At 31.7% G+C, this 72,089-nt stretch overlaps 2 protein-coding genes across 2 annotated transcripts in view; both read left to right on the plus strand.

The window, feature by feature from the left end:
- Positions 1–19,691: 19,691 nt before the first annotated feature.
- On the plus strand, positions 19,692–57,128 carry LOC114169271 (probable LRR receptor-like serine/threonine-protein kinase At1g56140). The gene is made up of 24 exons (XM_028054340.1): positions 19,692–19,988; positions 31,236–31,419; positions 31,527–31,598; positions 40,037–40,108; positions 40,205–40,276; positions 40,718–40,789; positions 41,508–41,579; positions 41,693–41,764; positions 42,545–42,616; positions 42,705–42,776; positions 42,878–42,949; positions 43,504–43,575; positions 43,743–43,808; positions 45,422–45,487; positions 47,497–47,541; positions 48,055–48,119; positions 49,981–50,345; positions 52,527–52,725; positions 52,960–53,115; positions 54,297–54,415; positions 54,701–54,911; positions 55,031–55,259; positions 55,390–55,540; positions 56,687–57,128. Exons 1-24 carry the CDS (start codon positions 19,868–19,870, stop codon positions 57,053–57,055), a joined length of 3,066 nt encoding a protein of 1,021 aa, XP_027910141.1. The 5' UTR covers positions 19,692–19,867; the 3' UTR covers positions 57,056–57,128.
- A 14,653-nt stretch (positions 57,129–71,781) lies between these two features.
- LOC114169270 (probable LRR receptor-like serine/threonine-protein kinase At1g56140) overlaps positions 71,782–72,089 on the plus strand; it is a 12,323-nt gene continuing 12,015 nt past the window's right edge. The window contains exon 1 of the mRNA XM_028054339.1: positions 71,782–72,089. This exon is cut by the window's right edge and continues 67 nt beyond it. Within this exon, the coding sequence (XP_027910140.1) occupies positions 72,039–72,089 (51 nt within the window). The 5' untranslated portion in view covers positions 71,782–72,038.

The following is a 72,089-nucleotide window of genomic DNA, read 5'->3' on the forward strand; positions in this document are numbered from 1 at the left end:
ATAAAATAAAAAAAACCCTAAAACCCTAAAACATAAAATATATTTTATTGATTATAACGTACAAACAATATTTATGATTTTATCATCAACTCCGAGAGAACTATTATGTAATATACAAACCAAGCAATTGGAATGAAAATATATTCATTCATGATACGGATGTGTGAAAGAGTATAAATTAACCAAGAATCAGGAGTAGAACCTCAATCAAGTCCATGTGAAGACGATAATTTACCTAGTTTATGGAATTGGATGGTTAGGGTTTCACATGTTTGAAAAGTGTTCTATGTAGCCACTTATTTACTGTGTCACACTTAGGTCCCTGAAAGGGTTCTTAGATAACCCCTGTGTAAATGCCAAAAACCTAGTTGTGTTGAATATCTCAGTTTCAACCATTCAACCTATTGAGAAAACGAATTATTTTGTCTTACTTATAAGGTGGTCCTCACAAATTATGAGCCCAACAAAGCGGTAGTTACTACCGGATCCGAGATGCAACAATGAAATGTTTGATTCAGAAAAATTGAATGCAGTCCCTGCCGCGTTAGCTTTTTGGGAACCCCTGGTCGGATCCGAAAATATAATCTGGAAAGCCTATCTAGAATTTGTTCCGGAGCACCCCATTCTCCCTATTCCGGTATGTCCGATCTTTTCCGGAAGCTGTAATATAGAAATTGTTTCCAAATTTGAAATAACGTTTCGAAATTTGTTCTCTAGGAAATGTAGATAAATTTTGTGTTAGGTTTTTAATAAACTTAAATGTATTAGCCATTATAGATAATTAGTCGTTATAAGTAATTAGCCGTTGTGGATAGTTAATGCACTAATCATTGGAGTTTAGATAGTAAATGAATTAGTCGTTTATAGCCGTTTATAGTCATTTTGATTACAATGGTCAGGAAATGATGTGAGTTTATAAATTGTATTGTGTATTGCGTGAATGAAAAACAACAACAAGAGGTGGATAAAGTTTTTTCACATTTATAGGTTGTTGTCTACAAAGTGGTATCAAGAGTCAGTTAGCTTGAGTGTCTGAGTAAAAAAAAAGAGAGAGAGCTAGAGAGCTTGAGAGTTTGAAAAAAGAGAGCTAGAGAGCTAAGTGTTTGAGAAAAAAAGAGAGTGAGATGACTAGTCTTACAAACAGTGTATCCTTGCCTAAGTTGACAAAGGCTGTCAACTATGAAAATTGGAGTCTCAAAATGAAGGCTCTTCTTGGCTCCCAAGAAAATTAAGAGGTGGTTGAAGATGGTTTCGATGAACCAGCCAACACTACATGTTGGTCAAATGCCCAGTTGAAAGTGCTGAAAGAAGCACGGGTGAAGGACATGGCAACTTTGTACATCCTGTACCAAGTTGTGGACGAGTCCGACTTTGAGAAGATTGCACATGCTAAATTCCCGCTAATCGAGTGTTGGAAAAGATTTTGAGGTCTTTGACAAATGACTTTGAGAACACGTGGTGTGAGCAATTGAAGAGTCCAAGGACTTATCAATGCTCACAGTTGAAGAGCTTGTCGGGTCCCACATGAGCAACGGGAGAAGAAGAAGGTTGGGCCACTTGATCAACTACTCCAAATGAAGGGAAAGACTCAAAACACTCAAGGAAGAGGGCGATACTATAGGAACTGGTTAGGGAGGTAGAAGCCGAGGACAAGAAGAAGAGAAAGCACAATCCGATCAACAAAATTGGCACGGAAGAGGACGAGGTCCATGGAAAGGAGGTCGATCAAGCAACTTAAACGTTGAGTGCTTTAAGTGTGGCAAGTATGGCTATTACGCAAAGGAGTGTTACTCAGACAAGTGTTTCAATTGTGGTAAGTCCAGACATTTTGCTAAAGATTGCCGATCTGAAAATAGGAAAGAAGAAACGATTAACCTAACAAAAGAAGGAAAAGAAGAAGCAACATTGCTGATGATGGCGCATAGCTCGGGGGCCGAGCATAAACAAGTGAGAAACTTTACAAAAAGACTGAGTAGCATGGAGAATTCAGCAAGAAGGCTGAGTATAGTTGATAACTCAACAAGATAGCCGAGTAGTGTGGATAGCTCGGCAAGACAACTGAGTAGGTTGCATAGGATGGTGAGACATGCAGATAGCCCATACAAGGTGGTGGAGCATGTAGATACCCCAGACAACATGGTGGAGCATGAGGCCAACTTAGTTAACTTGGCGGGGCACCTACATAGCTTGACTAAGTCGATGGAGCAAGTAGAGTACTCAGGTAGCTTAATGGAGCATGTGAAAAGCTCAAGTAGTTTAGAATTTGAAGAAGAAGAGCTTGTAATTCAAAGGTTTGAGATTGCAAAAAGAGATTTGCAACAAAGAATTGAAAAAGAGGTTAAAGACAATTCAGTTCTACAAGCAAGTGAAGAGAGAAAGAAACAGGCTTTGCAAAAACGATGCTTGAAACTTGAACAAGATGTTTCAAGTTTGCAAGAACAATTACAACTAGAGATGGATCTAAGAGCTGCATTGAAGGTGCAAGATGAGGATTGGTGACTTGCAATGGATGAGGAGATAAATGCGATTGAGTGCGACAATATGTAGGAATTTTCTGATCCCTTAAAAGGAGGTCAGCCTATTGACAAGAATCTAGTTAAGAACAAATTGACTACTAAGATAGCAAGGAACTCGATGAGTAACAAGTTGGCAAAAAAGAAGAACAAGTTGGCCAAAGAGAGAACAAATTGACCAAAGAAAAGATCAAGTCGAGTACAAAGAGAGTAGAGAACAAGTAGATTATAGTGAAAGAGGAGTTGTCTATGAAGAAAGCGAAGAACTTAGCTACTCATGAAAGGGACAATCACCATGTGAGAAGGATTATTGCACCTGGAAAGCCAGGATGAAGAATAAAGAAACTAAGATCAAGGATAAAATAAGCATTTAAGTTTACAGAGGAGTTTTGTTGGGTTCTTAATAAACTTAAATGTATTAGTCGTTGGGGGTAATTATTTGTTGTAGGGAATTAGCTGTTGTGGGTAGTTAATGCACTAGTCGTGGAGTCTAGGTAGTAAATGAATTAGTCGTTTATAGCCGTTTATAGTCATTTTGAGTAGAACGGTTGGGAAATGTGAGTCTATAAATTGTATTGTGTATTGCATGAATGAAAAACAACAAAGAGAGGTGAATAAAGTTTTTTCACAAGAATAGATAGAGATTGTTGTCTACATTCCGGATTGTTCCTTTGGAAAAGTTATTCTGGATTTGAGAACAACTTCTAAATTGTATCTCGCGGATGCAAACTTCATAAATATTTTTCCACACCCACCACTTTGTAACATGTTTTCTAAATCCGGTAATACATTTCAGATGACTTATTTCGGTAATTCGAAGAACATTAAAACCTGCACCACCTTCCTTTTCTTTCAAATCTTCTAAACCTTCAATACTACAATGCTCAACAACCGGTCCAAGATGAAGATGATGACAAAGAACAACAATATTGGAAACAAGGAGAATAAACACTGAAGGATGAGAAGAGGGGGACTGAACACGAGAGAGACTAGGGAGAAGAAAGTAAACTTCTATTATTAAATCAAAAGGTTATAATGTGTATTAAAAAGAATTAAAGAGGTGTAGAAGAAATGAATGAGGTGCAGGAAGCAGCAATCAAAACAAATTCCTTTATTTCATTTTATCTACTTTATGTCTAACATTTAATATATAATGCATAAATAGGGATGGCAAAACGGGCCCACCCGGCCCGTTTTCACCCGACCCGTTATTGACTCGCCCAAAATAGGTTGGCTCGGGTTAGCCTGCTACCTAAAAATGGGTTGAATAATAGAACTCATCCCACAACCGAACGGGTTGGCAGGCTGACGGGCTGACCCGCCATTTTTTAATTTTTTCTTGTTTTTTTTTTCTAAGTTTCCGATCACAGAAAATGGAGATGGAGTAAAGGCACTGTGCAAAAGATTTTCACAAAGAAAGGCTAAGAACGAGAAGCAAACACAACCTGCAAAAGAGAAGAAAACGAACACCAAAGAAATTCCAAATTCTCAATCCAAAAAATCCCAATCCAAACAAACATTAATATGTAAAAATCCCAATATGTAAAAAACCCCAAACTAAAAAATCTCAATCTAAAAAATCCCAATCTGCAAAATTTCCAATCTATAAAATCCCCAATACAGAAAATCCCAATTAGCAGAAACCCTAACCCTGAGATACATCACAACCAGAACTCAACCACCAGAAATCAACAACCTTTCGTAGTGGGAAGAATGGAAGAAAGGTTCTCTAAGTGGGAAGGAAGGAAGTGTGAAGGAAGGGAAGTGTGGTGGTTGCTGTCGTTGTGCGTCTCCTGTCATGATCTCCTTTTTCCTTGCGTCGAGGAGGTGGTTATTGTCGATGCGCATCACCTTTCCTGATCTCGCTCTCCATCGTGTCGCATGGTGCTGCAATGGTGGTTGTTGCTCGCGGTGACGATTGCTTCTTGTAGTTATGGTCGCTGCTTGTAGTGGGTGGTTGTTGTAGTGGAGGCGGGTTCGCTTTCTCGTTGGTGGTAGTGGGAGACAAGAGTCTTGGTGTGAGTTTGAGAGTGTTGGTGTGAGAGTTTGAGAGTGTTCGAGAGAGTGATGCTGCTGTGTGTGGTAAACAAAACAAATACATCCCACATTTTTTAAATTGTGAACGGGTTATGCAACCCAATCTTTTAAATTGATAACGGTTTGTGCGTTAGCCCGCCTGGATTCACGGGCTGGCCTGATGGGCTAACGGGTTGAGCGGGTGGGGTTGAAGCGAGTTGACGGACTATAATTTCTGTCCCGGCTCACCTTTTTTGAAGCGGGTGGATGGGCCGACTCGCTAGATCTGACCCATTTTTCCAAGTCTATACATAAATCAACAAAATGTTTACAAAGCTGAAATATAACTACCAAGTTGAAAATTAGATAAATTACAATTCCTATCCTCTTTTAATTTTTTATTCATGATGCTACTACGTTTATTTTTTATTAGATCGGTTGTTAGGATGTAATATATTATTATTTTTTTTAAATATGAAACTATATCTGTTATGTGGGGAAGCAATGTAGTATCATTTTTTTTATTCAAAATGCTAGCACGACATTTCATTTTCTCTTCTTCGTTTCCACTCTCGCATTCTCATTTTCGCATTCTCAACCTCTATTGTGGTGTGTTTGGTTTGTCATTCTTGTGCCCTAGCATTTTTCTTTAACCGGGAACAACACATACTAAAAGAGAGAGAGATACAAAGTATTTCTAAATTTGGTGTAGTTGTAGTTACACAAATCTCGTCATAATAATTTGTTGATTATATATATATATATATATATATATATATATATATATATATGTATGAAAAAGTATAAAAGATTACCTTTACTCTTTCATAATTTCTCATTTCTTTTTTTGTTTAGATGTGTTATTATCAAGTTTTGTAGAGCTAACTATCACCACTATTATCACTTATCGGGAGAAAAAAAAATGTTAACATTTTGACTTTCCAATTATCAAATAACTTATTAAAATAGGTAAAAATCTTAGAACAAAATTTCATGAGCCAATTATATCTCACCTTAATCCTTCTTCAACTTTAATTATAGTGTTGCAGTCTAAAAATATGGTTCTTCTCAACACATTCATGGTGTTCAAGAATTACATTAATAAATATAACATTGAATAAATAGTGAAGAATCTCACATAGATGACAACTCTCATGAAAAAGTTCTTAAAAAAATATTTTTTTAGTTCTCCTCTTTCAATTCTCACACGCTGAGGTTCAACTAAGTTCTTAATACTAATGGTAAATTGTATATTTAATAAAAATGTATGTATCTTCACAAGTGTAGAAAACACATTCGAAATCGTCTAATAGACTGAAGTTTCAAGAGAAACAAAACCTTTCAAAACTTGGTGATATTTTTTAATTATTTTCACAACTATAACCTTCAGTTCTAAGAATTGTAAGGTTATAATGTTGAGTTAGATTTACAAGTCAATTTTAAGAATTATTATGTGATTTCACTTATCCCTAAAATCGTAATTGAGAAAAGGACATGCATACCCATTGGAGAAGATACACCACCTTCACTTCTTCCAGACTTGAACATTAGCCATCCATGTAAATTATTTTGCAGTTTCTATACAATAATACTTCATTATAGAGAACTACTATAGGATCTTAAGATTCATCATTCTCACATGTTATCATCACACTTTCATGCTCATTAATCATAATAGGATACTAACCTTGATCCTTGATCCATGAGAGATCCAATAATAATGCGTTCTTCAATCTATCTCTTTGTCTTCGTTACTCCTCTCACACTCTCTTTCTTGATGGCTTATTGTGAGAGAATCTTATATCAGAGACAGAACCCTAATATCCTTTTATAAGCCAGCGTCCATCAAGTTGGGCTGAGTTTTATTTTATTTTATTATGACTTCCCATAATAACCAATAGGTCCTTATATTTTATTAAATCACAATTGGGACATCATAATATTTCAAATGAGTCACATAATAGAATTAATTTGTCAATTAATACTAACATTCTCCCACTTGACTCATATGATGTCATAACATTATGTGATTTAATACATAAACATAATGCGCATTAAAGGACCTTACATGAATTGGTTCAATCATTATTCACAATCAAAGATATAGAAATAATAAGAGTCATGGCGGTCACACATCATTTACTCGACATGATTCCTTCCATGTACTACTGTATCATTCCTTTCTCTTTAATATGACTTTAGCATGAGAAATCCTTAATGAGTTCAAACATAATGTCATTGTTTTTTTTCAATAATAACATAATATAATTTGTTTTCTTCATCATAATTTGCATGCATAAACATAAAGAAGAAAACACAACCTTCAGAAACTTATACATTAAAAAGCTCAGAGTGTTACATAAACATTAATAACTTTAACATTCACTAGTAGACATAATGCCCATTTTCTTTACATGGCCAATGTACAATTGGGTGGTAACCCTTTTGTCAAAGGGTCAACAATCATAAGATTTGTGTTAATATGTTCTATTGACACTCTATGTTTCTGAACTTCTTCAATGATAAAGTATTTCAATTTCATAAGCTTAGCACCTTTGGAATATCTGTCGTTCTTAGAAGAGAAGACTATTGTAGAATTATCACAATAAATTTTCAGCGGCTTGGCAATATTATCGACTACTCCAAGTCCTGAAATAAAGTTTTGCAACCAATTAGCTTGAACTGTGACCTCAAAGCATGCAACAAATTCAGTTTCCATGGTGGATGCAACAATGACAGACTGCTTCACACTTTACATGAAATTGTTCCCCCGATTAAAAGATACACATAATCAAATGTAGACTTTTTTGTATCCATACAACCGGCAAAGTCTGAATTTGTATAAACTATCACCTCAAGATGATCATATTTTTTGTAAATAAGCATGTGATTCTTTATTCCTTGTAGGTATCTTAAAACTTTCTTTGCAGCTTTCCAATGCTCCAGTCCTGGATTACTTTGGTATCTACCAAGGATACCAACTGCAAAACTAATATCTGGCCTCGTACATGTTTGAGCATACATCAAACTCCCAACAAAAAATGCATAAGGGATATCTTTCATTTGTTTCCGTTCCAAATCATTCTTTTGACATTGCATGAGACTAAACTTGTCTCCTTTCTGTATTGGAATGGGAGATGTCGAACATTTATCAATTCTGAATCTCTCTAAAACTTTATTAATATATGCATTCTGAGACAAACCTAACAGTCCTTGTGATATATCACAGAATATTTCTATTCCTATCGCATAGTATGCCTCACCCATATCTTTCATTTCAAAGTTGTTAGAGAGATACCTCATAGTCTCACTTAATAGACCAAGATCATTAGTTGCAAGCAAGATATCATCGACATACAGAATCAGAAATATAAAATTGCTCCCACTGACCTTCGGATATATACACCGATCAATAGTGTTTTCCTTAAATCCAAAAGACACAATAGTATTATTGAACTTAAGATACCATTGCCGAGAAACTTACTTAAGTCCGTATATTGATCTCTTAAGTTTACACACCATGTGTTCCTTTCCTTCTCTAGTGAACCCCACTGGTTGACCCATATAAACATCCTCTTTTAAATTCTTATTCAGAAAGACAATTTTAACATCCATTTGATGCAACTCAAGATCATAATGAGCTACTAATGCCATGATAATTCTAAAAGAATCTTTTCTAGAAACGGGCAAAAATGTTTCCCTATAATCAATACCATCTTTCTGAGTAAAATCTTTGGCAACAAGTTAGGCCTTGTAACATTCAATATTACCTTGAGAGTCACGTTTAGTCTAAAGACCCATTTACACCCAACTCTCTTGCATCCTTCAGGAAATTCCACAAGGTCCCATACGTCATTCTGTGCCACTGATTTAAGCTCATCTTTCATGACACCTAACCACTTATCAGAATTATCACCATTAATGGCTTTTGAAAATGAAACTGGATCATTATCAATGCTTAAGTCATTTTCTGACTCTTGTAGATAAACCACATAATTATTCGAAATAGCAGATTTTCTATCTCTGTGAGATCTTCTTAATAGTACTTCTTATGGTTGTTCTACCACTAGTTCATTGTTAACATCATGATCATTAATTTGTTGTTATTCTTAATTGTTGTAAGTTTCTACAACATAGGGAACAATAAGTCATGAAGAAAAAAAATACTAGCTACAAGAACTTGTAGTCTAACTTCCTTAATCTCAACACTTTGTGAAGCTTCACTCCCACTGGTTTCACCATTCTCAATGAACCGAGCATTTCCAGTTTCAACGATTCTTGTACTATGGGTAGGACTGTAAAACATATACCCTTTTGATTTTTCTGGATAACCAATGAAAAATCCACTGATTGTTCTTTCATCCAGTTTCTTTTCTTGCGGATTATATATTCTTACTTCTGCTTGACAATCTCAAACATACAGGTGTCTCAAACTAGGTTTCTTACTTGTCCACAACTCATAAGGAGTCTTTTGAATAGCTTTACTAGGAACCCTGTTCAACAAATACATGACAGTCTTTAAATCATACATCCACAGTGATACAGGTAAACATGAATTACTTAACATACTCCTAACCATATCCATTAAGTTTCTATTACACCTTTCTGATACACCATTTTGTTGTGGTGTGCCTATCATTGTGTATTGAGCATAAATACCACGTTTCTCAAGGAACTTAGCGAACGGACCAGAGTGTTATCCACTTTCATCATATCTTCCATAATACTCACCACCTCTATCTGACCTTACGATTTTCACCTTTCTATCTAATTGCCTTTCCACTTCATTTATATAAACTTTCAAGGCATTCACTGATTGAGATTTCTCATGTAGTAGATAGACATGTCCATAACGCGAAAAATCATCAATAAAGGTGATGAAATACTTCTCTTTATTGAAGGAATTTACATCAAACAGATCATATATATCGGTGTGTATGATTTCAAAAAAGCTGAGTGCTTCTTGTGTCTCATTTCTTTGTGTGTTTTGTTTGTTTGCCTTTAATACAATCCACACACACATTCATATCAGTAAAATCCAAATTCGGAAGGATTTCATTCATTACTAATCTTTGCATTCTTTCTTTGAAAATATGTCCCAAACGCTTATGCCACAAGTAAGCAGATCTTTCATCCACTAAACTACGTTTAGTGCTAACATTGTGATGCAAGTTCATAAGAGTTTCAACATATAAATTATCCAAATTTAATTTATATAAACCATCATAAAGTGTACTAGATCCAATCATACAAGTACACTTAAACAAACTGAAACAACAATTCCCAAACTTAAAATACTTTCCAGCAATATCAAGCTTAGACAAAGAAATTAAATTTCTAATGACACTAGGTACATAAAAAGTATCCATAAGATTTAAGTGATATCCAGTGTCAAGGATTAGACGATAAGTCCTGACAGCTTCCATTGAAACTTTCTCTTTATTGCCCATGAAGACGAATTTCTCATTTGGGTTTATGGTTCGGGTTGAAAAAAAATCCCTACATCACATTAGAAACATGAATCGTACATCCAGAATCAATCCACCAAGCATTATGGGGAACTTCAATTAAGTTTGATTCAAAACATACGTGAGCATTATGCTCACCTTTCTTTTCGAACCAAGCTCTACGCTTTATGCAGTCCTTCTGGAAATGTCTAGAATTTTCGCATAAATGACATTTGCCATTTTTCTTCTGGATTTTGGTTGAGGACTCGTCAATCTTTAATGGTCCTTTACCCTTTCCATGTTTCTTTGCAACTTTCTCTCAAGCTCCTTGATTCTTCACATAATGAACAACCGAGAAAACTTTCATCCACTTTCATTCTTAGAGACTTAAGTCTTGTTATGATATTTGTCATCTCGATCACGTGCTCGTGCATAGTACGCGAACTGTCAAACTTCATGGTGATCAACGTACTCATCAATGTCCCAGCAAGGGACTTATCAGCAGTTTAAGAGCGCTCTTCCACAAATTTCTTAAACTCTTTCACATTATCAATTTTGGGAAGAGCAACCTTAATGTTGCTTGCTATGCTCATTCGCATAAACATTTACACAAAATCTAGTCAGGGAAATTCGACCCATTGAGGACTAGAACAAACATATAAAGATACCGGAACAAAAACTTCAATTATCACATGCCTAACATTAATGTTTTGAGTTATAAAAACTAAACTAAATACAAATTCAGGCATAAATAACCATTCTATGAATACTAATGTTCTCCTTTGGGAGATCCACTAATACATAAACATAAACATAATGATGTTGATCATATTATATAACATTCTTGATAATTAAAATATGCATCAACTAGAATCACCTACTACCTTTGGGTATATAAATAAAACTAGTGACGGATACAAAATTATCTACCATCATGCTCATTAATTATAAGAACAATTAATCAACCTTTGGGCGATCCTGAAATGCCTTATAATAATACTTAAATTAACCCATAAATCAATTATTCATAATTTAGCATCCATACTACGGGTAATTGAAATAAAATCATTAATAATTTGAAATCAAAAAACTTTAAAATTTTGGCCACTTTGGTGACTAACAAAATTTATCATACTTGATCTCAAATAAATAAATATACATTTAAATCATACATAACATTCTCATTAATTTTAATTTAACAATAAAAAAACATACACATTTTAAAAATACATTATTCATATAATAAAAATATTAATATTAATTGGTGAGACAATTCAATAATATCACCACACTTGATACTTGATCCATGAAAAACAAACAATTAATCCAACAATAATTGATTCATGGAATTTGCAATTCAAACATTTAATTTCTTTAATTCAATAAATTCTCATAATAATTCAAGCCTTTTATTTTGCAATTAAAACACAACGGAAACAAACATTACAATTGCACATTAAATATTTGTTTTGTTTGATCCATCATTAAACTTGATGCCCACAAAAGACACCTAACCAACAAAAACTTTCATCATCATGTCATTGAATTCAAGTAAACCATAAAAGAAAAACATTAAAACATTAAGGCTGTGTTCTTTTGGGTGGATGTACTATTCACAAGGAATGGGAAGAGATGATTAGGAGGTGAGTGGCGTGTTCTTTTGGAGGTGATACAAGGTGATGAGAGGAGATGATTAGAGGGATTGACTGAAAATTCAATCTCACCATCTATGGTGAGATTAGAAGGTGGCACAACTAGATTTACCAAATTACCCTTCATTATTTAATTTTTGTTACATGTAATTTAACAGTTAAAATCAATACACGTGGTTTTAGTTTACTTTCTTAATTATATGTTAACGATAATAATAATTTATTATGGTTATAATAAAAATTATTACTTCTAAAATTACAATTAAAAAGAAAAACAAAATTAATGTAAATAAATTATTTTCCACCTTATATATTAGTTTTATTTTCATACAAAATATATTGTATCATTCATTTCTTATAAACATTTTTTTTATATTTTCAATCATTCAATAAAATTTATAAAATAATTTTAAATTATTTATATATAATTTTATATTACCTATAACAATAGGGACATTTTGGTAATCTAATTTTTTTTTCTATTAAAAGTTTTTTTTAATATATCTCATCAGCCAATTCAGTCGCAAACTTTCACAAACTTTACTCTCTAATCCACTCTAGAATCACCTCTAAATCGCTTAAAAGGAACAACACCACCTTCATCCTCTAATCCTTTCGATCTCTTTCTCTTCCTCTTCCTCTAATTCTTCTTTTCAAAAGAACACATCCTAAAGAAAGATAACAGTGCAATTCTTCAATTAACAATATATCCCTAAAACTTATAATTAGGGTTTATACAATTGGAAAAAAAATATAAATTTCAAAATCCCTAAATCCATAATTAGGGTTTATCTTAATTTCAAAAATTCCTAAAATCATAATTAAAGTTTATAATATCATAAAACCCCTAAATCATAATTAAGGTTTATTATAGCATAAAATTCCTAAATTCATAATTAGGATTAATACTTTCATAAAATTCCTAAATTCATAATTAGGGTTTATAATAATTTCAGGAGAACACAATTTGGAAAAAAAATCATAATTGGAGAATCATAAATCTAATAACACATGCTCTATGCTCTGATACCACATGTAAATTATTTTATCGTTTCCATGCAATAATACTTCATTATAGAGAACTACTATAGGATCTTAAGATTCATCATTCTCACATGTTATCATCACACTTTCATGCTCATAAATCATAATAGGATACTAACCTTAATCCTTGATCCATGAGAGATTCAATAATAATGTGTTCTTCAACCTCTGTTCTTCAACCTCTGTTCTTCAATCTATCTCTTTGTCTTCGTTACTCCTCTCACACTCTCTTTCTTGATGGCTTATTGTGAGAGAACCTTATATCAGAGACAAAACCCTAATATCCTTTTATAAGACAACGTCCATCAAGTTGGGCTGAGCTTTATTTTATTTTATTATGACTTCTCATAATAACCAATAGGTCCTTATATTTTATTAAATTACAATTGAGCCATCATAATATTTCAAATGAGTCACATAATAGAATTAATTTATCAATTAAATCTAACAATCCACTCACTAACTTAAGGTTTTGTTAGTGGTGAAATAAAGTTTTGACATCTTGTCAAGTTTCGACATCTTGTTTTCCTACTTTTAAGTTGAGATTTCGACACCCATCAATTTTTTAACATATTGTTTTACCGCTTTCAAGTCAAGATTTTGACATCTCGTCAAGGTTTCCGTACCTTGATTTCCTACTATCAAGTTAGGGTTTTGACACCCCACCAAGATTTCAACACCTTGTTTTACTTCATCTAAGTCGGGCTTTTGACACTCCGTGTTATCTCTTTTTTCTTTGAAAAATTAAAACAAAAAAGGAAACATTCAAAATTTCAAATTTGCAAAATATTTTCTTATATTAAAATCCTCTCGCAGGAATAGTTAATGATTTCATCTTTTTTTTATACAAGATTCTATTATCAGGAGTGATCAAATCTATTTTTCTTTTAGGTCCTGTTTTTTTTAATGATCATCGTATATCTGGCAAGCGACATAATCTTATTCCTAATCTTTTTCTTTATTTTTTTAAATCGAAACAAAATTAATATTTCTTTTATTACTTATCTATTATTTATCTCTTACTGCGATAATATGAAAACATCAAATTTTTATGATATCTTTTACTTTTCTTTTCTTGATCTTGCTTTTCTCTTGTGAGCCACAAGAATGGACGTGTGCAACTTCCTCCTTGTTATTTGCTTAGCTCTTGGTAAATCACTGACATTTCTTTCTTCCGCAATACCTTCTGTTTCCCAAAAGTCTTGTGAGTATCATTTTCCTATTGACCTTTGTTCATGGACGCCATCTTTGACTGTTCTTTTTCAAAAGTCTAGTCGAACTATAATTATCAGTCTTCTCTGTATAACTATGGGATTTCGTTCTTACCTCAAACACCAAGGGTGGACCAAGTCGATATCATGTTATGGTTTGCAAACAGTGTAGCATTCTTTGTCTTCTTCATATGCTTGGTCAACGTTGCACAACATCAAGCATGCAGAACCAACCACAGATCCTTATGAAGGTTTCTGCTTTCTCTTCTCTTTTCTTTCCGTTTCTCACTAATCATACTCTATCATATCTCTGATGCTAAAACTATTCAGATGAAAATATCGTTTGAATAATTTCTTAATCTTCTCTACCAATTTTCGAAAGGATACACTTGGTGTACTGAAAAATAGTCAACTTAATTACAACAGATTGTCAGGTTTAATTATCACTAGTTGTTGTTTGGAGTGTTTGTGAATTTACGAGTGTATGAATTAAGCACACATTGATGTTAGTTTATATATTATTTTTTAGTTAATTTAATTTCATTTGCTCAAATAAAAACCAACTCTAAATATGTTATTTATAATATCTTCACTCAACGATAAATATTACTTTTAGTTGCCACAAAAAAAAGTACCGATATAATTTATTTGAGTAAAATAGGAAAAAACATTCAATAAAATTTTAGACTTTTTAAATCAAAATTATTAAGAACTCCAAGTTGGTCTCACATGCCTTCATTTTTTCACAATAGGCGCATTATCCTTGTGTGTTATTTGAAGTTCTCCATGTAGTTTTCTCCCACTAATTCCTGTGAAGATGTGAAAATGAATAACACTTTGTTAGAATTAGAGAATTGATATACTATAGTTTCTTTTGGCTTAGCAAATTTACTTAAATAAACTCTGATCTTACTAAGTACAAATTTAAAAAAAAATAATAATACAAATACATATAAGTCGTGCCTATAAACCATAACTTCATGAAGTCGTCGTAATAGAGAACATCGCAACTTTAATTTAATGAGAAAGAAATTGTGTTAATAAAACATGGCTTTGATGATAGGAGCCAAACCATCCCACCTCGGAGAGAATTTTGTAACGAAGTGTTTGAATCAGGTAATTTAAGATAACGATTTATTTATTTGAAAAATTTAAAATTTTTTCAAAAAAAATAATATGTTTGGATGAGAAAATTAAAAGAAAATTAAAATTGAGGAATGTTAAAAAGTATTTCAAATAAATAACACAATAGAATTTGAAATTCACTCAAAAAAATAAAAAAAAAATTGAAATTCTCCAAGTTGTGAAATTGTTCATTTGTTAAGACAAAAAGAATTCACATGTCCAAAACATCAAGTTAAGGAGGATAGAAGGTCGAGACGAGTCTATTTGTGTCAAGAGTTGAGTTGAGTTGGGCCAAAGGTCGAGTTGGACGGGCCGAAATTCGAACCAAGCATTACCGTACCACAGGTCAAACTAGATTGAACCGAGTCGAAGGTCGAGTCAAGCTTGTCCGAACCGAAGGTTGAGCAAGGCCGAGTCAGAGGTCGAGCTGGGCCTAAGGTTGAGCTGTGTAAAAGGTCGAAGAAGGCCAGATCAGGCTGAAGGTCAAATCGGGTAGGCCCAAGACAAAACCAGATCGGGTCGGGTCAAAGGTCGAGTTGGGATGGACTGACGGTTGAACCGAGCCAACTAAAGCCAAAGGTCCAACCGTGCCACCTAGACTAATGGTCAAGTCAATTTGGCCCAAACTAGGCCAAAGGTTGAGCCCCCGGGTGTGGCCAAAGGTCGAACCAGGCCAGACCGGGACAAAGGTCGAGTCGAGTCGACCTAGACTGAAGCTCGAGTTTTGCCTACAAAAGGTCGAGCCAGTCCTGCCTAGGATGAAGATTGAGTCAGTTCAGGTCGAAGGTCGAGTCGAGCCAAGCAGAGTTGAAGTTCGAAAAGATTGGATCGGACCGAAGGTTGAACACATTCGACCTGGGACAAAGGTCGAACACATTCGACCTGGGACGAAGGTCGAACACAGTCGACCTGGGAAGAAGGTCGAACAAGGTCGACCTGGGACGAAGGTCAAACTGAGCCCGCCTGAGACGAGGCTTGATTTGGGCCGAAGGTCGAACAGGGCCGACCCAATTCGAAGGTCAAGCTATGTCGACGACAGCGAAACCTCGAGTCAAACCGGTTCGGACTGAGCCGAAGGTCGAGTTGGGCATGGTTGAGTCGAAGGTCGAGTACAGTCGACCCAAACCAAAGATCAAGGTGGGCTAACCTGAGTCGAAGGTCGAGTCGGGTTGTGTCAGGATGAAGGTTGAATCAACTTAGGTCGGGGTAAAGGTCAAGTCAAATTGGGGCAAACCAAAGGTCGAGCTAGATCGAAGGTCAATTGGAACCAAAAGTCAAGACGAGTCATGTCGAATTGAAGATCGAGCTAAGTTTAGTTAGGTTCAAAGTTTAAATAGAATTCCCCATAAAATAGAAAATAAGTATGGATGTAATTCAATTGAACCAAACATTTCAATTTAAAATATTTGAAATCACTTCATCCAAAATAATTATTTAAGAAATGAAGAGAATTAAATTGTGTGTAATTCAATTACTAGGTATTTCAATTTCTTGAAATTATTGAAATCCCTCATCCTAACATAAGATTATAATGTTTAATCATATTTTAGTTATTTATTTCAACATACCTCTCAAACTTTGATTAATAGGTTACTCCAAAAACTTGCATCGGCATACGTTTATTAAGTTGTCTTTACTCTTTGTAATTAATACCTTACCATTATTATTACCTCACACACACCATTCCGCACACAAAACATGGGGAAGAGATTATCCAGTTAGGGGGTTGAAGGTTGAGATGGATTGCTCCAGGTTAAAGGTCGAGATAGATAGGTCCAAGTTAAAGGTCAATACGAGTTGGTCCGAACTAGGGCCTGAGACAGACCATTGTAGATTGAAGGTTGAAACAGGTTTACTCGACCACATGTTGAGATTGCTCAACCTAGGCTGTAGGTTGAGATTGCTTAGCCTTGGAAAAAAATTGAGATGGGTTGTTTTAAACTGAAGGTCAAGACGAGTTGTCTAGGACCGTAGGTTGAAACTAGTTGTTTTAGGCTGAAGGTCGAAACAGGTCAGTTTGAATCGAAAGTTGTGATAGGTCGGCTCAAGTAGAAGGTCGAGTCAAACTGGTCCAGAATAAAGGTCGAAACGGATAAATCCAGATTGAAAGTGTGTTTAAGTCAAGATTCTTGTTTTCATACAAATTGTTGCTTATATATCAATAATATATTTTAAAAAAATGATATTTTCACGTTGAGAAAAAAAATCGTGGACCAGTCCAGGTTCATAGGATTTTTATTGATATTTTCACCCTTTGAAAATTTTTTAATTGGAAGTCTTTTGGTCCTCTAAGTTTTGTTCAGTCTTAACCCATGTGAGTCCAAATTAAACTGTGGAATAGACTGTTAGAATTAATTGACGAATTAATTCTATTAGTGACCCATTTAAAATATTATGATGGACCCAATTGTGATTTAATAAAATTTAAAGACCTATTGGTTATTATTATGGGAAGTGATAATAAAATAAAATAAAGATAAATTAAATACCAACTTGATAGATGTTGATTTATAAAAGGGATTGGAGTTTTGTCTCAGGCCATAAGGGTTTTTTCAAAATAACCCATCAAGAATGTGTGAGAAGAGAAAAGAAAATAAAAGAAAAGAGATAGATCGGGAAATGGTGGTTGAAGAGCACACAAAAATTACAAATTAAAGAACACATTTTCATAGGATCTCTCATAGATCAATGTTAGTACTTTATTATGTTTTATTGTGTGAGAATCCTAAATCTTAAAGATCTTTAATAATTTTACATGTGGTATCAAAGTCATATGTTGTAGGATTTATGATTCTCTTATATTTCTCCTTTTATGATGTTTATTCTCAATTTTTATGAATCCTAATTAAAATTTTAAGGGTTTTTTTTTTTTCGCTGCTCTAAAGATCGAATGCGAATGCCATAATTTTAATTGCATCTGCGAAATTGCATTGAGAAAATTGCCGCCGCGTGAAGATTGAATAAGAATCGGATTCCACTGCCATTGAATAAATGCATCCTGTCATGGTTTAATCTTAATTAATATTGAATGTTTTGTTATGCCATTTTGATGAATGTCGTGCAATTGCAACTACGTATATGTGAATATTAACGGTTAGTATATGCAAATTGAATGGAAATCAAATATCAATTAACGTAAAGTGGCAAAGTGGATGTGAATGTGCTTTTGAAAACTGACGCACGAACATTTATGTGAGTGAGTTGGGAATTTTTGGTAAATTGAATATTTTAATCATAAATTATATAATTATGAATTAATTGGATTCAAATGTAATGTTTTTTATTGGTTTATGTTATCAATAAAATTAATGTTAATTATTTTTATTTATATAAATAGTTTTATTTTAATTTGGAATAAAATGTATGTTTATTATTGTTAAATTAAAATTAATGAGAATGTTATGTATGGCTTATAGCAATTAAATGAGTATTTATTTATTTATTTGAAATCAAGTATGATAAATTTTGTTAATCACCAAAATGGCCAAAATTTTAAAGTTTTTGTGATTTCAAATTATTAATGTTTTTGTTTCAATTACCCATAGTATGGATGTTAATTTATGAATAATTGATTTATGGGTTAATTGAAGTTCATTATTATAATTTTAGTTATTGAATAGCTAAAAATTTGAGTTCTAATTTAATTATTGATAGTTCAAGAATTTGAGATAACAATACTCTAGATATGTGTGATTTGCTTTCTAACTACAGTTATACTGAATTATGTATTATTTTTTATTGTATTAGTGAAAATAATTAAAAATATAAATTAAGTATATTATTTTGGCTCCCCCATACTTATTAGTCAAGATCCGTCATTGTCTAATTATAAGATTTTTTTTCACAGTAACCCATCAAAAGGCAAATAGATAAATTAAGAAATACTGGTTGAAAAGTACATAAAAGTTACAAATTGAAGAACGTATTTTTACATAATTTCACATGTATTAAAGTTAGTACTATATTATGTTTTATTGTGCGAGAAAATCTTAAAAATCGTTGATAATTTTACATAGACCAGATTTTCTGCTCTTTTTACGAGACTATTCCCCTATGCCGAATATTCAACTTCCAAATTCAGAGTCATAAAACCGGACCGTTCACGCGGTTGCAAATGAATGCTTTTCATGATAACCAAAAAAAATATTATGGTTCCATTATTTTTATTTTTGGTACCACTGTTTTTATTTATTGTTGTTAATAAATATAAAGCATAGGGCCCTATCAGCAACCCCTTTGACAGTAACATTCAACAATACCAAATTAACGCAACACAAAAAGAAGTAATTCTTTAAGCATCGCAAATAATCACGTTTGCAAATTGCAATGCCAAGTCATTAGTTACTGTACTAGAATGTTTAAACTTTAAATAAGTACTTTTGAAGTAAACAATTTTTTTTTTAAATAGTTACTTATATAAAAAAAAGTAAAAATTTGCAATTTAATAAATATTAAAATAAACAAATTTTACTGACCTAGAGTCTTAAATTTATCATTGATTGTAATCATAATTAAACTAAAACCAAAAGTATATTTATCCATAAATATAAATAATATCTACGAAAAATGGCGTATTAAATTTATGATCGATACATAATCCGTAGATCATGTTGACAAATGAGGCATTACTTGTTCCACGTGTTGAGAATTGTGGTCAGAGACGCATCTTTGCCTCTTTTTTGCTCATAAAGTCTTTATAAAATAAAGCAACGTTCCAATTTTTCTTCTCCCTAACACTGCGATTGCTCACCAAATACCAACGTTCTCATTAATCTGCAAGGTCGATCGACCAAGTTTTGAAACCACTTCACAACTTTCTTCAAAGATTCTTATTCTGGGCTGATCGAGTTCTTCGTATCATGGGACGGATGTTACATGGTTTGGCTTGTGCACTTGTTGTTTTGTTGTTCTGTCATTTCAGTTGCTTCGTTAGCTTTGCACAAGTTCAATCTGCGAACGCCACCACTGACCCTTCTGAAGGTAATTAACTGCTTTCTCTCTCTCTTTTTTTTTTTTCTTTTTTCTGTCACAGCTTTTTTCTTCTGCAGAGAGATACTCTCAATCAATGGTTTTCTTGTTGGGAAATTCAGCAGAGAAATTCTCAGGAAGAGAAACTCTTAACTTTGTATTCAATCATGTGGATGATATTATTAGAAATCCAGGAATCATTTGAAAATAATATATTTAGGAAAAAGAAAAAAAAGTTCAATAGTATATAAAAGTGATAGATTCCATAAACATTGAATCTTAAATTTTTATATTAAAAATACTATCAAATTTCTTGTATAGATAATTCACATCTCAAAAGTTAATCGATCTCACCAGTCTAGTGAATTAACATGATGTCATCAAAGATTAATCTCTTTGGAAAAATTAGGTTGATGGTATTTAATAGAAACCTTACTTTTGATTATTTTTTTATTACAGCCTTTAGTCATGTCACTTGAACTAAATTACTGATATAGTTATAGAATAAACATAACCCATGCCATTGGTATACATTTTTTTTTTCCTTTTTATAATCTTTTTGTCAAATATTTCTTGTTTTCTTTTATATAGCTCTTATTCACTAAAAAATTGAAGCATACACAGGTTTTCCGTCTCTGGAAAACCTTTAAAATTCAAAACTCATTTTACTAATCTCTGAATCTTAACAGGATAGAAAGTAACCTTGGTGTTTCGAAACAAACTTATCCTTATTAAAGAAAAAACTTTAAAAAGGGTGAAAAAATCATTTAGTGAACAATTTGTTCGGTGAATCTTCTTTGTTTAATGAATAAGAAACAGAGAAAAAGGAAAATGTTGGGATTATAATAAATTTAAATGAATTAGTTGCATTGTTAATAGTAGTTAATGAGTTAGTTGTTGTGGGTAGTTAATGAATTAATCGTTAAGGGTTTTTAATGTATTAGCTGTTGTGGGTAATTAGTTTACTAGTCGTTTGTAGTTGAGTACAACGGACAGAAAAATTAGTCTATAAATTGCATTGTGAATTATTTAAATGAACAACAACACAAAAGGTGAATCAAGTTTTTTCACAAGAATAGAGAGTTATTGTCTACAAAATGTTATCAAAGCCGGTTAGCTTGAGTGTTTGAGTGTAAAAAGAGAGCTAGAGAGCTTAAGTGGTTTAGTGTTTGGAAAAAAAAAGAGTGAGATGGTCAATCTTACAAATAATGTACCCATGCGTATGTTGAGAAAGGCAGTCAACTATGACAATTGAAGTCTCAAAATGAAGGTTCTTCTTGGTTCCCAAGAAAATTGGGAAGTGGTTGAAAATGGTTTCAATTAACTAGCCAATACCATGAATTGGTCAAATGTCCAATTGAAAATGTTGAAAGAAACCTGTGTGAAGGACAAGGCAGCTTTGTACATCTTGTACCAAGCTGCGGACAAGTCTAGCTTTGAAAAGATTGCAAGTGTCAAATCTTCAAAAGAAGCATGGGATATTTTGGAGAAGGCGTATAAGGGGGATGGTCGAGTGAAACTAGTTTGACATCAAACACCCAGGGGGCGAGTTGGAGAGCATGAAGATGAAGGAGACAAAAGTAGTAGTCCAGTACATTACTTAGTTGAAATTTTGGCGAACCAACTTGCTAGAAACGGAGAGACGTTGCCCGCTAACCGAGTTGTGGAGAAGATTTTGAGGTCATTGATAGACGATTTTGAGAACGTGGTGTGCGTAAGTGAGGAGTCCAAAGACCTATCAACGCTCACGGTTGAAGAGCTTGTCAGGTCCCTTGAGGTGCATGAGCAACGAAAGCAGGAGAAAAAGGTAGAGCCACTTAATCTACTACTCCAAATGAATGGAGAGGCTCGAAACACTCAAGGCAGAAGGCGACACCGAGGAGGTATAGGAAGCGATCCTAGTGGTAGAAGTAGAGGACAAAAAGAAGAGAAAGAACAAAATTGGCGTGGAAGAGGACGACGTCCATGGAGAGGGGGCCGATCAAGCAACTCAAATGTTGAGTGCTTCAAGTATGGCAAGTATGGCCATTATGCAAAGGATTATTACTCAGATAAATGTTTCAATTGTGATAAGGTCAAACATTTCGCTAAATATTATCGGTCTAAGAGTGGAAAAGAAGAGACGATCAACCCCACAAAAGAAGTTAAAGAAAAAGCGACGTTGTTGATGATGGTGCGTAGCTTAGGGGTCGAGCACAAGCAAGTGGAGAACTCATCAAGAAGAACGAGTAGCATGGAGAATTCAACAAGAAGGTTGAGTATAGTTGATCACTCGACAAGACAGTCGAGTAGAGTGGATAGGTCGACAAAACAACCGAGTAGGTTGCATAGGCTGGTAAGACATGTAGATAGCTCGGACAGGGTGGTGGAGAGTGTAAATACCCTGGACAACATGGTGGAGCATGAGGCAAACTCGATTAACTTAGTGGGACACTTACATAGCTTGATTAAGTTGATGAAGTAAGTTAAGTACTCAGATAGCTTAGTGGAGCTTGTGAAAAGCTCGAGTAACTTGAAATTTGAAGAAAAAGAGCTTGTAATTCAAAGGTTAGAGATTGCAAACAGAGATTTGTAATACAAAATTGAAAAGGACGTTAGAGACAATTCAATTTTATAAGAAAGCTTAGAGAGAAGGAAGCAAGCTTTGCAAAAGCTACACTTGGAACTTGAACAAGATGTTTCAAGTTTGCAAGAATAGTTACAAGTAGAGATGGATCTGAGAGCTGCATTGGAGGTGCAATATGAGGAGTGGCAACTTGCAATGGATAAGGAGATAGATACGATTGAGCGCAACAGTACGTGAAAATTGTCTGATCCCTTAAAAGGAGGTCAACCTATCGACATGAATCTGGTTAAGAACATGTTGGCTACTAAGATAGCAAGGAATCCAATGAGTAACAAGTCATCCAAAGACAAGAACAAGTCGGCCAAAGAAATTAATAAGTCGGCTAAAGAGAAGATCAAGTCGACTACGAAGAGAGTAGAGAACAAGCAAACTACAATGAAGGAGTAGTCGTCCATGAAGAAAACAGAGAACTTGGCTACTCATGAAACAAACAAGCACAATGTGAGAAGGGTTATTGCATGTGGAAAGCTGGGATGAACAACAGAGGAACCAAGATCATGGATAAGAGAAGAATTTAAGTTTACGGGGGAGTTTTGTTGGGTTTAGAATAAAATTAAATGAATTAGCAATTGGAGTCTTAATAATAGTTAATGAGTTAGTTGTTATGGGTATTTAATGAGTTAGCTGGTGTGGGTAGTTAATATACTAGTTGTTGTGGGTAGTTAGTTTACTAGATGTTTATAACCGTTGTGAGTACAATGGACAAAAAAAATCTATAAATTGTATTGTGAATTATATAAATGAACAACAACACAAAAAGGTGAATAAGGTTTTTTCACAAGAATAGAGAATTGTTGTCTATAGAAAATACTTTTTTTTTATTGTATGATATATGTTTATTTATCAATTTTTTAATTCGTAGTGATATTTTTTATTACAAGACAATAGCAGAGGCATAGTTATAGGGTTTGAAATTCCCCTTATTTTCATATCTCAAAACAACAAATATATAGTCAATATATAAGGATTTTCAATCCTATACTTACGTTCCCTTATTAATCTAGTGAGCTGTCTATGACTAATTTAGAGGAAAGATATTATTGAGAAATTCTAAATATATAAGGGATTTATATGATTGATAATCAATCAATAATAATTGAACATTCCTTCTCAAGTTGGTGCATAGATGTCACACATGCAGAAAACACTCGACTTGAGACAACTTTGGTGAGGATATCAGCTAATTGGTCCTCAGATCGAATTTTAGGTAATTGCAAAATGTCCTCGTCCAACTTTTCCTTAATGAAAAATCTATCCACCTCAACATGTTTTGTACGATCATGCTGAACAAAATTATGAGCAATATCACAAGCTGCTTTGTTGCCACAATACAATCGAATTGGTTGTGTAGATGAATATCCCAAATCTTTAAAAAGATTCCTTAGCCATAATGTTTCACAAAGAGCTAGTGCCATACCTCTAAATTCAGCTTCTGCACTTGAGCGAGCAACAACATTTTGGTTATTGCTTATCCATGTAACAAGATTACCATATACAAAGGTGAAGTATCTAAAGTTGACCTTTAATCGTCTATTGATCCTGCCCAATTTGCATCTGTGTATGCATCTATGCTTTGATAATTTGAATTTTTTGTGAATAGAATTCCCTTTCCTAGGGCAGATTTCAAATACCTTAAAATTTGCATGACTGCATTCACGTGTTTCTCGTCGAGGTTATGCATGTATTGACTTACAATGCTTAATGCATAAGCAAGATTAGACCTTGTGTGAGATAAGTACATTAATCTTTCAACAAGTCTCTGGTATTGTCCTTTATTAACAAGTACTTGATTAGGATCTACACACAACTTTAAACCTTCTTCGATTGTGTATCAATAGGTTGACATTCTGACATTCTAGTTTCCTGTAAAAGATCTAAGGCTTATTTTCTTTGAGATAGAAGGATCCCTACATTTGATCGAGATACTTCAATTCTAAGAAAATATTTAAGAGGACCTGGATCTTTCATTTCAAATTCTCCACATAAATAATCTCTTAGAGCTTTTCTTTCTTCAACATCATTTCTTGTAACCACCATGTCATCCACATATACAATGAGCACAACAATCTTACCGTGTTTCTTCTTTAAAAATAAGGTGTGATATGAGTTGCTTTGATAGTAACCAAAAGTTTTCATTAATTTTGTAAACCTTCCAAGCCATGTTTTTGAAGATTGCTTCATCCCATACAATGACTTCTTCAATCTGCACATCTTTTGGCTATGCCCTTTCTGTATCATGTATCCGGGTGGGAGATCCATGTAGATTTCTTTTGATAATTCACCAAGTAAAAAGGCATTCTTCACATCGAATTGGTGCAATGGCCAATCCAAGTTTGTAGCCAAAAATAATAAAACACGAATTGTATTTATCTTAGCTACTGGTGCAAATGTCTTTGTGTAGTCAATCTTGTATGTTTGAGTGTACCCTTTTGCCACCAACCTAGCTTTATAACGTTCAATTGTTTTGCCTGCTTTGTACTTCACAGTGTAAATCCATTGACACACAACTAGTTTCTTTCCTGTTAGACAATCAACAAGTTCCCACGTTTTATTTTCCTGTAAGGATTTCATCTCTTCATCCATTACAACTTTCCACTTTGGATCAACTAAGGCTTCTTGTACATTGTTAGGAATAACCACAGTAGATAATTGATTTATTGATTTGATTCTGACAAATGATGGGTTGATACATATTTACTCATGGGATATTTAGCTTTATTAGATAAAATAGGTTCATATGTGGGTTTAGGATTACCTTTAGTGTGACGTTGTGGCAACTATTTTCTAGAGTAGGATCATTTTCAGCAGACAATTGTCCCAATACACCTCAATAAAATGGGGTTGTAGAGCGAAAAAATGGTCACTTATTGGAGGTTGTTTAAGGTTCATTAATACAAACTAATATGCCTTTATCATACTAGGGAGAAGCACTTACCTCGATTACATATTTAATCAACCGGGTTCTTTCTAGCTCAAATAACTTTCAAACACCATTACAGATTCTTATTGAAGCAATAGATGCAACTGTTGTTCCGAGTTTACCTCCTCACGTTTTTGGTTGTGTAGCATTTGTACACTGTTAGTGAAAAAACAACACGACTAGTGCATCGGTCATACATAACAAGTAATAAGTATTTTATCGTTCTCTCCCAAGGAACTTGTGCAACGCATGACAACTCTTGCAATTCATGACTCAATTAGACACAAAGTTCACAAAACACTAAGAAACTCTTTTTGTATTTTATCAAATAATTGGTGTCCAACAAGAAATTAACATAGTGTATTTATAATTTGTAAAGATTAGACTTCAACCACTTCATTCTCATGCATTCTAAATTATCCCAATTCCATATTCATGTTAAAATCAATTCACAAGAATACTCAAATCCTATTTCTAGAACCTTTGAGCCCATGATCACTCATCAAGTTTCAATCCCTTAAATCCTCAACAAGTGAAATCATGCATTAGTTTCAAGAATCCAAGATTACTAATGAACCAAGTTCTATTCCTAGTTACAAGCATCCATTAGGTATTTAATTTCAAGTCTAGATTCTAAAGATGTTTCCTAACACCTCAAGAATCACAAATCAAGTATGGGAAAAATCCACATCAATCATTAAGCATGAAAATCAAATACTAATTTGAATTGGAAAAGCATATATATATATATATATATATATATATATATATATATATATATATTAACCATACAATTTTACATAAGAATTCAATGTTTTACATATAATATCAACAAATAGGAATTGCTCTCCATGGTGGAGAACATAGTGTTTTACAAAATTGAAGAATAGGGAAGCCATTTGAACCATAAAGTAGAAGCAATCCCTCTTCCAAGTTCTTGACAACTACTCCATGCTCCAATTGCACTTCCCATTGGCATCTCTACCTCCAATTTTATAACCCATCATCTTCTCCAACCTAAAAGGGGTAAAACCTTCATGGATGAAGAAGGAGACCCAAGAAGGAGAAATAAGAGTTTCCCAACACCCCTAGCAGCCTCCAAGAGCCTCTCCCAAGCACCCAAGGTGTTTCTATTCGTGAAAAATGAGGAATCCCCTAAAACTCTCGTAGAAACATGATTAAATAATCATATTCGCATATTCTCGCCCAATGACTTCATTCTCACCCAGCAAGGCCTAAAATTGACGTTCTCAAATATGTAACTCACTAGGCGAGTCATAATTTAGCCCAACGACTCAAATATTGCAGTTATGGGCTATCATTTTCGCCCAGCTAGCCACTAGCTCGCCCAGCAAGTCAGCCTACACCCAATGGTCATTTTTTGGCCTTTTAAGGGAGGTCCAAGGCTACATATACCTATAGGTGAGTCCTTTCTCCATGTTTGCAGTGTTGGGCTTGATTTCGGTGCCCCCCCACAAGAGTATTTGTCTAAAAATCAATCTTTCTTATCATGCTTCCTTGAGTTTCAGTTTGTTTTCCTCCACCAGAATTGCTTTCTCTTGTTTTATTTCACACACTCATAATAGAGATTAGAAGTAAAAAAGCATAAAACAACTAAAATAGAAAATAATGCAAAAACAACATAAACTTGAGGATTAAACAAGATAAAAGCTATGAAGAAGTTGATTTATTCACGAATCTTAACATTAATAAAAGGTAGAAAACAACGTTATCATACACCTTCATGCACATCAATGAAATAAGTTGGCCCCTAAAGCGTTGCAATGTGTAAGAAATGTCATGCATAAAAAAGGTTATCGATGTTATCATCCCCCAAGTAAGAAAATGATCATAACTCTGGATGTGGTTTTTCATGAAGATACAATGTATGTTTCCTCTAAGCCTGGATTTCTAGGGGAATATCATCAAGAAATTCAAACTTTAGATTATGAATATGATAATTATGTGAAAGATTACTCTAAAATTGATAACCAAGAAGCCAACAACTATGATACCATATTACAAAATAGTAACAAAGGCATAATTGTAGGGTTTGAAATTCCCCTTATTTTTTCATATCTCAAAACAACAAAAATACAATCAATATATAAGGATTTTCGGCCCTAGACTTATGTTCCCCTATTAATCCAATGAGTTATCCATGACTAATTTACAAGAAACATATTATTGAAAAATCCTAAATATAGAAGGAATTTATATGATTGACAATCAATCAATAATAATTTAACACTTTTGTTATGATACCATGTTTGTCGAGTGATATTCTTAAGGTCGCACTTGAGGACTAAGGAAAATAAGGGTTTATCCCCAATAGAGGACTAAGGAAATTTGTTTTGCTTTTTGGGAAGATAATAAAATTAACAGATAAACAAGCGTAAGCAAAACACAGATCAAATCTTCCATAAATAGGTAATATGCAAAATAATAAAATGCATTAAACAGAGAAGGGAGGAACCAACAAGTACCAAAACTTTTTAACATGGGAAAACCTCAGTATGGAAGAAAAACTCACGGGATCTAGTCTAGTAAAATCTTCCACCAATAATAATTAATGGGTACACCACAAGTTTTCTTGGAGATTACAAGGATCAATAGAGCATTATTCTCTTCACTAACAAGGTGGATAACAAATCTCAATAGGTACTTTAAATAAACAACAAAAGGAACCCCAATATATGAGATGAGTAATTAAAAATTTTCTCCAAGATAGTTTCTCTGCACAAATTTGCACAAGATAAACTGGTTGTTGTTTTTTTCTTCTTCACTCTCTTTGATGGGTTCTTTTCTTTTCTCACTAGAGGCACTCACAACTTATTTCTCTTTGTCTCCCCACACTATTCTCTCTCATAACTAGGGATATCAACGAGGCGGGTAGGGTACGGGTAGTAGCTCCTCCGTACCCTACCCACTGGATAAATATTCGTCCCGTACCCGTAACCATATCCGTGCGGGTATCCATTATGCGGGTACCCACATATTTTTACAAAAAATAAAAATAAATATTTAACAACATATTTTAATCGCAATTTCAAATAAAATACAATACATAACATTCATAAATTTAAAATAAAAATCCAAATAACTCATTTAAATAGTGTTAATGACAATTTACAAAGAAATGATTTTTTTTAAACTAATTGATAAAAAAGTAACTCATTCAAAATAAATATGTTAATATTTTGATTTTTTTTAATTTAAATTAGAGTATAGTGGGTACTGGTATCCACGGGTCCAGATACTATGATACTCGTACCCGTCCCATTAACATGCAGGTATAAAAAATACCCGTACTTGTTACCCACGGGTAGCCATTTATAATATCTATTTCCTACACGTTGCGGGTTTTATCCGCGAATACTCACAAGTACGAATTTTGTTGACATCCCTACTCATAACAAATATGATGCAAGAGTTGCATATTTTAAATTGCATGATGGGATGAGAGTCCATAAAAAAAACCTCCTTTTTATTTTTTTTTAATTAAATCAATGTGGACCCAATAAATTAGTGATGCACATGACACTTTCCACATATGGCATGAATGTTCGGATCTCATGTCTATCAAGTGATATTGTTAGGATCAATACACCGCATCCAAGATATTTTTTGCTTTGGAGTTTGGAGTTTCGTCATAGATTTGTCCACATCTAGAAAAGTTGAAAGATGACAAAATATTTAAACTTCCTTTAACTTTAACTCCTAAACGATATGAGAGTATTGGATCGATATACCGAGCATTTTCCAAAAACTAAATAAAGTCTTTGTGAATGTCTTATTCTCCATCCTTATTTATATATATTTCACTTTTCACTCTTCATTTTATAATTCCTACATAGAATGAGTAAGAATGCTTACTTTTATTTTTCAACGAGTCACATAAGTTTTTTCTCTCACTTTATTAGCTTTTGTACTCACTTCAAATATTTCGAGTGATATGGTTATACTCAATTATCACATCCAAAATATTTTTTTGCTTTTGAACTTAAAACTTCGAACACGGTTTTTTTTTTAAAAAAAAAATACTTCAAAGGATCAAAGAACAAAGATATATTTAAACTGTAATTGACATCGACTCTTAAATGACGCAAAATTATTAAATTTATATATTAAATTACTTTATCCTAATTAATAATTAAAATTTAATGTTTTTAATTACAATATTATTAGGTATTTATATTTTATAAATAATATAATGTATAAATACTAATATTGTACAATATTATTAGGTATTTATATTTTATAAATAATATAATATATAAATAATAATATTGTAAATTATTTTTATTTTAGCTTTAAAAAACAAAGACAGCTTAATGGCTAGTCTGTCTCGACTCGTCATCAATTTAACAAACTAGTCGAGTTTAATAAACTAAGCAAGATGAACTAAAACAGAATGTGAGATGAAAAATTCAACTCAACCTATTAAATTTCTATAAACTAGCATGGTTACTCATAAGCTTTGACTCGTCATATCACCCCTAAAATTTATCAACTTAAAAGAACTTTATTTGTTTAGTTTTAATTTGTTGAGATAAACTAAATCCCAAACCTTAAAATCTATCAAACTAAATTTGTGAAACATAGATTTTAGAAATGGATTTTGAATGTAATTTAAGTTAGATTTTGCATCTCACTTCTATACTTTGACTGGTTCATGTCTCGCGATGGACCATTGTTACGATTGAGGGAGAATCATAGCTCCCCAAAATTTTAAATTTTATTTTATATATATATATATATATATATATATATTATATATATATATATATATATATATTATATATATATATATATTAAGTTATATTTATATATTATTATTTTATTTATATTAAAATTAATAAAAACATTTATTGTATCATTTATTATATATATATATATATATATATATAATTTATATATATTTATTGTTTAAAAAATAAAACAAAAACCTACTTAATAAATATTGGTGAATAAAAGATAGTAAGGTTTTGTCACCGTTTGCAAGGTTTTTTTACGATCAGTCATTAAGAAAGAATGCGAGTAGAAAGAGGAGTAAAGAGATAGATTAAGAAATAAAAGATTAAAAAACGCATAATATCTCTCATAAATCGAGATTAATATCTTATTATCATTTATGTATTTATGATTCTCCTATTATACAAATTAATTTTTTCTAAATTGGTATGCATAATTATGATCGTATGATTCTTTAATAAAATTGGCACGAAGCCTAATTATTATTTTTTTTCAAAATTAGTATAACCTAAATTATTAAATTATGAAATTTAAAAATTTTGTGTTTTTCGTTACATACGGTAAAATTTGTAAAATTTTATAGATGTATCTCGAGTTGCATTATTCAACTCTATAAAATAAATTAGTTGAATAGCTTTGAATTAGAATAGAGATTAAAATGTCCCTCTTACCTCAATTTAATGAATTAAAAATACTATAAATTGAAACATGTAAAGATGAATCACTTTATGAGATTAATTTAATCAGAAGAAATAAAAAAAATAATTTAATTAAAAAATAATAATTTATATATAAAAAATTTAATTTGACTTCCTAAAACTTTTATCTACTCTCGTTGTGTTGTTGATGTCCTATGAGTTTAGGATATATATATATATCAATTTTATTTTGTCAGTTGGTTTCTTTGTAATTTTAAGGTGAGTACATTCCCCTGAAAAAGGTGATCTTCTGAATGCAGCAAGAGTTATAAATTCAATATTTAGCAGATGGCGTATATATGCAAACACAACTGTATGGAATATAAGCGGCGAAGTTTGCAGTGGAAGTGCCATTGACAATACCTCCACCGCTGAAAGTTACAATCCATTCATCAGATGTGATCGTTCCTTTAACGCTGGAACTACTTGTCACATCACATCACTGTATCTTTCGCAACTTTATTTATTCAATTTCTCACATTAAATGATTGAAGCTGTCAGAGCAATATGATTTTCACTTTTTTCGGGTTTTTATGTTTTGAATGGCACAGGAGGGTCTATGCACTTGACGTGTCTGGTGAAATTCCTGAAGAGCTATGGACTCTCACATATCTCACAAATTTGTAAGCTTTCTTCCTCATTCATGTGGGTTCACATTTTGTTCCATAATAAAAGGGTTGCTACATTAATAACACTTATCACCAATGGCGGATCTTGATCAATATTGTTGTGGAAGTCAAAACAATACATCCAAAATTTATACATTTAATTATTAGCATTAATACCGTCAAAATGAATACATAAATTAGTATAACAATAAGCTAAATCATTAGCGGGAAATCAAACCACATTTACAATCTAAAAGAAAAAATCGATGATAATCAAACTACAATTAAAATCCAATTATAAAAAACACATAATACAATCCATTTTCTTCTATATTCATAAAATAAAAAATTAATATACAATAAATTCATTAAATAAATTATTAAACTAATATTTCACTATCAAGTGAGACAAAAGATAATTACCTTCTTTTTTATTTCTTCGAGAATAAAAGATAACAACTAAGATATGAGAGCAAAAATAATAAATATTTTTCTCTTGAGAAACAAAAGAAAATAGACATATAATAGAACCACAATTAAAATTTGATTATGAAAAACACAGTACAATACTTTTTCTTCTATGTTCATAAAATAAAAAAAAATATAAAAGATGTTCATTAAATGAATTATTAAACTAATATTTCACTATCAAGTGAAACGATTCTTCTTTTCTTCCTCGAGAATGGAAGAGAACAAAGGAGAAATAAGAGCAAAAATAAAATATTTTTTTCTTTTCAAATACAAAAGAAAACAAAAACACATAAAAATGAAAGATGAGAACAATTTATGAGAAACTCAAACTATAATAAAAAATAATAATAAAAATATCTTGATAAATCTTTTTATTCTTTACTATGTATAATTTTATATTTTATTATTTATTACCATTAATTATTATTTTTATAAAAGAAAAGAATATTTAATTTAATATTTATAATAAAAAAATCAAAATACATAATATCTATATAAAACAAATTAAAATACCTATCATAAAAAAAATCAAAACGTTTGGGGGCCATGGCCCTCACCTGCCACCATTATGCTCCGCCACCACTGCTTATCACAATGAATAAACTGTCATGATGGCTATAATAAAACTGTAAAAAATAATATGTATATCTAGTGCATCTGCCAACTAATTAAAAATAATTTCATTTATGACTTTTAGGGTAGTTATTATAAAAGTTAACAAATTTATCGCATGTTAAAACTTATGATTGAGTGAGAATGTAAAATTATTTTGATGCATTTTTAGCTTTTGATTTGTTGTTCTCAAGCAAAAATTACATGTTCTTTTGCTGTACTAAGTTACATTTATGTTTAAGTATCACTGGGTAGAATTGGATTTCTTTTAACTATTGGAAGCAATGTTAATTGCATCAACTAGATGTTGAATATAGCTTTTTAGATAGTTCTCTCGAAGAAAAGTTGTGTTTCACCTATAGGGATTTGTATTAAGGATGCAGAAAAAAAAAAGGTGTATAAATTATATAAATATATATAATTTACAATTTAATCACATGATCAATATAATATTTAATCCACTTGTATAATATAAAAAAATTAATATACATTATTCTTGCTCGTAGTGGTTGGTCTGCCACTTGCCCGAATGTAGAAGTTGATAGTAACTGACCTCATGATAAAATGTTTATTACTTCATTTGGTAATATTTTCAAGGTTTATCTTTCTTCTATGAAGATTACTATATTTTGTATATCTACATTCCATTGTAGTTCTTAGAATGTAGCATTTACTAGTATAGAAAACTGCCCGTGTATAGGAATGCCATGCGTATGTATTGAGTTTCTTTTTATCATTTTCACTAAGAAAAAGAAAATTAAAAACATGAAAGAGAAGAGACATGCATAAATTTAAATTATCTTATAATGATTAGTCAAGATAAATGAGTTTTAATGTAAAAGATCATTTATAATTGTTCTAGCCAAAAATACTTGAATGCGATCAAGAAGAGCATTCAAAGTAATCTGCATATGTTTTATCTCTTCCTTCTATTATAAATTTTTTTTCTTGTCTTCCCCACTTATGACTTAACCTTTCTCTTTAAGGTTCTTCTTCATTAAAATTCTTTCTCTTTAATATCTTTATTAAGTCTGCAATCATTATTCTAATAACTAACAGCTCGAAACCTGACCTAACCTTTCAACACTCATCACTACTCGACCCATTGTCAAGTCGACTTTTAACATTAGGTTAAAGAATAGATTGACTTTGAGTCTAAACTGATGGGCCTAAGACCTAATAATCATCGTGCCTAACAATAGAATAATCTTATTTAAATACTATTCATTTAAACCCTTAATACCAATTAGTTTCATATAATTTAAATCTACAATTCTCAAATAATGTCAAATATAAGGTAAAACTAAGAACATTTTATTTAGGGAAAATGATACCAATCACAACAAAATAGTGCGGTTGGGGACACTTCACTTGACAAATAAAGTTATAATTTGAACAATATACATACAAAATGATAATTTCTCCTTCCTTTAATTGAATAAATGAAGATTCAACTTTAACAATGGTTAAAACGTATAATCAATGATGGTTCATGAAACATGGTTAATTAGAGTGTCTTGTAAGTCCTACACAATCAATTATGAGTGCAACCATTGTTGTTTGCGTTTGTCAACAAAATTTGTTTAGCTAACCATTGTAAAAGCTTTTTCGAATTGCAACCAATGGATGCACAACCATGTCTAAAGAAAAAACATTGACAAATGATGATGGTTTTGTGATAGAACCATCATTAGAAGTTGTCCAATCGATAATAGTTTGGATTATAATCGTCATCACATGATTTGTTTTTTAAATATGCATTTTGTTACACATGCCTTATACATGCTAAAGTAAAAGATATAAAGACATATGATGAATCCCTTGTGTGTTGAGAACATATGGTTATACGTTTATAAATAAGAAAATATATAAAATGTATGTTACCTTTCAAAGTAACACATAATATTGTAACTAATAATATCTAATGATATCTTAACCATATATAACAATCCACAATCCTGAAAAAATATTACAAGACAAATTCATTTAGACACAAGATTCTACAATTTCTTACATTGTGAACATATTAATAATTATACAAGTACAATCGTAACTAAAACAAATTCTAAAGCAATTGTTATTGAAGTTTAAAATTATTAGGAATTTAAACAAATAATTTCTATAAATACTTAATTATTCTAGTTTTTCATTTAGACCAAGATATTATATATGTTAATAAAATATTTTCCCACGTTGTCCAATGCTTCTCGGTCTAATAGTTGTGTTTCATCGAAAAACTACAACATATGAATTAAAGTTAGAAAAAGTTCATGAGTAATTAATGTATTAGTTTATAAATGTATTAGTGTGTTATACCATATTACTTGATCTCAACCTCTATCAATACAAGTTCACACAGTTGTATCCATCCATCACAACACATAGTAGCCACGCACTCATAGTTCTTTGTTTGTTTATTGTATTACAACACATAGAAAACATGGTTAGATCAATTAACGACAATACAAAAGTAAATGAAGGGTGCAATTTAAATCTCCTGAGGTACATCCATGTGAACTTCTATGATGTTGCACTTTCCCTAAACTCAATATGTTATATATAGAGTAAGCACTAAAGCAAAAATCTTTATGCAAAGTCGATGTAATAATAGACATTACTTGAATTTGACTTACCAACCTACTATTTGTTTAAAGTAAGTAGGAAGCTTCTTATGCATGGAGCAAAAATATAGTATCTTGGATTGATATAATCAGTAGCTACCAATGACGCGCCTGCACAAAAAGTTAATTACTACAACATATTTAAATAATTTACTATAACTTATAACATATATAGAGCAAAGTAAATTTGTTTTCTTCCCTTTGTTACCTATTGGGTGAATGAGTTGAGGAAACCTATAAGTGTCATGTCTCTCCCCCTCCAAACACAAACCATGCATGTACCAAAATTTGAATAATTATTAATAACATATGTAACAATTAACGAATATGAATGTTTTTAAACTTGCCATTACTTAATGTAGTCCTCAACAAATCAAACATATGCATGTGCAATGGTACATCAATGTCCTTTCCAAAAACAATGTGATTATGTTAAACTTTTATCGATCATTTCATTTATTGCTTTTGAATTCATCAACCTTAACAATCCTAATAATCGTGTGAAGTTAGTTGGACTAGGGTATAATGGAATCTTTGCATTGTGAAACATATTTTCATATATCGTCTCAGCAAACAAATACACTCCAACATCACTAATCATGACTTCTAATTTTTCCAACATTGTCGAGTCAACAAACTCCTCAGTTTGACACACACTTGGCAAGTGTAACAATTCTCCATGTCATTGTATTATAATTTCTTAGAAATCTACACCTAAAAAAAATATGTTTTCTGATTTGAGAAACATGTAATGTGACAAAGATGCAATTCACATAATGAATATCCATAACTACAAGCATCATAAATCACTACAAAAATAATTGTTTTTAGTTAGGGTTAAATTTGGCATTTATGGGGGTTTTAACCCCCACTAATGGCTTTACCAAGGGTTGCAATTCCCCTAGAAGAACCAGCGTGGCTAACAGATTACTAGGGTTTTTAGCAACCCTTGGTAAAGCACCACTTACATGAGGTTTTTGAACCCCCACTACTGCTTGGGGTTTTTGAAACCTCCGTTACTGCTTGAGATTTTTGAAACCCCCGCTATTGCTTTGGATTTTTCGAAACCTATGCTACTGCGTCGGGTTTTTAAAACCCCGCTACTGCTTGGGATTTTTGAAACCCCCGCTACTGCTTGAGGTTTTTGAAACCCCCGCTACTGCATGAGATTTGAAACCCTAGTGCTATCAACAGAGTTTATAATGACATCTAACTATATCATAATGTGTTTCATTAATTTTATTTGCTTTTTTAAACGAGTCATGTAATTGTTTCTTAATTTTTAAAAAACTTACTATGTGAGAATGACATTCATTATAGTTGATTGGATGTTGTGTTATGATTTTGTAACTTTAGAATTAGTTTAAAAGTGCATAAATAATTTGTGTAAAATATGCTCTAATGAATTAAGTTCTCAACAATTGGAGGATCTAAAAAATTGAATTATGATAAAGACCAGTAAGCAAAAAGTATATGATTCAAAAATTTAAAGACCCCGAGAAAAAAATAATATAGAAAAAAAGAACACTACCTTGAATAGTATTTGTATTCTAATTAAATGAAAATTTATAAAAATGGGCAATAGTAGTCATTTGATTGTTCATGACATAGGAAAAAAATATAAAGACAGGATAAAACTTTAGGCTACAAAAGAAAAACTAACTTGTGCAATCCAAACACCTCAGCCAAAAGAAAATTTTTTGCATTGTCCAACCATACCCACGCACTCTAACTTCAATTCTCACCAATTGAACCCGTATAATCAACAAAAGTACATATCAGAATAAAACAGAAAAAGAGCTACAATAGTTAAGTTCACCACTGTTACTCAGTTCAACTTTAATTATCCATCCATCTTTATAAGGGCTTGAGTTGACCTGCATGAAAAAATGTAGGACAACATGAAAATACTTGGTGTTGAGAAAAAAAAAACTCACAACAAGTAATGTATGGCAAATCAAAATACTAATAGACAAGAAACAGTAGGCGAAAGCTCACAATAAGTAATCATCGTGATTGTTTGCAAAGAGTCTAGTGTGATGCCGCTTTTGAACTACTACAAATGTTACTAGTGGTTGGTAACTAGGTTTCAAAGATGCACAAGCCTATACACAAAGAGAATATAAATACTAGAGATCAACATACTGATAAAAGTTATAACTATATACTAAGTTGTTTTCTCCAGGTACCTTGTGGATGGCATCAAGCTTGTATAGTAAAACCTGGTAGAATTGTCCTTCACTTACTTTATTCCTGATAATGTATTAGATAATATTTCTTGAATGATAGTAAAAGTTTCCTGCAGTTTCACACATTAGCATGAACTTATATGAATACAGATGTTGGATAACATCAACTGATAAATGCTAAAAAATAGTGACACTTTATTACATATTTAACATATATGTAAGATGCACAAATTAAAAAAATGATGGTTTTAACAGTAACATTGATAATCACGGTTAGCACTTGCTATAAAAGTCACAAAGAATCATACATTACTTCCTTACTGATTTTATCCTTTAGCAATACTTTATTATGATACACTTCTAGTGCATAAAACCAAACTATACTACCACAAAGAAAAACCAAACTAAACATCATCATTTTTCAATAGAAAAAGGTGAATATAACAAAAAAAAAAGACCAACGAAGAAGCAATTAAAAAGTCAAGAATTTTAATAAATAGAAAAGAATACACTCATCAAATAAAACAACTTAGCACTACCCTAATTTTTCTATAAGCAACCATAATTTCTTCAGGTATTCTAAGTTTTGGCTTAACATCATCCTTATTGGTGCCACCTTCAAGTCTCCAAAAAACAACAAAAGAATGTGAAAGTTAGAAAAAATGTGAAAGTTACTAAATCTCAAAGAAAATAAAGAATAAAGATTCCGTGAGGTGTATCCTATGAGGTGTATTCGCCATTGGATGAGGAGAGAATTAAAAAAAAGATGGAAGATAAAATAAAAAATTTTATTAATATGAAGTTTGAAACAGAAATGCATATGAATTTTGAAATTCTCTTGCTAAAGTAGGGAAGTACACATAAGAAACAGAAATTGCACATGGACTTATACGAATGCTAAACATGAATAGGATCCCAAGGGCAAAAGCAGAATATAAAACCTCATTTGTTTCGTAAAGGTAAAATAAGCGTGTGAATTACGACATGAATAAGAAAGATGAAATTGAAAGAGGAAGTGATGTAGGGAAATTGAAAGAGGAAGTGATGTACGAAGATGAAATTAGGGAGACGAAATTGAGATGAAAATGAAAGTACAGAGATGAAATCGAAAAAACAGTGACGATATTGTAAGAATGGTGATGAAATTGAAAGCAGGAAACGAAATTAAAAGCAAGTGTTTATTACCTGATTTCATGGAGAACGATGAAATCGAAAGAGCAACGTCTTTCTCCTCCTCCTCCTCCTAGGGCACGAGCCACAACTGCTTCATCTTCCTCTTCCTAGGGCACAAAATTGAATGACAAAGTAACACTCTCTTCAGTAATTATAAAATCAACACAGTTTGTTGATGAAATCATCAGATAAAAATGAAAACGAAAGCAAAAAATGATGGAATGAGAGGCACGAACCTTGAGCGCAAGAGGGCACCGAGAGATAGAAAGAGATGCTGCAAAAGAAAGAGAGAAAACATTTTTAGCCAAATTGAAAATTTTGAAAAAAATAAATAAATAAGGTGAGAATAATTTTCTGGGGTTTTTTAAAAAAAAACCCTACAACTTACTTGGGGTTTCTAAAACCCTTTCTGTGTATATATTTTACCGGAGGTTTTAAAACCTCAACTAAAAAACCCCAAGTAGAATTATATATTCTTGTAGTGAATACCATTATCACTATAAGGTAAAACATTACTAGATGCATCATAAATAGCTTTAGTCAATTTATTCTTTATAGAAAATAACATCTCTAAATTCCATAATAGTAGTGTAAAAAATTTCACTAACTTCAAATTAAATAACATAAAATGCATAAGTAGGGCAATGCAAAAAGTGATCAATAAAAACATAATCAAGTGTTTTTAATTTATTTCTATTTTTATTTTTTATTAAAATGTATATTAACTTTGTAATACACTCTCACACTTTGAAACATTTTAAATATGGTTCTCTTTTTTACAATAAATTATATTTGGAATATGATAAATAAAATATAAAGCTTCATCCCTATTCTTAGACTTATTTTTAAACTTTGGGTACAATTAGACCATTAGACCATGAAGAATTTTAAAATCATAAAAACCACAAACATGAATGTCAAGTAAAAGCCATTAAACCATATATGATAAAGAGAGCTCAAGACTGTTTTGGGACTAGTTAAACTGTCTTGTGAATTCTATTGTAAATGTCTTGAAGATTTTGTTTTCTTCAAACAGTTTCCTATAGTACCCTAAACTTAGTTTCTATAGATAGAGACTATTGTGAACTTAGATTGTACGGTACACTATAATCGTATTAGATTATTTACATATAGAACATTCGACTAATAATAAAAGTGGTTTCTTTTAATTTTGTTATTGTGTTTTCTTACTCTGTATTATTGAGAATTCAACAAGATTTTGTTGAACAAGTAAAATTTATTGATCCACCGTGAACAATATGTATAACTAGCTTAGTGTCATCATTTGTGATTGGAGTGATTATATGCATTTTCTTTAGCCTTTGATTCGTTGTTTTCAAGCTAGAATTGCAATTTATCATATAAAGTTCCGTCAATTTGAAAGCAGAAATTTGGGGCAAAATTTCTTGTCGGGTTCTCTACCTCCGGCCATTGGAAATCTAACTCGTATGCAATACTTGTAAGGCACATTTAAACAAGTTCAATTCATTAATTTATTTATATTTACTATTTAGACACATGATTGTTAACAATTTTTAGGTTTGTTCTTGATTAGGTCTCTTGGCATCAATAATCTTACAGGGGAGCTCCCAAAGGAATTAGGAAATCTTTCACAATTAATTGTATTGTATGTTACTTCAATCTTCTATTTTCCTCTAGTTAACATGTGTCAATAGTGATAAAATTTCTTTAGTGATAAAATTTTAATTAATGGTGTGAATTAGAGACTTTGATTTGAGTCAAAGCTCATTTGGGCTCTAAAATTGTGAGAAAAGATATAATTTTTAATTGCACCCTCATAATTTTTAAAATAACCCTTTTACTTTTTATAAAAATGACTTTTGGATTGCTTGTTCTAGGAATCTTTCGGAACAGGTTTTCCGAAATTTCTAGCACATAATTTTTGGTTCAGGATTTCTGAAACAAAATTTTTAAAACAAGATTTTCGGAATGCATGAAATTCATCTTGAAATAAGTTTTCTAGAGCAAGATTTTTATTACATACATAAAACCAAGTTGTCATGAGAAATTTCTCTCCAGGTGTTGAATTTATTTGTTATATTTGTAGGAGTTTTTCGACAAACAGATTTTCAGGATCTCTTCCATTAGAACTTGGGAACCTGACAAAGTTAGAACAACTGTGAGTATCTATGATAAACACTTTTACTGCAATTTTAAATCAACAAATCCACAAATTAATATGCCAAAGACTTTAAAATTTTCTGTGTTAGAAGTATTGCAGCAAAGTAAAATTGTAACCGTTAGTTGATAAACAGAATCAGTTATATAGTAGTTAAGTTATATTTGTTACTCTTTTCATGTTTGTCTCTCGTGTATATATTCTTTTGCTCAGTTGTTCAGTGTAGTAAACCTTTCTATCAATACAATCCTTTGTTGTTCTATCATTCATTTATAATTTATAATATGATATTAAAGTTACGAGTTAGAGTTTAACCGAAATTTGATGTTTGTTGAGTCTATTATTTCATTCTCTATCAAGTCATTATCGGACTATCTATTAGTGTTTAGTCTTCCATATGAGATGTATGTATTTCACGGGCACGAGAGAATGTGTTGGAAGTCTCACATCAACTAAAAATAATGTCAGTTTCATTATATAAATGAGTACAAATTTCACCTTATAAGCTGATTGTGAGATTAAGTTAAATTTAAAGTTCACTTCTTTATATTGTCTGTATATGTTTATGCTGATATTGTTGTGAAGAATGCTTTGGTTGTGGATAGTGGAAATTATTAGGTGTTTTAATTAAGAATTAGACTTTGTTACATAGTTATATATGATACCTCATTATTGTGATTACAACAGAATATAAATTTAAACGAATATTTCCTTGTAGGTACTTTGATAGTTCAGGAATCAGTGGTCCAATTCCTTCCACATTTGAAAATCTTAAAAATTTGGTGGCAGTGTAAATTATTTCTGTTCTCATGTATCTTATGATAATTGATTTTATTTTTTATTTCTTTAAAAAACAAAGAAGAGGAACTTCTACAACAACAAAGGTTTTTCTATTCATTTCAGATGGGCTTCAGACATGGAATTTGGAGGCCAAATACCAGACTTTATAGGGAATTGGACTAAGCTTCAAGTCTTGTAAGATAACATTGCAAGTCAACTATTTTTTGGGTTAAGAATTTACCCATAAGACTTAATATATTGTGTTTAAATTTTGGACTAATGTGTTAGGATTTTGTATATAGTTTTTTCATGGTTTTTTGTTTTTTTTTATAAAATTTATATTAGGTATTACTATAAATTATAACAATTTAGTTAGACTGATATCCAAAAATTCAATAATCATGTGCCATTACATGAAAGAATTTATAAAAAAAAAAATAACATGGAAACCAAACCAACTCATACTTAAAACAAAAACTTATAAAGCAAACTCTCTTGAAAAGAATAAAACAAAACAAAAAAGAAAGAAATTTATATCTACATTAAAAAAATAAATTGACTAATAACAACAAAGTTTCTTCATACTTTTATTGATGTTGAATATTTTTTAAGTCTTTATCTTTAGAAAACCTGAATTTTACTTATTATTAAGTATGTGAAAAGCTTTTTGAGAAAAAAAAAAGAATTATATAGGATGTGAAACTAAAATTTTCTTTTATGGTTATTTTCATTTTTTTATTTCAGAAGTTCTAGTCTCCTTTTTTATTATACTTTTTTTTCTTGTAATTTGGTGGGCAACAATTATAGAAAATAAAAATGTATGATTTAGATTTGTTCTTGTTGTTTTTTTTTTCTTTTTCTTCTTACTTTGTTTTGTTATATTTAGGTTGAGACAACCCTATTGTCCCTATTAATATATTTATTATTGTTGATAAAAAAAAACACCGAAAACTTTAGTGAGTTTTGTATTAATAGGAGGCTTCAAGGAAATTCTTTTAATGGCTCAATACCTTCATCATTTTCCAAGTTGACTTCTTTGATAGAGTTGTAAGTATGATCACTAGTTTCTTCCATGGTTAGTACTGTTAATTGATGAATGCTAATAAATAATTTCTGACATGTAATGTGAATGTAGGAGAATAAGTGACATCTCCAATGGAAGCTCCTCACTACAATTTATAAGAAATATGAAATCTTTAGATACATTGTAAGGCCCTCTCTGCACTAATAGACATAAGTTACTCTAGAATGCAAATCAAGTTCTCTTACTTGTTTTTTATCTTTCTAAATGTTATATAATTTTTGCAGGGTACTAAGGAATAACAATATTTTTGGTTCAATTCCATCATTCATTGGAGAATTTCATAATTTGACTCAATTGTAAGTATTACTTGTATTTGTGTTAAACTTGATAAGAATGACATTCAAATTGACAAGAATGCTAGGCAATAAATTAAGCAAGAAATTACTAATTAGTTATTTAAGCGATATTCTAAAAAGTACTCATGTTCTTAAATCGAATTAAATTATTATGATTTCTTTTTTCTATAGCTTGACATTATTGGTGTACTTTAACTAATTTAGAATCAATAATTAATTTCTAATAATACGTTAGACACTAATTTAGAATCAATAATAAAGGGTAATTAATAATAAAATCTGATTCACAGATTAATTATAATTTTTATTTATAATAGAATCTATTTTAAAGTTAGTTGTTATTTAATAATATTTTTAGTGAAAATTTTTTATTTCACTATTTACAATGTTATAATGTCAAAAAAAAAACTCAAATTTTCAGATTATTTTCTATAAAAATAAAATATTCGGTATTATCATTTCTTTATTTTGCAAAATAGAAACTAGTATATATCATGTCAAATAGTTTTAGTTGTGCCCTATCCTAAAAATGATTAAAAATTTATTATTGGTAGGGATCTAAGCTTTAACAACATCTCAGGACAAATTCCAGAATCAACTTTCAATTTGAGTTCACTCTCTTATGTGTAAGTTGTCATATTGCAATCCAAAATGTTATATATATATATATATATATATATATATATATATATATATATATATATATATATATATATATATATATATATATATATATATATATATATATATATTATCCCCATCTTACAAGGTTTGAAGGGTGTTTTGTTTTTAGGTTTCTTGGAAATAACATGCTTAGTGGCTCTTTGCCTCGGCAAAAAAGTTCATCTCTTCAAAATATGTGAGTAAGATTGGGCTATCTAAATTATGATGGACTTGATTTATTACTTTGCTTATTCAACTTTAGAAACAGATGAATAATTCATGCAGAGTTAAACCTCATCTTTGCCTTAATTCATGAAGAGTTATAACGAGATGCTACATTCATAGTTTCAAACAACATGAAAACTTACAGAAACTAAGGACATGATACTGAACATGTACAAGAACCTAATGGAAATTAAACTTGATGTGAAATAAAAAAGAATATATACTACAAATAATATATCAATGTAACTAAATGAAATAGGAAAGATGACAAAGAGTTAGGGATGGAAAAGAACTCCACTTCAGGACCATCTTCAAAATAAGTGCATTAAATAAATACCACTTGAGCTGGACGAGAGATTCAAATGAAATCTCATTTATAATAATATAATTTTATATTATTTTAAATATATTTAAATAGATTTTTCTCAAAATCCAAGTTGTGAAATCTCATTTATAATTATAAATATAAATTTATAATTATTTTAAATCCATTTAAATAGATTTTCTCAAATCCAAATCCTTATTTTGGATTTTAAATTCAATCCACTTAATCTAATGTGGATCAAATTTGGATTTCGGACATTTTTTTTTTAATTTTGAAAATCCAAAATAAAAGTGTGTATAAGCCAAACCAAGGCAGTTGGGAACAAGATCGAGCCAAATCGACCAAGGTGCAAGATCTAATAGAATGACCTCAAGTCAAAGGTTTTGTCAAATTAGCCTAGGTCGAAGGTCATGCCAAGTTGACCTAGATCGAAGATTGTGTCGAGTAGGCTCGTGCCAAAAGTTGTGGGGAGTTAGTCTAAGCTAGAAGGTCTTGCCAAGTTGGCTCAGACCGAAAAGTTGGGTTGCGTCAACGTGAGCAAAAAGATCGAGCTAAGTTGGCAGAGCCGATAGGTTGAATTGAGTCATTCTAAACCGAAGATCGAACCAAGTCAATCTCATTAGATTTAATCTAATTTACAAAGTGAATTGAATTTATATTTAATCTAATTTAATTTGGATAGGGAAAAAAATCCAGTTTATCTAATTAATATGAATTAGGTTTATAAATCCAATCCATTTTCTTGGATCTAGAATGGATTAGACTGAAGTTTGAAAAATCCAATTGATGCTTAACCTTAGATATTATAATAAGACTCAAATATTGACAACTACTCTCACAAGAAATGATGCTTTCAATTTTTCATATATTTGAAAGTGATTTACATAATGAGGTGATGGCATAGTGCTTCTTTCTGACATCGGTTGAATCTTTTCAACTCGAGAGATTTTCGACCCAAATATTTTCATACAGTTAAAAAACATTTTCTAAACCTAGAGTCAAACTTTACTTTAATTATGACTTAGTTTACCCATCTATGCATAACAATAAAAACTTATATGCTACATGGCTTTTGGAGTATATTTAAAAATGACCTTGTAAAATTATTCTACATTATCAATATTTCTTGAACTTATGAGTATAGGAGGTGGTCAAGAAATTCATTTTAAACATAAAATTTTATTTTATGCACCAATTTCAATTTTTGAACTTCATTCATCAGTTACTATCCTTCATTTGATTTGATTTTCGTTTTTCAGAGATTTGTCATACAATAATCTGTCAAACAACCTTCCGTCATGGGTAAATGAACCAAATTTACAGTTGTAAGTATTGTGTTTATTTTTTTGTTTTCCTCTTTTGCATATTAATTGTATGTGATGAGAACATGAAATGAGTTCATATTTAGATGAAAAAAATAGAGGAGAATATGCCTAGTTGAGAAGTTATGAGTGGTCAGAAAACAGATAGGAGAACTTGAACATTTCACTCATTTTGGACATTTTTTTTATATTTTTTTCACAAAGATTTAAAGAACAAAAAAATTTAGGTTAAATTACTTTTTTGGTCCCTCTATTTGTCATAAAATTTCAGTCTGGTCCTCAAATTTTTCGTTGTCTCAATTTGGTCCTCATTTTCTTAAAAATGACTCAATTTGGTTCTCCGTTAACTTTGACCAGACGGTGTTAAAGTCAACGCCATGTGTCAATTTCTGGTTTTTTTGAATTTTTTAACATTTTTTTAATATTTTTTTAATATTTCTTTATTTTTGACACGTGTCACTTGTGTGACGGGTCAAAGTGACTCAATTTGGTTTCTATATTTGTTTAGTTTCAATTTAGTCTCAATTTTTGTAAAAATGAAGCAATATTGTCCCTCCTTAGATTGACACTCAATTTAATCTTTGTATATAACTTATGATGATATTCTTAATAAAATTGACGTTTTTATTAAATATTTGTTGAAATATTTTTAAATAATTTTTTTTAGTTTTATTATTAAACAAAGTTAAACCACCAAACTTAATTTCAAAATTTAATAATTTTGTCATCATATATAAGGGTATCAAGTATATCATATTATACAAACTTAATAAAGATTAAAAATCAAATAACTTGTCACACATAAGTTTAGGAACTAAATTTCAAGTTCAAAACAAAACCAAAGTCTAATGTTTTATGTACAATTTAAAGTTAATTTAAAATATTTATAGAAATATTTAATAAAAACATTAATTTTAGTAAGAATATCACCATAAAATTTATAAAAAAGTAAAGTTAGTGTCAATTTAAGGAAGGACAATATTGCTTTATTTTTACAAAAATTGGGACTAAATTGAAACTAAAAACAAATATAGGGAACAAATTGAGTCACTTTGACATGTGGCACAACTGTGAAATGACACGTGTCAAAATAAAAAAAAAAAAATTAAAAATTCAAAAAAAGATTAAAAAAAATTCAAAAAAATTTGAAAAAAAAACTAGAAATTGACACGTGGTGTTGACTTTAACACCGTCTGGTCAAAGTTAACGGTGAGGACCAAATTGAGTCATTTTTAAGAAAATGATGACCAAATTGAGACAACGAAAAATTTGAGGACCAAACTGAAATTTCATGACAAATAAAGGGATCAAAAGAGTAATTTAACCAAAAATTTAAATGAAATTTTTATAAATTTAAATTAATTTATTAATAATATAATTATAAAAATCATAGTTTTTTAATTTATTTGTAAGCTAATTAATTTTTATTTATAAAGAAATGTATTGAATTTTGTTATCTATAAATCTTATGGACAAGTTGCTCAATTCAATACAATTTTAATCATTTTTTCTTCATTGTTTATTAGCTTATTATCCTTGTTTTTTCAACTTTTTTTTTTCATTTACCCTTTTGTGATAATATACCACATTAATATCTCCTTTAAAATATTTTTTATCAAATTTATTAAGATAGTCCGTAAAAGTCACACACGCAATATCAATAATCACCATAAACAATAAATAAATCATAAGAGTTTAACAAACTCAAATGAAAAATTCATTAGGAAATGATAATATTTATTTATGTGATCTTCAATTGAAAGAGAAGAAAATAAATACAAATACAATTAAAAAATATGTTTACGTTCTCTCTCTTTGGTATATTATTGTAGTAACTTGATTTTGTCATTCTTAGACTGCAATAAAAAATATGTTTACGTTCTCTCTCTCTTTGGTGTGTATATATATATATATATATATATATATATATATATATATATATATATATATATATATATATATATATATATATATATATATATATGATGATATTTTTGGGTGTGTCATTGCAGGAATTTAGTTGCCAACAACTTCACAATAGAAGGTTCAAATATAAGGTGACTCTATTCGTTACTTATATATATATATATATATATATATATATATATATATATATATATAGGGGCAAGTCAAATTATCTTTTGTTCTTTTTAAGAAAATCTTAACTACTAATAAGGTTCTTGAGCTGGATCATGAGATAAATGGAATATATTGCACTTTTAAATTTTGGTTAGGAGATTTATCATTTTGCTGTAAATTAAAAATTCATTCCAAATTGAGATCCAAAGGGATTATTAAATAAATGCAATATTACCAATCAGCCAGCCACTCTCTAAGCTAACACTCAGTGGTTGATTTTTCCAAACTCGAAAGATTTTATCATAATCAAGAATCTTGAAATTGTAGTGCTCATACTTGTTTGGGATCTAGGTGAAAGAATTAGCAATTATCATTCTAAACGAATTATTTTATTACTATTTATACTGCTTGAAAAATTCATTTCTTTTATCTGGTATAACTTAAAAGCCATGTGAATTTGTGTTGTCTAAAGCATAACTTTTCTTTTGCAGTGGCTTGCCTTCTGGTCTCAATTGTCTTCAGAAAAGTTTTCCTTGCAATAGTGGTGTTGGAAGATGTAAGTTTCCTTTCAATGTGAGAGAATGTGTGGGAGTTTGCATCGGTGTGTGTGGGTGGCTATGTGAGTGGGTGTTCATGTGAGTGTGGGTGTGTGTACATGTACTCTCAGCGTGTGTATACGTGTACTTGTGTCTGGAACTAAAATAATCTTCAAGACAATCAAAGAAGTAATTAGATCACTTTAGAGCTCTTAAAACAAGTAATTCGGTTTGGTCCGACTCGATCTACCACGGATTGGTCACTTAGTGAATCAATTCAAATCAGCTCACTTATTAACAAGTTAAAAGAAATTGAACCCGACTCGATCCATTATAGGTCTGTGGATTAAATAGGTTGGCTCACTAACTCAATTAAAAAAATATAATTTTTTTCTTCAATCTCAAAAAAACTAAATTATAATTCTGATTAAAATCTAAATAAACTTTAATAGACATTATAATTTAGTTGGTTGTGTGATGGATCTGATGGTTTGCATTCACCCATCGTAGCCTATTTTGCTATGTTGTGAGTGTAATTAGTAGGTTCAAGTCAAATCCTAGGTGATCTCACTATCAAGATAATTGTAGATTCTTAGTTATCTTAAGAGATCACTTGGAAGATTTTTAGTTTATAGTGGTCAGACATCATGCCAAATATATGGTCCCATAGAAGGTTATGTTGACTTGGATTACAAAGTTAAACATTATATAAAAACAAAGATTCATAACCACAATCTCTCAATGAATATAACCATAACCTATATGACGTAAAATATAAACTCATCAGTGGTATACAACACCAATGAGATCTGAGCCTAACCACATAAGACACCGACACCACTCTCAACCCAAAACCTTAAAGCAATGAGTTTATGGGTCTTTATTCTTATATAGTGCTCTATTTTCTCAGTTCTGGTCAATGTGGGACTTAGACTCACACTTGGATTCCTAATCTCATAACCATAACCAAAAAAGGGGTCACTCATACACTTGAAGGGAAATATATCATATAAAAAGGTTGATATAGAAGGTAATGGCTTTGCCAACATCGAACCAAAGTATATTTTCATGACTAAAGGGGTGAAAGAAGCCTTATGGCTAAGTGGTTTAGCCATAGAACTAAAGGTGCAATACCAGGATCTCATTGTCTATTTTGACAATATTAGTGTTACATAGTTATCAGAGATAATCATATCTACCATGAAAGAATAAAACACATTGACATCAAGCTGCATTTTGTAAGAAAGGACATTGCTCGAGGATCTGTGAAACAAATTATAATCCCAATGATAGGATTACGAAGGTTCTGTCAGGTAGAAAGTTCTCTCTCCCTTCTTGGATTTGATCCAATTGATTAGTGATTAATCTTGTAATAGGCTTAGAAGCAGACATTGATTATCTCTCAAAAGATTTTTGTTGAATCAAGGTGGAGATTTGTGAGGATAGGTTCATTTAAAATATTGTTAAGGTTCCTATACCATTTGACTGCTTCGGATTGTTTGATGGTTTGAGATTGTCTAATGGTTCAAATACATCGCTCTTATCAGTGCATCTATCTTCATCGGTGTGTTTGTCTTATATAAGAGCATTCTATGGCATCAGACATTAACTTCTTCATAATTTTGTATTATTTGGAGTGTCATCCTATGTGACATTTCAAGCTCAATAGTGGAAATATCGTTCATGTGTCTTCTTTGTATAAATAGAAACTTTAATTAATAGTTCATGTATCGTTCATTAACTGTTTTCTGTCATCATTTTATCGTTTGTGTTAGACAATTTGAAGTGAATTTGTTTAAGCTATTCCACAATAAAGTTATTAAAGGATAATCTCCTTTCCTTTTTTACATGTTGATCAATTTTATCTATGATTTTATGTAGATTATGAGTTTGCAATAAAGTGTGGTGGACCACAAACTATATCGACAGATGGAACTGTGTATGAAGCGGACAAGGCTACACTTGGTGCTGCTACATACTTTGTTACAGACACAAATAGATGGGCTGTTAGTAATGTTGGAATTTACACAGGGAGCAATAATCCTACCAACGAAATCCCTGTGTCCTCAGACATCTTCCAAGCAGCACAATCAGCACGACACTCTCCTTCATCATTAAGATACTATGGTTTGGGGTTGCAAAATGGCTTTTACAACATCACCCTTTCATTTGCAGAAACGACCATTTTGAGTAATACTCGCACATGGAGAAGCCTAGGGAGGCGAGTCTTCGATATATATATTCAGGTACTTAGAAAACGCAATAATGGTGCAACAAACTACTTAGATACTAATTATAGTAGTTTTTGTGAAAGAAAAAGATATGGTATTGGTTTTATTCAATATATAGCAACGGTATAACTTATAATAATGTGTTGCATTTATCGTTAAAAATCTCATATCGACTAGAGATAAGGCCAATTCACAATATATAAATGAGGAGCAAACCTTATTTTACAAACTGATTTTGTGGGGGTTGAGTTAGGCTTAAAACCCACTTCTAATATGGTATTAGAGCAACGTTAGAACCTATCCTAATAAGCTTTCTTGAACATTTTGTTTCATCCGATATCGGGTTGCTAACAGACCACCCACACATGAGAAACTACTTATTAAGTAAAAGATCGTCTGGTGAGAAAGAATAACATTGCAAGTTTATATATACTTTCATCCTAAACTATTGAACTATATCCAGTTTCCCTTCAAGTAATTATTAAAGGGTTTCACTAATTAACAATGACTACAACAAATATAGAAACCACACTTAGTTATTACAAGTACAAAAGTCAATCTTGGTTATTACAAGTACAAAAACATCTTTCGATTTTCCCTTTGAAATCTCCCCCTAATTAAGATTAATAACTCAAGTATTCTTAATTGTCACTTCTGGCTATAATCACAAGAACGTGTTATTAAGGAGTAACTCTATTAGAGAGGATAATCAATAAGACTTCCTTACTCATCTGGTTAGTTCATAGAGTGAACAATACAATAGTTTTCACACTCCCAAAACAAGTATTAGTAGACAAGCTGTTGGCACTGTAAATAGGATCAAAATTTATTTCTTTGATTTTTCAATGCTTTCTCTTGTATCTTCTACTATATAGATGTTCAAATATGACCATATTGAAAAATATTCTGATCGATGTAGTATCAATCCTTTCTTTATTTTATAATTATACTTGTCATACAAAATCATTAAGATTTCTATATGCTAGGAAAGGGGAAGGGGTAAAACAAGAGGAGAAGGCAGAGAAGATGTATCTTATCATCATTGTGTAAAAGCAAGACATGCAAAGAATAAATCGAGGCAAAACCAGAGACTTAGAGAATTGGTTTTACAGTTGTGTCAGTTACATTAAGACACATAAAACTATATACATTATCAACCCCCTTAAACTTATGGTGGCACCATAAGTTTATCACATAAAGATTGAAAAGAGTCACCGTACAGAGGTTTGGTAAGAGCAACAACAGTGTGAAGTTTTCAGGAAGATGCAAAAGTTAAATGAGATTTTTCTGAACATTATCACATCCAAAATGAATATCAAGCTCAAAGTGTTTAGACTAAGAATGGAGAATAGGATTGGCAGCCAATAAAACAGATCCTAAATTGTTAGAAGAGTAGAGAACTGGTTTTACAGTAGATATGTGTAACTCATGAAGAAGAGATTTGATCTGTGTGACTTTAGTGAGGGTAATAGATATATACTTCTGTATTCAGCCTCAATGGTGCTTCTTGAGACAACACGTTGCATTTTAGAGATCCAAGAGACAATGTTCTTCCCAAGGTATATGCAAAAGCCAGTTATTGATTCTATCATCTAGATCAGACCCCCAGTCAGCATTAGCAAAACCAGTGATGGATATGAAGTACAAGGTCATAGTGAAGAGTCCCAAACAATCGATAACAATGATATACGATAATTATCTTATTTTATCTTATTATATCTCTAGTCACAAAACAAGGCTAAAGAGTTTATGAAGTAGAATTCTATATCTGATGGGAATTAGTAGAGAAGGAAGCTGTTGTTACGAAAAGGATAACCTGTTCGTACAAGGACACAAAATCCCTTAACAAATGTCCCTCCTTCAAATGCTGGCACCTGACAGCATGGTGAATTCAAAACTCCCCTTTGTTAGAGTAGGTTTCTTCCCCAGGTTTGAGATATTAAGTTCGTTACAAGGCTCTGATACTATTATTACGAAAAGGTTAATCTATTCATAGAAGGACACAAAATCCTTTATTAACAGCTTGTTTTGAATTATTTTTCTTAACATATATATATATATATATATGCATATTTTTGTTAATAGTTTTGAATCGATATTGTGTCATTGTTTCGGCACACAAAAATACATGTTTGAGACTCTTTTTTTATTGTCTTGTATTCTACATTCAGTTTCCTTTCCATTTGGATATTCTAGGGAACACTTGTTCTTGAGGATTTTGACATAGTAAAGAAAACTGAGGAAACTGGGGGTTCCTCGTACACAGACCAATTTAGGTTTGAAGTTTTCCAAAATTATCTTGAGATCCATCTCTTTTGGGCTGGAAAAGGGACCTGTTGCATACCAGCTCAAGGCACTTATGGGCCCTTGATTCAAGCCATTCTTGTTAAACCAGGTAATACTGAAAAATTGTGGCAGTTTAGATGCTTATTTAGAAACCTTTCTAGTTTGTGAAACACTAAAAAAAGAGTATTTTTGAATTTGATATAATGTGACTATGTTGTACAGATTTCAAACCTACAGTCAGTAATGAACCTCCCAACAGCAAAGAGAATACAACTGGTTTAGTTACTAACTTCCCATGATTTACATTCTCTTGTAAACTTCATATTGTGTGCATTTATTGTAGATTTCCCACCTATTGTCAACAACGGACCTACAAGTAGTAAAAAGGACAGTACTGGTCTTATTGTTGGAATTGTTGTGGCTGCAGTTATAAGCTTTCTATCAATTTTTGTGTTTTTCTATATCATTCGTAGAAGAAATCGGCAAAATGATGATGAAGGTATTTGTATAGTATTTCTCTCTAACTACTTGTATTAAATCTATTGAATGTCAATATATTTGAAGATTTAGTGGGATGGGATGCATTTCTAACTTCTGTAGACAAGAATGAGGCAAATTTTCATTTAGCTAATCATATTTTACCTGTTTAACTTTACATTTGTTAGTTTTAAGATAAAATTTGATATGGTATCATAACCCTGGTTTGGTTTGGCAGACATATATGTTCAGAGGTCACTTTAGTGGCAAGATAAAATTAGGAAGTAGTTGGTTTATGTTAGCAATTAGAAGTGGTTTATTCTCTGATCTATAAGGAAGCTCGTTTTATGAAAGAATTAAAATTAGTTTCTAAATGGACTGATACGCTTGACGAAAGAGATGATTCTATTACCGAAAAGGATGATGAGTCATAGAAAGTTAATACTGAATCTATCAAAGCAAGGACTTCTGATTAACAATAAGAATTTTTAAAGTGTTTTTTTTTTTTGGAATGTGAGAGAGTTAGCTAATGATAAATCTCATGATATGCTCATGAATTTGATTATAGAGTTGTTTGTTGTAGCATTGGTTTACTGTAGGTATTTGCTTAATTTGTTTTTTCTTTTGCCTACGTGTGCAATGTAGTTTTATAATGGATTTTGTATGGTCCATGTTTTTCTTTTGTTAGTTTGCTTTTTTTTTTTTAATAAAATCTTAATGCAAGAGTGATGTCTAACATAAACTTATTCAAAGTGTTGGGACTATAGACCGACTCTTAGGTTAAGGAAGATTGGAATCTAATTGTTGAAAAGCTAAACAAAATCACTTTGGCTTAGTTCTAAGTCTTGTTGATTAGTAGTATAATACAAGATGGTGTTGTATACCAGTATTCTGATGAAGAGATGAAAGGGGATATGTAATCTGTTGTGGAGGAACGGTTGAAGGTAAGAGTGGTAGTGTAGCTGAAATAGTTGTTATGTTGTTCATATACGTTTGAGTTTCATGCATAAATATAGTACATATGTTCTTCTACTAAACTTTGTCTTTTATGATATGTTTTTTATTAGCTGAGAAAAAGAAAGAAAAAAATTCTACATAAGCTAGAGAAAGCAAAATTTTAATCTCGAATAACAAGGAAATAGAGCCTTTATTGTTTTTTTTTTCTTATACCACCTTAACCTTGTTCACAATATGATTTTCCAGATCTTTTAGGAATTGATACAAAGCCATACACTTTTACCTATTCTGAGTTAAAGAATGCCACAAATGACTTCAGTCTCGAAAACAAACTTGGCGAGGGAGGTTTTGGACCTGTTCATAAGGTAATGGTTATATATTACTCCAAAAAAAGGTTATAATAGCCCATATCAGTTTAAATAACACTTATGGAAACAAATAATTGGTGGAACAATGACCATTTGATGTGAGCATCAATTGAGTATGTTGATAAAAACTAGCCACAATGCTTTTGTGAACCATAAATTTGCTTCCTAATTACCTTATGAAAGTCTTTTATGCCTCAAGTTTATTAAGATAGTATCGTTAGAATCAATCACTACGTGTGAAGTACTATCACACTTTGAAATATTTCACATTTATTATTGTAGGGAACACTAAATGATGGAAGAGTTATTGCTGTGAAACGACTATCAATAGGATCCAATCAAGGAAAGAGTCAATTTGTGAATGAGATTGCTACCATATCAGCTGTGCAACATCGTAATCTAGTCAAATTATATGGGTGTTGCATTCAGGGGAGAGAAAAACTTATTGTATATGAGTATCTAGCAAATAAGAGTCTTGATAAGGCATTATTCGGTATAACAAATTGATAACTTTTTGTCTTAGTGTGTGTGTGTGTGTGTGAATTTATGAACTTTTTATGGTCTCATTTTCATCGACAACAAAGCATAAACTAATGCGGTTTGTTTGGACAGGAAATCGTTTAACACTTGATTGGTCGACACGGTATGATATTTGCTTGGGTGTTGCCAGAGGTTTAACTTATTTACATGAAGAATCACGTCTCAGAATCATACATCGTGATGTGAAGGCTAGTAACATTTTACTTGACAATGAGCTTGTTCCAAAAATATCAGATTTTGGTTTGGCCAAATTGTATGATGATAAAATGACCCATATGAGCACTCGTGTGGCTGGCACAATGTGAGTCTTCATCATCTTGTATTAGTTTCATAATTTTTCTACGTGTCATATTTTTATAGTTTGGTCTCATATTTTGAGTTTATTAACTCTGAAATGTTGATATATATATTCTCAAATTCTTGTCATGAAGTGGATATCTTGCACCAGAGTATGCCATGCGTGGACACCTCACAGAGAAAGCAGATGTGTTTTCATTTGGTATTGTGGCTCTAGAGATAGTGAGTGGAAGGCCAAATTCTTATTCAAGTACGGAAGAAGAGAAGGTGTACCTTCTTGAATGGGTATGCATCTCATCTTTTTCTACTTTATTTAATCATACTTTTAATATAGGTGGTATTTTTTAAGTAGTTTTTAAAACCACTTAAAAGATGTCACCTCATATTGTAAGATAAAGTTATCAAAATTTAGTAGTCAAAATATTATTGTCTTTTTAATATATATTACAATAAAGCTTAATAATGATCCTTTAGTTATAATTGTGAAAAAAGAAAAATCATTTTTGAGACTTTTATGAATAAGTGAAACTTTATGACAACGGTTTGTCAAGAACTATTGAGAATCCAAAATAACCATGGTTGACATTTATAACTATCATGAAAAGTTTGAAATAAGAGAAAAACCAATGAAGTTCTTAAGAAAGGTTGTCGTGTGTCCTAACCTAAACTGTAATACTTTTGTGCATGTTTCTTCATTTTTCAAGCTTTTCTATCTCTTTTTGCAAATTTACGTCACTGTAGCCACTTCACAAAAACACTACCACACGTTCAAATGATTTTTTATTTAAATAAAAAGTTTATAATCTAAAGTTCATAATATATATATATATATATATATATATATATATATATATATATATATATGTTGGGTTTATATTTTTTTATAGGGTTATAGTTATTTAGAGATTATGGTTCTATATATATGACATTGGTCTTACACATAAGACATTTGACATCACTTTTAATCCAAAACCTTAAGATAATGGTGTCATAGGCCTTTATTCTTATACAATATTTGACACCACTTTGATTTTTTATCCAATGTAGGACTTTAACTCACACTTGGACTATTTCCAATAATATATTGATGCTAAATAATTTGATATTACACTTAACATAATAGTATATTAAAATAGTATTTTCTCATATTTACTATTCTTGACATGTTTAAAAGGTGAACGAGAAATCCAAATTCTCAAATCCAATCCATAATGATCAAAAGGTTGCCTAACTCGTATAGTAAATTAAATTAGTCCTTATTTTTAATTGAAATAAGATTTCCAATTATTAAAACAAAATTGATTGATTCCTTTATTTGTGATTTTTAAATTTTGCAATATAATATTCTTTTGTTTATGATTTTCAAACTGTGCAATATAACATCTGAAAACATTGTTATCATTTGAGCTTTTCGTTAATGTTGTGCTTTAGGCATGGCAACTTCATGAAAGCAACCGCATAAGTGATCTAGTGGATCCTAGACTGGTCGAATTTGATGAGGAAGAAGTAAAACGAATAGTAGGAATAGTGCTTTTGTGCACTCAGGCATCACCAACATTACGTCCATCAATGTCACGTGCTGTGGCAATGCTTTCAGGAGATATTGAAGTGAATATTGTCACTACAAAGCCTGGTTACCTAACTGATTGGGATTTTGAAGACGTGACCAGCTTCATGACTACTAACATAACAACTAAAGGATCGTATACAAGTTGTGAGAATTCACCATCAAGTACCACCACACTCGGGAGAGTTGACCGGTCACCAATAAGTGCTTCTAAACCCATCCTTTATAATTAGTGATCAAATCATCCATGTATAGAAACAAAATGATAATGTCATTGTGTTGCAAGAATGGATTCATTATTGTTTTGTTTGCAATTTTCTTTAGCCTCGTAGTTGCATTTATATACATTGTTAAGAATTCAAGTTGAATTGAAAGTTTTATATTAAATAGAAATGAGTAAGATGAAGAAATACGTAAATAAAGAAACACGCTTAAATTTATTGCAAGTCTTAGCTTGAAAGTGTTATACCTTTATCTCTACCAAAGTTAATACAAAAAAAAAAAAGTAGTCGCCTCTTATTATCCATTTTATAAAAATGTTAAATATGTTTTTAGTCTTTAAATTTTGATGTGAAATTAGAATTTGTTTTTGTCCCAAACTTTGAATAGATATAGTCTTCTTAATCCAATTACATTAAAAATAAATCGACGTGTCAAATGGCAGTTTAGGCTCACATTTAAGTTGTTTATACAGTTTTACAGTTCCAACTCAAATGACATCCTAGAATATCATGTAACATGTAAAAAAATTTAATTTCAGTGGTAGAATCGTCAATTTGGCCCAACCTACAAAGCTTGGCCCTGCCCCAATGAGTTGGGACCAAAAAAGCTCTCAGGACCAAAAAGACCCCAATTAAAAAACCAACAGGGTCAAAAAGTCCACAAAAGCTTGTGGGTTAGGGCCAGCCCATGGGCTTCCTTTTTAAACATGAAAAATATATTATTTCTTTTAAATATACCATTAAACTTTCGGTTTAGGTTGGCCTAACTCATGGGCACGGAACAACATGTCTCATTCATGGGCCTGGGTCGGCCTGTATCAATCGTCATTGTGGGTAGACTTGTCTCACCCATCGGCTCGTCTCGGTCGTGGGTTTGGGCTGGCCCATCTTGGTCGTCAATTTGGGTTGGCCAATCTCAGTTGTGGGCGCGAGCTTACCCTTCTCGGTCGTCGATCTGGGTCGTTCCATCTTGATCATCGGCCTAGACCAGCCCGTCTCGATCGTCGGCCATGGTTGGTTTGTGCCGTTCATCGGCCATGGTTGGTCTGTGTCATTCGTCGGTCCGATCTGACCTATTTTTATTGTTAGCCTAGTCTCGCCCATCTTGGCCGACAACCCGGTCAGCCCGTCTCGACTGTCGGCTCGAGCTGACCTATCTTAGTTGTGGGCCTAGGCTAGCTTATCTAGTTTGTAGGCTCATGCTCAGGTTATCTCATCTTTTTCGTCACCTCGACCGGGCCTTTCTCGATTGTCTATCCAAACTGTTCTTGATTGTATCAGCTAATTGCCCCTATCACAGTCTTTGGTCCAGCTTGGCTCGGTCGTCCAGTCTCGACTTTTAGTCTAGGTCATCCCGCGGCTTGACTTCGTCTTTTGTAACATCCCGTCAGGATATTACTAATTTTTAATAAAATAAAGAAATTAATAAACACGTTGCATTTAATAATACCTCATTTCCCAAAAACGCGAGAAATTTTAAATACTTTTATTAATGAAAGCCAATATCCATAGTTTATAAAAGTAATGGAAAATAGTCTAAAACATCTCATAAGAGTTTACATCTGATATCAAAATCATAAAATAAATAAAAGCATAAATCTCCCGAGTTATCCCCTCTCTGTGGCTAAGCTCCACTAGAACCACCTGCATCAACATCATCTACTCACATGTACCGCGTACACGATCATCGCCAAACACAAGCAGATAGGGTGAGCTTAACAGATTAAACTTATAAATATTTATATGCATATATAAAAACACACTAAATTTCATATATATATATATATATATATATATATATATATATATATATATATATATATATATATATATATATATATATATATATATATATATATCATACAACCCCTCACAGATACTTCCTCATTCGATTCCATATCACTTGGCCACAACCATGTTATTCGTGTTCTACATCTTCTAGTGATTACCTCAAGATGACTTGCTGCCATACTTATCGGCCACAACCAATAGAGCACGTGCGGGAAATCATTGCTACGAGTCACACACCGTAACGTCAGGTGGAGTTCTCAAATACGAACATAGTTCGTAACGTCCCAAGACTACCAAACTCGTCAGTCAACAACTGAGGAGGGCAATCTATCTAGACCCATTCGTACTTGCAACAACCAGCACACTCACACTGGCAACACTCGCCAACCCAAGCCACAACTCAAGAGTTCCTCGTGTTCATCCGCCATCCTGAGCTACAACTCAAGGAATACCACGTGCTTAATCCCCTATCTTGAGCCAATACTCAAGAGATACGTTCCGAGCTCAACTCAAGGAACACCAGCAATTCCACCTTTGAAGCATCACCCAAAAGCCTTGTAGATCACGCCTACAGAACCAACAACCCAAGGTTGCAGCAGCAAAATCACCTGGCATGGGACACGTACCGCCAGGCGTTGCCAGCTTCCAGACCGCTTGGCGGGTGACTCGTACCGCCAAGCGCACAGCGCCTCTAATTCATCCTTGCTGCAGGTATCGCCTGGCGGGAAGACCCTCACCGTCAAGCGCCCACGTACCAGTGACCCACTGTTGGGCAGTTATCACATGGCGGCTTTCGCTACGCCGCCAGGCACTGTATTAGTACAGTGAAATGTACTGGTTTTGATCAGATCCAGACACACTTCGCACATTCCACTCACACTTGCCTTCACTCCAGCATACCCCTAACTAGTGCATTGTATACACATATATGTATGGATATTTACAACTCTCACCATGTCTCTACAACAACTTACCGCAAGATTATCCCTTTCCAAGAGACTCTAAAATTGTTAGGTATCACCCATGTTTTCTTCAAACCAGTACCTACATGCATTCTATTATTAATGAGTGATGTTGCTCTAGTTCAACCTTTCTATATCCAAACATCCTACTGTTACGCTTCATACCTCATTTGCTATATTACTTGCTCAATATGTTACCTTAATTTCCTTGCACCTTCCATTAGTATAGCTATCATATTTTAACAATGCGTATTCTACCATTCCAATTAGAATCCATTCACATACTCTTACTCACTGTCAATTCACTTTATCTTCCTAACAACAATTCTCTAGTTTTATTAACCTGACTTCTGTTTATTTAAGTACCCAAAACTGGCCAACCCAATCACAGTTTATTGGTCATGCATAATACCCCTTCATCCTTCCCTATATGCTTGTTCCCCTTCGACATATTAAAGATCTCATTATCAACTCAACTGACTTATACTCCAGCTTCCAAATCTCACAGTGTCGCACACACACCCCTACACCCTGCCAATCCTGATATGGCGCCTAGCGGCAACCACGGTGTCGCCAGGCGGTTCCTGCAAGTTTTCCAAGAACCCCTAATTTCCTTCATGTCCTGCAAATCCCTGGTTTATGCACACAACCTTGCTTCTATGAATTACACATTTCCATAGCACACGATGCCCATTCTAACTGCATTTATTCACTCTTTCTAGTGCAACTCCACTACCCATCTTTTTCTTTAAAGTACTAGAATTAAAATTTCTAACCCTAAACCATCTATTCACTGTTCCATTCAATTACGACCTTGATTATGTGACTATACCACAATTTGACATCAAAACCATCCTTTAATGACTATAGTTAACCTTCCCTCCGTTCAGAATCCACCCAGAACCTAGAAACACTAAAATCGAGCCAATATGGCTCGCGATGCTTGGCGGTTCAATCACCACCGCCAGGCCCTTCATTAGAGAACCCAGAAATGAGCTACAGGTTTTGTGTCGCCTGGCGGTATAGGACTTCACCACCAGGCGGTACAGGACTTCACTGTCAGGCGGTTCCTCGTAGGAACCCAGAAACACTCAACTTTGACATGAGCCGCCTGGCGACTATGCATAGCCCGCCAGGCATTTTCTGGAAAATTTTCAGAAATTAGAAAAAATCACAGATAACACAGAGATTATACATTCCAATTATCATGCTTATCATGTAATTATTAATGCAAATAAGGAAATCGGAGTCCAGCTCCCCTAACCTGGATTCCTTGCTTAAAAGTGGATACATGAGAGTTCCCTATGATCATCAATGGCCTTCCTTGGCTTTCTCTCACAATTTAGCCCTAAAGCTTCACTCAGTCCTTACCACTCTCAAATTTTCGTGCTATCTTCTGCTACCACAATGACAGCCCAACCAAACCTTCCCTCTTATCTCAAAATGGCCTTTTAAATGGGTCTTAATGTGGGTTTAATGTAGCAAAACGAAAATGGCATTAATCATATGTTAATTGTCATTCAATGTCCTAATGCATTATGTTTTTCAACCACCCTTGACTGCCATGTCTACTAGGGTTTCCTTTAACCCTTCAAATTCAAGCTAAAACCAAAAATAGCAAAAATGAAGTTTAATTTGGGTTCTCCAAGAGGGCTTGAACCCACAACCATGCCAACGCCAAATCAATGCTCAACTATTCAACCAAATTCATATTTCATACTAACTAATACAATTCATTGATTATTTTATTCTCAATCATGATCAATATATCATAGTATCTGTGGATACTCGTACTCGTTATATTGTTTTTAAGAATTAGTTAAAGTATTTTAGTGGGCCAAACCCACCTTGACCTCGGCTCTAACCCACTTGAGAGGGGGCTTTGGGGAATTGGACTTTTTTATGCCCCCTCATTTGGGAACCCCCTCAAAAGGGGCTTAGCAAGGAGTGGGCTACATCCATTTGTTTTTGACCCCTCATTTACACCTTTTGTCATTGGGTTAAGAGAACTACATCCATTATTTTAAAGTTTTAAGATCAAAATGTATCAAAGTTTGAGATAATGATGAATTCTAATTTCACATCCAAGTATAAGAATTATAAACATATTGGTTAAATTATGTCGTTGGTTCCCATTTTCGTAAGAAAATATTGATTTGATCCATTTTTTTGTTTGTCTCAATTTGGTCTCTATTTTGAGAAACTTGATACAATCAAGTCCTTTCTGCTAGTATTGTACTAACCACGTTAAAGAAATGACATCTAGTGTGACAATGACACATGGCATTTCCACATCACACTATCATTGTCATGTGGCACAACGTCAACTTGACACGTGACAAATTTTTAATTTAAAAAAAATTGAAAAAAAAAACCATGATTTGATATGTGACACCTCTTGAACGTTGATAGTACAGTCCTAATGGAAAAAACCTGATTGCATCAAACTTTTTCAAAATAGAGACTAAATTGAGACAAATAGAAAAAAAATAAGGACCAAGTAAATATAATTTACCAAACATATTTAAATCTAATTAGTATTTGTCTTGTATGGTTATGGGTAGTAACCTAATAAATGTTAGTCTAAACAATTTTATTTCTAAACAACCAAATTATATTTTGTAACAACTTGTTAAAAAGAAAAATATTCATGTTAGAAGAAACAAAAGAAGATAAAATGATTAAACATTTTTTAGGAGGATAGTGTAAAATATAATTGATTTGGATATTTAGTTAAGAGGTAAAGGAAATGAATAAAAAAGACAGGTAGTTGCAAGGGGAAATAAAAAGTTTTCTATCATCGATAGTGTTACAACAATGGCTATTACTTCTTGCACCCCTACGATTACTACTTGCACCCACAATAAGAAAGAGGAGTTGCACCCACAATAAGAAAGAGGAGTTGCACCCACAATAAGAAAGAGGAGGTAGCATATAAGGGGAAACCCTGCAAAGGAAGAAAACAAGAGAAAATATGAAACTCGTTTCAGAAAGATTTTTTTCGAAACATATTTCTTATATTCCAGAAAGCTCAATTCGAAACTATCGGAACATATTTTATGTAAGGTAGTTTGAAATTTGTATTTCGGATGGTATTATATGCCTTTCAAAAAATGTATTTTGGAAGAATACCAATTTGAAAATTTTTCAATTGAAATCATGTTCCGAAAATTAATTTTGGAATCTCATTCCAGAATTTTTATTTTGAAAATCTGAAAAGTTTATTCTGTAAACTTTCCAAAAATTTTGTTTCGAAAGTCACTCAGGGATAAAAGTAATCATTTTAAAAATTTGTTGGGGGTGTGCGAAGAAATTGATGGCGTGTTAGAAGGAGGGGTGTCAAAAAAATTCGTACTCGTGGGTATCTGCAAATAAAACTCGTAACAGATAGGAAATGAATATTGTAAATAGATACCCAGGTAACGGGTACGGGTATCATTAGTATTTGTACCAGTGAATACTCGTATCCGTTATATTCGAATTTAAATTAAATAAAAATAAGAAAACATAATTAAAATATTAACACATTGATTTTGAATGAGTTGTTTTTTATCAATTGGTTTAAAAAAAACTTCATTACTTTGTAGATTGTCATCCAACACTATTTAAATGGGTTATTTGCACTTTGTTTGAAATTTATGAATGTTATGTATTGTATTTTTATTTGAATTTATGATTAAAATATGTTATTAAATATTAAAATTTTCTTTTGTAAATACTCATGGATATCCATAGATATTAAAAAAAATATGTGGGTACCCACATAACGGATACCCGCACAAATATGGGTACGGGTACATGGCAGATATTTATCCAACGGATAGGGTACGGCGGGGGAGCTACTATTCGTACCCTACCCACCTCGTTGACATCCGTAGTAGGAAGTAAAAGCCCGTCTGGTAAAAAAATTTGTACCTTGCGATATCCATAGATAAAACCCGCAACGAGTAAGAAATGGATATTGTAAATGGATATCCACGAGTATCGAGTACGGGTATTTTTTATATCCGTCTGTTAACAGGGCGGGTACGGGTATCACAGTATTTGTACCCGTGGATACCCGTACATGTCATACTCTAACTTAAATTAAAAAGAATTAAAAAAACATGATTAAAATATTAACTCATTGATTTTGAATGAGTTATTTTTTATTAATTGGTTTTAAAAAAATTCATTTCTTTGTAAAATGTCATTCAACACTATATAAATTGGTTAGGTGGACTTTGTTTGAAATTTGTCAATGTTATGTATTGTATTTTATTTAAATTTACGATTAAAATATATAATTAAATATTTTAAAAAATTGTAAATAGTTACGGGTACCCGTGGATATTAAAAAAAATTTGCAGGTACCTTCATAATGGATACTCGCACGAATATGAGGACGAGTACGGGGCTGATGCTTATTGAGTGAGTAAGATACGAAGGAGCTGCTACATGTAACACCCTAAGCGGATATTACTTAATAAAAGAAAATTATAATTGAATTTAATTCAAGTATATGATATTATTCCCAAAACGCGAGAAAATTTAAAAATCATTATCTTGCCAAAAACCAAATCCATAATTCATAACTAAAGTGTTTCAAGTGCAAATTAAAAAAAAAAACTTAAATGAATTACAAAATTTTATTTACTAAATCCTCATTTCTTCATAAAAACCCCAAATGCTAGCCCCTGTACTGTCTCTATGCCTCACCATCAGCACCTAGATTATCATCTGCTCTGGTGTGACAAGTCACACAATCATCGCGAAACATAAAAAGAAAGGGTGAGCTAAATAAACAACATACATAAATAATGATAAATACAACTCACCCAAATCAACTTAACCATTTTCTCATTTATAAAAACCTTTATACCATGCCACCTCGATCTCATAACCTATATGAGACGAGCACACACTCAACCATGGTCTTAGGGATGTCAATGTTTCCACGAACCTGCCCGCTCGTGGTCCAACTCTACGAACCTCCCCGTTCGTAGTCCAACACGTGTGAACACCACATGTTATGAATCTCCATGCTCATAACAACCTCAAGTGTGAGCACGGAACATACAAACCTCCCGCTCGTATCCCCACGCAAGAGTACATCCAATACGAACCTCCCCATCCGTATTAATCACGCGTTTCCAACTCCATTATGAACATTCCCGTTCGTAATCCATGCAAGCATATCCCATACCAAAAACCATCTCCACATAGTACACAGAACTCAATACAACGCACACTACCATTACGCTATCGCATGGCACAACCTAAGCATCGCCAAGCGAATTCCCAATGCAGACCGCCTGGCGGTAATAACCCACCGTTATATGCCACCATTTGTAGAATATCCCTATTGATAGCTATCGCTTGGCAATCTAGGCTGCACCGCCATGCGCTACACCATTAATGCGATTTTATTAGTTTTCTAGGCACAACATGACATATTTCAACACACTCCAATCATCATAGGCACACGTTAAAATACCAAGTGCATAATCTTATAGTCACATATACCACAACTGCATCACCATATTTCATATACATCAATCATATAGGATCACATATACTCAACAATCATACCATACCAACTTTCAATTTCAACTAAGGGTATCTCACACTTATATGAGATGTAAAACAGAAACACTCAAACTACTGCAGAACCCATCCCTATATTTCAATATGACACAATTGCTAAATCAACCATCATATACTCCAATGATTTATTTGTATAGATACACATGTCTTCATCACCTTACAATTAGCACTTGAATCTAGAAAAGGAAGAATCATGCTTGTGGAGAAGACAAAAACCAACCACTACAATGTGCCATAACCCATGCCAAACCATATATTAATACCAAACAATCCTGCACTAATTTATTCATCCAATATCTCATCCCAAATCAAGTTGCACATAATTACCCAATCATGTTTAGTGCATAAAACATACAACAATACAATTGGTCCAATTTATAACCATTATCACATGCACAATTCCAATTAAAGCCCAATAGACTTTCCCAACGTGTGCCCTACACAACCAACAACAGAGGTTGTTGGTTCCTAGTTGTCGCCTGGTGGCAATAACTACCCCCAGGCAGTGCATCAGATTCTGGGCAGAACCCAGAATTTCTTGCACCTGTAAGAAACCCTAAAGTCCACAAATTCACCCCAATCATGCAATGTACACACGTATACAATCAATTCTTTTGTACAGTATTCATATAACCAATTTAAAATTTATTTGCGCAGGATATCACAACAATTCCCAATCTGGGATCATACTTCAACTCATCCACAATCCCACATGAGCCATCATAACAATGCATTCATCAATTCACCAAGATTCATCAACTCATAGCATTTCCAACATGTTATATTAGAATTCACTCAACACAGACAAAGGCAATTTATCCATAAGGTCAATATCACCACAGATTTCACAAAAAAAAAGAAAATAGAAACGCATCAATCAGTTCGTGTGGCCTGGTGGTTCTAAACTGCCGCCAAGTGGTTCTTTGCAGAACCCAAAACACTTGAGTCGCCTGGGTTTGAACACTTGAGTCGCCTGGCAGACCTTCATGTCCTTTAGGCAGTTTCTAGGCAGAAACCTATAAACCTAAAAAAACAACATAAAAATGGGGAAGAACCACACAATCAAGCTTCAACATACCACGAAACATATAATTTCAATTTAAAAACGTGAGGTACAACTCTCCTTACCTGTATTTCGTTCTTCCAACGTGCTCATAGAACATATTTGCCTAAAAATGATCTCCAATTAGCTCTTACCACTTAGCACTCTCTTTAGCCTTCTAATTCCCTTTTAGGCTCTATTTCCACGTTCTCACAGTTCTGATTGCTTGGCTATAGGAAAAGTACCTCTTCCTCTCCCTAATTCACTCTTGTTATTACTTTTTAGCCCAAAAATTAATTAAATAAATAAAAAATATGATGGTTTCAGCTCATCAATGATTGTAACCTCTCTATCTATGTAGCTTCGCTCAAGATGGCTAGGCTTTCTCATCATCTGATAATTAATTATTTATTTATATTTAATTTCTCGATCATCTACCCACCTCGTTGACATGATAGCCAGAGTCTTTTATAACGAAAATGGAAGCAAGATTACACTTTCCCATATTTTATTTATGCACCTCCCTAGATAATCTTTTAACATTCTTTTATTTTAGAGAAAAGAACTCATAGAGAAGGTCCTATTGTGACCTTGATTACCTCTCTAAAGTATCCAAAAGAAATCTAATACAGCGTATAAAGAAAATTATGGAATTGGAAAAGGCTAAAATAATATTATGTGTCTCCAGAAAATAGTATAAATCAACAAAGTTTACTTTGAAATACACTCAAAAAGACATCACAATTTAAGATAAAAAATACTCATGAATCAAACTACCTCGAGATAAACTAACTCGAGAAATTTAAAATAAAGATTGATGAAATAGTTATTAGAAAGAGAAGAGTTGAGGGACAATTACAAGCACAACAGTGAAACTTCAAGAATTTATGACACTCATTGAGGTTATTAACTTTTTGGCATGAAGCGGAGGCTGATGGATTTTTTTTTTTAAATGTTATGCAAGACTTACCAGTAGACATGTCAAAGTGAGGCAACCCGGTTCACACGGGTTGGCTCACCATGAGCCGGGTTGAAAATGAGTGAACCCAACCCAGCTCACTTTCTGGTAAGCCATAAATTTTGTAACCTGGTTCAACCCACCACGGGTTGGTGGGTTAAGTGGGTTGGCTCACCAACCCACCTAAAAAAAATATTTTTTTTTAGTATTCAAATATTTAAATAAATTTTTAAGTAACCCATGAGATGACAATCATAGTAAAATCAAGAACCAATATTTTGATCATGCTCACCACCAATATATGAATAATTATTTCCAAGAAAGTATCCATTAGTCTAAGAAAGCATGAATAATATTACAAATTTTCTGTCATGCTATTCAACAAAATATAAATAAAAAAATTATACATTTTTTTCATGCTAATTTAGAAAAAAATGTTTATAAGACGGTTATTTGAGTAATTTACTATAAAGATTATGGTTAAAGATTAAAGTATCAACATATATATAACTTGACAATCAAATTAATTAAAACATTCAAACTATTCAAATATAATTAAACAACATTCTAGCATTTAAAAATATAAAATTGTGAACAAATATAATAGGAGTAGTAAATAATTATTAAAAAAATTAAATAAAAAATAAAAAAAATTTAAAAATTTAAAAATTTTTAAAAAAAATTGTAAAAAAATGTTGGTGGGTTAAGTGGACTAACCCACCTTCAACCCGGCTCGAACCCGTTTAACCCGTGGGTTGAGTTCAACCCACCTATGAAAAAGTTGAATTTTTCTCAACCCAACCCGGCTCGAACCCGTGGTGAACCGGGTTGGCTCACGGGTTGAAACTCATTTTGATATCTCTACTTACAAGACATTTTGAAAAACTAAGAATATATTTGTAAAATATTTGCTTTTGTACAATATTTCGATGCAATGATTATGAATAAAACAAATTGTTTTGCAATGTATCTTTTCAATTTTTTTCCCTTATCTCTCTTTAGTTCTTTTTCCTTTTAACCTTGCTTCAAAGTTTTGTTTATCAATACTTGTTTCTACTTGTTTTATTATGAAGAAGTATCATGTTTATCATGTCCAAGTAAAGTAATATTTGTGTTATAAGAAGTTAAAAAGATGTTGAAATGAAGTTATTTAATGAATTTAAACGTCATCATTATTTTTTTAATCATATAAATATATACATTTCTGTCATGGATAAAATAATCCAACAATTCCTATTGATGAGAATATTCCACACATATATTTATCATAGAACTCATCTATTGTATACTGATCAAACAACTCAAACTTGTGAATTGATTCGATGATTTAACTTGTGAATTAATTATACAACTCAAGTTGTGAGTAGATTTAGACGACTCATCATTAATTCTTATCCAACGACTATGGTACATTTTAATTGCTTTTGTTATTGATGATTTGCTTAGTTTATAAGTTTGAACGAAACTAACAAGATGCAACCATCAAAATGCTTCTAAATAATTAGATATAAATACAAATATTTCACAAATAAAATATATTCCTACAAAAGAATTTTTTATTAGTGATCAATTTTGATGACAAAAAATAATTAATCACTATAGTGAACAATTTCGATGCCAATTTATAAATTAAAATTTATTAGTAACTAAAATAGTTTCTAAATTGGTTATATTAGTGAAATGATATCTAAATTGGTCACTAACATTAGTTATCCCAAGGTTTTAGCTACTAAAAAAAATTAATCTCTAAATTTGTATCTAAATTTTAACGGAACAAATTTAGAAACAAATTTTTGTTATATTTTTGAAGAATCTATATAATGACCAATTTAGAGACTAATTTAGAAACTATTTTAATTATCAATAATTTTTAATTTATAAATTAGCATTAACTATAATAACTAATTATTTTTCATCTCTAACATTGATTCATCACTAATAAATTTTTTTTTTTGACTTAAAGTTGCTTTAAATGTCAATCTTTATGTATAGAAATATTCTATATATGCTCTGATATGAGACGAACCTTATTTGATTTATCTTTCTTATTCATATTTGATATTCTATATCTAATTGTATTTGATAATGCTCCTGAGTTATTCACGTAATCTGTTGAAAAAAAATTTTAGTAATGAAACATTTTGAACGTTGGAGAAAATAACATGAAATCTTTCTGGAAGAAGTTCTCTTTGATCTCAAGAAGAAAGTTATAAATTAAAGATTTTTAAAAGTTTTTTTTTAAAATAAGACATGACAAACTTTACCTAACACAATCAAGTGGACCCAAAATCCTGACCCACTATTAAGGTTTTTACAATTTCCCACTTTTAATATATATATATATATATATATATATATATATATATATATATATATATTTATTTAAAAATAGATTTGACTTAAATATAGTTTTTAATTTTTAATTAATTAATCAATATCTTTAATTAGAAATAAATAAATTATTATTATCTTTTATATTGTAAAATATTTTATTATAATTAATAATTAACACTTAATTATAAATTTTACCGATTAAAATTATAATAAATTTTAATTTCTTAAATTCTTTTCGTATTAATTTTTAATTTAAGAAAAATAAGTTAACAGGTCAATTCTAAGTTCAGAGTCATAAAACATCACCGTACGCGCGCGGCCGCACTGTTCCATCATGAAAAAAAAAAAAAAAGAAAATATGAAAATTGTTCCACTATTTTTTATTATATTAGTATTGTTAATAAATATAAAGCATATGGCCCTATTGTTCACCTGTTTCACAACAGCATTCAACATTGACCAAATTAACGCAGCCAAAAAGTTGTAACTTTTTAGACATTGCAAATAATCACGTTTGCAAATTGGGATTAGTTAATATAAGACTTTGTTTAAACTTTAAGTAAGTATTTTTTGAAGTAAACAACTTTTTAAATAATTACTTCTATAAAATAATAGATAGAATTTAGCTATTTTAAGAAAAAAAAATACTGATTTTAAAGTAAACAAACTTGAGATTTAAATAGACACAGACTAACTTATCTAATATAATATTTACACTTCTTTGTTTTTGTTTTGGAAAAATCTTTGAAATTTATAATCGTGATAGACGAATTTTTGGTTATACAAAAATTATTTATAAAAATGTTTTTATTGTCTAACCTGAATCTTTCATTTATTTAATAAAGATTTAAATATCTTTTTAGTCCTCAAGTTTTAGTAAAATTTAGAATTAATTTCTCTTCGAAATTTTTGACAAATTTAATTTTTCATCTTTAGAAATTCGTGAATTTAGTCATTTTAATCAAATTTTGTTAAGTTTATCTTACGTTTCAAGTGATATTTCATAATGGTATTTGAATTATTGACCCTATTTGACACATTTTCTTTTTAATGTTAATTCAAATAGTATCATAAAACGCATTTGAAATGTCAAACAAACTTAATAAAATTTGATTAGAAGAACTAAATTCATACATTTCTAAAAATAAATGACTAAATTGGTCAAAAGTTTCGAAAAGGTTGTAAATTTCATTAAAACTTGAGAAACCAAAAACATATTTAACATTTTAATAAAAATGGTGCCTAAAAAACACTCAAATGTAAAGATTAATAGATTTATAATTAATAAAAAGTACATACCTTAGGTTATATTTAGAGTCTCTTAAAGGCATATCCACTTAAATTGTCTTACATAGTGTCATGTTACTCTTTAAGATTTTTATTTTTTTTTTTTTTGGATTTTTACTTTAATGTAAAAGTACTATAAAATCCACACTCCCATTAATATTTTTATTTATTTAGTTGTGGCATAAATATATTTTTTCAAGACAAAAAAAAATTAATTTTGTATTTTTATGTTCGATTTTTATTTTATGTAATGTATGCATCCAATAGAAGCATCTTATAAAATTCACATCGTAAAATTATTATCTAAATATGATTCCTGTAATGGAGATAATTAAGTTTCAAATAGGTTTAAATTAAATATCTTAGTTATCTTATTATCTTATATTATTCTAAATATAATATCAAGTACTAATATTATAATCACATTAGCAACAACTTAGTTCTTATATATAGCATTACATTTTTATGTCATTATCTTTCTCATCATAATTAAACTGAAATGAAAAATGTATTTCTCCATAAATATCAAGAAAATCTAGAAAATCATATATTATGTAGAGAGAAAGAAAGAGAAAGAAACATTTAATAAATACAACATCATGATAGAATAACCAATTTTAAAGCATCAATCAATTGACCGTAAATATATTATTTTTAACTGGTATGAAGTTGACATATTTACGTCTTAATTTTGTGATAATAAAAAATGTTACAAGAAAAAATATATTAATAAACTCTAACAATATGTTTTTTTAATTTGCAAGTTAGTAACCTGAGGTAAGCTTTGACACAGTTCAATGGATGTCGAAAATTGTGGTCAGAGACGCCATTTTTGGCTCTCTTTAGCACGTACAGTCTTATAAAAATAAAGCAAGGTTTCAGTTTTTCTTCCAATTTTTCTTTCTCCCTAACACTGCGATTGATCACCAAATACCAACGTTCTCGTTAATCTGCAAAGTCGATCGACCAAGTTTGAAACCACTTCACAACTTTTTTCAAAGCTTCTTATTCTGAGCTGATTCAGTACTTCGTATAATGGGATGGAAGTCACATGGTTTGGCTTTTGCAGTAGTTGCTGTGTTGTTC

The sequence above is a fragment of the Vigna unguiculata genome, chromosome 11, assembly GCF_004118075.2.
Source record: "Vigna unguiculata cultivar IT97K-499-35 chromosome 11, ASM411807v1, whole genome shotgun sequence".
NCBI lineage: Eukaryota > Viridiplantae > Streptophyta > Magnoliopsida > Fabales > Fabaceae > Vigna > Vigna unguiculata.

Bases quoted from the DNA above. Each gene is read 5' to 3' on its own strand.
- LOC114169271 (XM_028054340.1), top strand. From the start codon at position 19,868: ATGGGACGGATGTTACATGGTTTGGCTTGTGCACTTGTTGTTTTGTTG. The intron at 31,420-31,526 runs GTATCTTTCGCA...TGAATGGCACAG, and splicing joins ACTTGTCACATCACATCACT to GAGGGTCTATGCACTTGACG. The intron at 42,950-43,503 runs GTAAGTATTACT...TATTATTGGTAG, and splicing joins TTTCATAATTTGACTCAATT to GGATCTAAGCTTTAACAACA.